This window comes from Bidens hawaiensis, unplaced genomic scaffold (genome assembly GCF_021521415.1).
Source record: "Bidens hawaiensis isolate Kalapana, Puna unplaced genomic scaffold, B.hawaiensis_p1.1 tig00005588_1, whole genome shotgun sequence".
Classification (NCBI taxonomy): Eukaryota; Viridiplantae; Streptophyta; class Magnoliopsida; order Asterales; family Asteraceae; genus Bidens; species Bidens hawaiensis.
The window spans coordinates 188,687-260,775 of record NW_027491362.1 but is presented as its reverse complement, the minus strand read 5'-3'; the positions used below and the strand labels follow the sequence as shown (position 1 = coordinate 260,775).

General features: G+C 37.2%; 2 protein-coding genes and 1 pseudogene across 2 annotated transcripts; all 3 read right to left on the bottom strand.

Moving 5' to 3' along the window:
• Positions 1-18,001: 18,001 nt before the first annotated feature.
• On the bottom strand, positions 18,002-18,938 carry LOC143630177 (ethylene-responsive transcription factor ERF017 pseudogene; annotated as a pseudogene).
• Positions 18,939-41,208: 22,270 nt separating this feature from the next.
• On the bottom strand, positions 41,209-41,793 carry LOC143630207 (pectinesterase inhibitor 3-like). The gene has a single exon (XM_077099277.1). The coding sequence runs from the start codon at positions 41,791-41,793 to the stop codon at positions 41,209-41,211; it is 585 nt and encodes a 194-aa protein (XP_076955392.1).
• Positions 41,794-42,591: 798 nt separating this feature from the next.
• Positions 42,592-48,106, bottom strand: LOC143630176 (respiratory burst oxidase homolog protein E-like). The gene is made up of 13 exons (XM_077099256.1): positions 47,072-48,106; positions 46,768-46,927; positions 45,833-45,881; positions 45,631-45,744; positions 45,127-45,549; positions 44,672-45,055; positions 44,470-44,565; positions 44,268-44,383; positions 43,994-44,164; positions 43,550-43,901; positions 43,345-43,473; positions 43,171-43,249; positions 42,592-43,090 (listed from the first exon to the last, which is right to left on the bottom strand). The coding sequence occupies exons 1-13, from the start codon at positions 47,652-47,654 to the stop codon at positions 42,981-42,983; spliced, it is 2,766 nt and encodes a 921-aa protein (XP_076955371.1). The 5' UTR covers positions 47,655-48,106; the 3' UTR covers positions 42,592-42,980.
• Positions 48,107-72,089: the final 23,983 nt, after the last annotated feature.

The following is a 72,089-nucleotide window of genomic DNA, read 5'->3' as shown; positions in this document are numbered from 1 at the left end:
TATTTGTTTACAAAATACATATTTATATTACAAGGATTTTAATATCAGAAGTTGAGCCATCTTGTTATGCGCTTCTAACTCCACGAGGACTCCAATTCTTGCTACTTTTTATAAGTACTTAATTACCTGCATTAGGTGGAAAATACGTCAGCTATTTGCTGTTGAACACGCATGACTCCAAAATATTTAAATAACAGTTACAATGCAAACATAGTTTTCTGTACAAGCTCAGCAGTAGTATTTCTACTTCGGGGATTTGTACCACTACCCTACACACACAAAAGCGTTTCCCGAGCCATGCAGCCCTTAACGGAGAACTATTTATGACTGTTAGCCTACGGCCACGTAGCCTTTGACTGTTTAGATTGAACAGTTATGTATGAATCCAGACACATCTGTAATCGGTCTGAGTTGCTTTTATTTTCTATTTTGTATTATAACATTTTAAAGATCATGTAATCTCATGTAAACGTTGGCTGACTCTTTAAGACAAACAACCCGTTCATTTTATAGAGTATAAATATGTTTTAATTGATTGTAAAGGTTAACGTATTCACATGTACCGTCGGTGCATTTGAAACCTTTCTTGATTGAGAATGATATCAACCTATACATAAATAGGTTTGTATAAATATTTGAGTTGTGTTTCTTGATTAATCCATTACTCTTAAGCTTAACAACATAAAGTTTATAACTTTGTTTTTGAATGAAAAAACACTTTGTTTTATGTGAGGTTTGATATAGCATGCTTTGGCTTAATAGGTTCTAACACTTTGGTGAGTTTCTCCAGGTAAGTAAACAGGTCTCGCGGTTGATTGAGATTTATACGAATTACTTTTCCTTATGCAAGAAACTCACTACTAGTGATATCCCCCTTACAGTTTACTACATGCCCGTCAAAATATGACTTTGTTAACATTACATCATTAAGAAATAACGTCTTTGAAAACTTCGTTATGAATGTTTATAAAATACTTTCAAGGTTAAAGGCCATAGCCTCGATTAAAGTCTAAGCTATAACTTAAATAACTTAAACATAACTACTACCTTAGTACGTAGACTCAGAATGATAATAATAAGAAAAGAGACTTGACGGGTAGGATCTTGATCTAAACTCGCTTATATGATTGATAACTTGTTTATAACTTCAAAACTTGCACATATTTCGAGAAAACGGAATGTTAGCTTGTTACAACAATCGTGCACGCTTCCCTAGGTTGAGTGTGTGTGAAATGAAAGTGTTTTTATGATGAATGAGGTTCAATCCCGTAACCTCCTATTTATAGGCAAAAATTGTACTCCATCGCGATACGTGATGGAGTTGATTATCAGCCTTCGCGTATCGCGAAGCCGCAATTTCTGCGAGAATGTTATATAATGACATGTGGCCTATCAAAACGTGCCACGTGGTTGGACACGTGCACCCGGTTGCTTAACGAGGTCATCGCGTGTCGCGATGGTCCTATAAGTTTGGCCATCGCGTAGCCGCCCAAATCTTGGTTTAAGTGCAAGTCCATCGCGTTACGCGATGGGTTTATGTGTATCCCGTCGCGTATCGCGATTAGATGAGATTTTTCAGAATTTTTATTTTAAGTCCTTAGACTTTATAAGTTGGTATTTTTAGCTAAATTCTATAACGGGTATCTACGTGGTGTTACATGATGCTTCTGCCTTATGGTGGCTTTTATTATATTTTCATCTCGTCTCATTAAGAAACCCAAAATTCATATATTATGGGTTCTGTAACTCATTTTCTTGCCCTTGAATATGCTTGTTTTACTTTAGATGCAAACGAATCACTGCCGAACTCCCCCGATTACTTCCTTTTTGCCTATAACTCAATTCCTTGTCATTCTAAGTGCTCCAAATTTGTTCCTTTAAGCTTAGAGCACCTGTAAACATAAAACCACTCAAAGTACTCGTGTTCTATATATAAAAACACTTAACATACATGAAATTAAACAATTAAAACACATTCCGTTACCCACACATCACATCCCTACACTTAACCTTTTTCTTCCCGAAAAAGATTTACAATGGAATCAAAACCAGAAACTGTCTTTACAAAACACTTAGGTTGTTTAATTAATGACAGATAACACAAAAACCGCGATTTCCAGTATTGCTATCCACTTAAACCCAACCGCCGAAAAATCATACCCCTAATCATGTTTAGCTTTTAAGTTCAAGTTAACATCAAATCTAAGGGTCCCACACCTAGAATCGAAAATCCACATAATTTGTTTCAAATATGGCAAAAGAAAAGTTGAAATCAAAAAGATTTTTCTACCACTATAGCCCAAAAACTTGTAAATGTTAAAACCTAACCTCATAGATGGATAGATTGATAAATAATTTGAGCATCTGCATGTAATTATATATTAAAATCATTATGCCAAGCTGCTAACTCGAGTGAAAACACATAGGTTGTTGGATCATAATTATGCCAATATTTTTCGATCATCATCCATAGATGTCATCTCCAAGTCACATTCCCAGAAGGAGACACATTAAAATATTAGATCTTCTCAATTATTTGACTTTAATTCTCATTTTGATGAATTAACGAGGCGCCACACTTGTGTGCTAATTAAGTGCGATCAAATATTAAAAATTACAAGGTTTTACTCTATAGAGGTGCTTATTTATTAACTTAGACATTTCAGTTTCTTAACTTTCCTAAAATGGGATCCCACAAGACTTAATGATTTTAATTATAGGTCTATTATGCATTTTCAAAAATCATTCGTTATGGACTGGGCCTACCGACACATCCCAAGTTAAGTGTGTTTCTGTTTTTTATTATCTCATATATATATATATATATATATATATATATATGTAATAGTTTTGAAAAACAATTCCCAATTTTTCTATCATTTTTCATTGTTTTTGCAAAAAAAAAAAATAAAATTCATGACATTTTTTCACATTTTTTTTCACCCTTTTCTTTTACACTCAGCTTCTCTATCCTGCATCCCCACACTTAAACTTTACATTGTCCCCAATGTAATTTTTCGTTTAAAATTCGAGTGTGGTACATGGGAACTTAAACATTTTAACAACCAAAGTAAAAGTAAGAAACACATGCACCCGATACAAATCTCTCTTGTCAAACGGGTCCTGCTGATGAGTACTTTTGCAACCTTGTCTCGCACTTCTTGAATTATGATATGACAATATCTACTCCACCGAATCTTAACAAGATCACCATGAGCTTCCGCGCACTTAGGGATTACTATGACTACAAAACACAAACAAAAAGTAACACGCAAAAAGAAAACCAAAAATAAAGAAAACAAACCAAAACAAATGGTTGGGTTGCCTACCGGTCAGCGCTAAGTTTTTGTTAAGGTCTTCAGCCCGACCATTACCTCATTTTGCGGTTATGGTGGTCTAATGGAGTGCTTACCTTCTTCCACCTCATCCCTCTTACTTTTCCAACAAAGTGGTACATTATCCATAGTACTCAACCTTGGCCCAAACCACGCCAACCTTCTCTGTTCATTCTCGAATCCTGGTGGCTTCTTTACCTTCTTCTTCTTTGACAATTTCTTTTTACTTGTTCCATCTGTCTCTTTATTAACCACTGTTTTAATTGCACTCTTGATACCATTACATGAACTATCTAACTCCCCAATCTGAATCTCTACCGCATTCAACTCCTTTTTCTCCTTATTTCTCTCTTTGACCTCTTAAGCAAAAAATCCTCTTCTTTGGTGTCACCCTCACTTACACGAGGAAGACACTTGTTAGTGGCATATGACCTAGAATATTTATTTTTAAAAGAATAATAATATGAGGATTTGAAAATATATTTAAATTTAACTTTCGGTTACCGAAGGTCAAGCATATTGTCCCGCCTCGGCAGTTAATCTGAGCATGTTATGTTGCCAATCACGGTCTCCCCAATATCACACAGGGGTCTTCTTCCTTCTCAGCTGGTGTATAATCAAGAGCAAGAAAGTCTTCATGATAGTAAAAATAACCAACCTTTACCACAACACCAACCAACTTCCCTCGGGGCCGTCTTCATGTAAAATCAGCTAACACCAAAGTGGTATCAACTTCCTGTAAAGGCTCGAAGTCAAACCGGTCATACAAACAACCCAGTAGAACACTTACACTTGCACCATAATCAACTAACGCCTTGGTGGTATTGAACTTATCAATCTGAATGAGAATGAGTAGTGCCCTCGTTTCAAATTCTTTAATTGTGTCATACACCACCTCATCTTCAATTGTGATGGCACTGACATGTGCAGTTTTGCCAGTTGATGAACTGATACCCTGATGGATAGGGTTCTTCAAAGTTTCACTCGGTAGCGTAGATGGATTTCTTTTCAGAATCGCCACCTCTACAGCCAGCTGACTCACCTTTTTATCCCTTAAGGCATTAGCTTTTTGTTAGAGCTCTAATCTCTGATTCACAGTTTTATTTTGAGCCTCCTGATCTGCCTTCATTTGTTTCAAGAATTCCATAACATGCTTGATTGATTCCCCTTTGTTATCCCGAGAATCTCCTTAGTTATCCCTGCTCTGATTGTTACCCGAGCCATTCCCATACTGCCTTTGATTCGACTGATATCTTGTTTTCTGAGAACTGCCCTAAAAGTTTGGGTTCCTGACTAACTCTCTTTAGTACTTGCTTCCGTTAACTGTTCTATTTTCCTCTCCAATTTAGTCATTCAGTCCTCAGATACATTATTCTCCACTGTTTTCACGACCGACCTCTTTACTATCCGGTTCAACTGAGCTTGGCGTTTCGAGTTAATTGCATGTCTTTCAAGATGCCTCCAATCCTCATTTTCATCATTCGCGAGAAAAGATCCATTAGTAGTGGCTTGGAGGTTTCAAACATCATCATTAGAAAGATCATCGTGGAATTCCTATATTAACTCCAATAAGGCTATTTCATGGTAAGGGCAAGTCCTCAACAACAATTTAAATCTTTGGAAAGCTTCATAAAAAGTTTCACTTTTATGTTGCTGACAGTTTCTGATGGCTGTCCAGGCTTCTGGGGTTCGATGTAGCATGTAATACTCGTCTAAAAACTGTTGTGCCAAATCCCGCCACGTATAAATACTAGCTAAAGGTAATGATAAAAACCACTATTTTGTTGTATCCTTCAAACTGAACTGAAACGCAACCATCTTCACTTCATCTGTAGTAAACCCTTGACTCAAGATAGTAGCACAGATCGAATTAAAATCACTCAAGTGTAAATACGGTTCCTCGGTAGCTTTTCCATAAAGAGTTGGTAATCTGGTTAAACTGCTCTGTCTCACTAAAAAGGTTCTCACACCTCTAACTAGAATAATGATCGGTAGAGGGCTCGTGGCCACCTGTGGAATGAAGCGGCTTTAAACTCCCTTAACGGATGGTGGAATATAATCTCTTGTAACTCCATCATCAAACTCGTAAAAGGGAATCTGTGGCTCTCGGTCATTCTGATGTCTCGGTGCCTGATATTGCTAACTTTCTAGATAGTTTTGTTGAGGTTCCTAGTCATTTTGAGGATTTTGATTCCCGATACTGACCCCCCATATTCATCCAAAAACTCCTCTTCATTCTCATAATCAAACTCCGCATCATCCTCTAAGTTCCATTCTTCGACCCGTATATTACCTTGATTAACCCATGGTCCTTCTTCTCTGAACTATGCTGGTCTTTGACGATTTAGTGTGGCGGATTTGAGTGAGCGGTTGTCGTCAAAGTTTAGCTATCCCCTCTGGTTTCGGTTACCACCTCCAAGGTTAACTTGGTTTTTGTTGCGGTTATCATTCTGTTTTCGGTTAGGTGGGGGGTTGTTTATAGGAACGTGTTATTCTTGATTCGGTAGTTGATCTTGGTTTTTGGGTTGGTAGACATTCAGGTCTAGATGATTTCGTTTACTCGTGTCTTCTGTTTTTGGTATTTAAGTCATGGCTTCGGTTTAAATTGTGTTTCTGAGCTACTCCGTTTCTCTTTACTGTTTTTCAATCTTTGGATCAAACTGTAGCGGCTCTTTCTCATGGGAATATCTTATCTGCATTAACCTGGAAGATTACCTGCACACACCAAAAACACTAACACACCCACCTAAAATCAATGAAATGACAATAATAATAAAACTAAAAACTAAACTAAACTAGCACTTTGCGATTGGATTCCCCGGCAATGGCACCATTTTGATGTAGATGTCGTGCTCTAAGAAAAAAAAGTATTTAGAAGTCTTAAATACCTATAACTAGTTGGGAAGTAAGGTCGTCTCCTTAGGGAATCAAAGGAAAGTGCAAGTAAAACTAATTAATTAAACTAATAAATTAAGAGGGCAGTCAATGTCAAGCGGTTTTGAAAGATGTATTTAGAAAATACGATTATTTATAAAACTGTAAAAATATGAGAAAGGTGGTTTACTTCAGGTTTAGGTAATGCATTGACCAACTTATCACAGATTCAAATAGATTGGCTGCATGATAGTTAGTAGACCTAATAGTTGGGTTGTGATGACAAACGATACCCTAAACGAATTGTTGACATAACTGAACCCGATCTACCCAATTACCAGTTTTATATTATGAAAATCCATTAGGTTGCAATGACTAGTGGTTATTAGTTCATTGACACAAGAATCTAGTCCTAGATGTTGATGAACCCAACCAAATAAGTGATGCAAGATTCAATAATCGAGAACACAAACTGTTTAAACAATCAATTGACAAAGTAAACAAGATTAAATAACAAAACTCAATCAAGTTTATAATCAATTAAGAATAAAGAATCTAATCATAATCAATTAAACAAAACCCTAGCCTAAAGTGAACATAAATGATTTAGCCTTGCCTCTTCATCACGATTGACTCGAGTATGGATTGGAAGGATGAAACCATGGTTGATTATGGTGATTAGAAGGTTTTAAGAAGGTGAAGAATTGCTCCAAAGTCGTCATTGGTGGATAGTGTGTGAAGAATAATCAATTTAGGGTTTATCCCAGCTTAAATATGGAAGAAAAACAAGAAAAATCGGATTTTCCATCAGACCAGGACGTAAGCTATGTCCTGGTCACCGTAGCTTACGGTGGGAAGCTTCTGCGTACAATGACTATTATTACATTTTCATACGCATATCGTCGAGTAACTCAAAATTCATATATTATGGGTTCCATATCTCATTTTCTTTCACTGGATATGCATGTTTTACTTTAGATACACATGAATTACTTCCACACTCCCCTGATTGCTTCCTTTTTGCCCATAACTCAATTCATTGTCATCCTAAATGCTCCAAATTAGTTCCTTTAGGCTCCGAGCACCTGTAAACATAAAACCACTTAGAGTGCTCGTGTTTGAGATATAAAAACACTTAATATACATGAAATTAAACATTTTAAACACATTGTTTTACCCACACATCAGATATTATTAAGGTTTGATCCCTACTTTCCGTGCAACCATACGACCATACATAAATTTCTTTATATATATACACACACAAACACTTACATACATAATCCTAACCATTTCTATATAATCCATATATCATTCATAAAACATGCATATCATACACTTACCACTTAAGGTAAGTGTATTAACTAATCACATCGAGTATGCACATAGCCCCGAAAACATAACAAGGAAATTGTGCTAGAAACTCACATGAATTTTGTTTTTCTCGGAGTTAAATGTAACACCCCTCCTTAGTTGTGCACGGCTAGCTGTGTAACAATTATAAGTATCAATTAACTACTCCTAACCAGACCATATTCTAAGTAAGTGAAACCCCTAACGAACAGAGGTCCGGGGGCAGCACCTTTGGTAGCGGGGACCTAGGGGCAGCATCGCTTAGCAGAGTCCAATGGGCAGAGCCCTGGCTGGGGTTAATAAATCTCATTCGAGTCGAGTCGAGTCTCTTATTAATAAGTTTTTATATAAAAATTCATTAGAAACTAATTTCATGATTCAACGGATCGATTTTATTCAAGTCGATTCGAGTCTCATTCGAGTTGAGTTTCATTCAATTCGATTTGTGCATTCTCCAAGAATTCGATTCAGACTGCTATAATCGATTTTCTTTATCCCTCCAAGGCCCCTTTTACCATTGCACGAGTATTGGGTCGTAACAACTCTATCTTCTTGATTTTACACGGTACGAACGTCACTCGTTCGTCCCGATCCATTCCAAACAACTTGTTTATGGTTAAGTTTACATTTTTCTTACATGATACGACCCGATTTGCGTTAGTATCAAATCCTTTGGCAAACCGACTTCAAAAACCTAACCTTTTAACTAAGATGTAACTCTTTTGGTTCGCTTTTGCTTCGACCCTGATTCAACACGTGAATCTAGGAGTATTACCAGCTGCTCGATGATGCTAGGTCACAGACGTTGCACTCCTATAGCTCGGATTTTGGTCCGGGTTGAAGGAGAGTGTTTATGTGTGTTTTTGAGTGTGTGGAGGAGAATCTACCCTTGTTTTATTTATTATTATTAAAAGTAGGATGTTACACAACACCAGTAGTCTCTCTAATTTGGGTCTTCAGTTTATGATCTAAAACTATTTTTTTAGATAAAAAAAGTTCAAGATAACCTCCACGGATACCAACACACGCCCATATATTTTTTGCCTCGACTAATGATCATTCATTTCTTAATCATCGTGTCGGTGGTTGTTTGGTGGGTGGCGGTGGTAGTGGTGGGTGGCAGTGACGGTAGGTGGTGGTATTGGGAGGGGCCATGGAGATGATGTGGTATGAAAGAGGTAACATAATGTAAAAAGAAAAAAACACATATGGTAGATGGAAAGAACTTTGGGTGTTTTAGAGTGACTGGAATAGACGAAATAATAAGTGATTTCATTCCGTGAACCAACTAAACATTTTTTTGCATACCTTCGCAATGGTCCATTTCATTCTACATCTCATTATTACATACGAAATACTCCCTAAACAAAAAAAAACTAATTTATTTTTAGGTAACTTAAAACAAGGTTAGTTATTCGTATTACAGTATAAAATAAAGAAAACATAATATGTATTTGTATGTTATACATTTTAATGAATTATAAATGTCATATTTATAAGAATGGATACTTTTACATTAACTATAAGGTATCACATGTTTTTATTAAAAAAAACACAAAAAGACAAACAGAGTAAAATGACAACTTAAAACATTTTTATAACTTAAACCATAAAACCAAAAAAATATATTAATTAAAACTACATCATTTGATAAAGTTATATTTATATGCCAAAAAAATTTGCAACATTTAAAAAGTCTTGTTTCTTATACAATCACTGAAATAGAAACAAATGTGTTGTAATTCTTCATACCTGTCAAAGAAGAAAGTTAAAATTACCACAAAATCAATGTATTGAATAAAAACATTTTTTTTCAAAAGCTTAGTAATCATTTTAAGAACCCAATTTGGAACTATCAATTTCTTATTTTTACACTCAGTGATTCCGTTCAGGCTACACCAACAACAAAAACACATAATAAACTCAAAAGGCATTGTGATACTTCATTTTGGCGTTTATTTAACAGTTTTTAGTTATCATGTAAACAAAATTATACTAAAAAACAAACATTATGAACATTACCATTTCATCAATGAACACCATCTTCAATTGAGAAGTCTTTAGTGGGAAACCTATGATGTTTAGACGAAACTATTATGACTCGAACCTTAATAACATAATCATTGTTGAGTGTGTCTATCTCGTTAAGCATGGGAATGTACTTGGATGCTTCATTGGCCCATGGTAAACATACAATGCATAATTGAATAATTATTATTTTTCTTTGAGAGGAATTCTATATTGACAAAATGAAATACATAACTTACAATATAACATACAATTCTTTCCTTTCGTAGATGTATAATGAAGTTCGATTAAATAAAAAGTTGAGTAAGTTGTAATTTTATAAAGGGATGAGAATAGCATAATAGTATGATTAAAACTATAAGAAGTTGTGGAAATTAGTTTTTAATTTATAGATTGTTTTAATAATTTTATTAACATTATCAATAAAGATGATGTTGTTTTATTTTAATCAAATATGTGATTAGAAAATTATTGAAACAACTTCTCAAATAAGATCAATGTTAATAGTTGCATTGTTATTAAGATAAAAATGATTATATCAACTGTAATGATAAATATCAAATCTTATAATGAATAATAAAAAAGTAGTTAAATGCCAATAACAAAGTCAGTGATAAAGCCGTAAATATAATAATTGTAATATAGATTAAAAGTAGAAACACATTTCATGTATCATACATAACTATAAACACTTCTTATATGTATTACAAAATAATTATAAGTACTTTTTTATAAAGTAAAAAAATGGATCTTTAAGAATTAACTAGATTATAAAAAGTTGATATTAGTTAGTCAATAGTTTTTTTCTCATTTATTGGTATTTATATCTACTTAAAATAAAAGTTAAAAAATAAATTTTAATTCATTATCAATATAATTTAAACTAAAATGATTAAATATATAACAAAATTCTTAGAACATAAACTTAATGATAGCAAATATAATTTTTAATTTAAAAGTTTTAACTGGGATTATTGCTTTTTTTCAATTTACAATAATAATTACGAAATTTAATTTAGATTCATAGGTTTTCTAGTATATTTGAATAATTGATATGTAAAATCACTAGCTAATTGCTTATTAAGTATAACAAAAATATTGCTAGTTAGTCATTTCATTGTTATTCTGCAGTAGATGATTGTCAGTTATTTTTAAATAATACCAATTTAGATTTTATTATAATTAGAGATATTCAACTTACAAATACATAACTCATAAAATAAAAATATTAGTTATAAGCGGGTTTTGTAAGATACATAGCAGTCAATGTTTTTATACTTGGACCGGACATCAAATCGAACGCTTTACTGGGTCACAGTTTGGACCATACGTTGAAATGCATGACGTCATAATTAATTTTAAAATGTTCAAATACTAGATAGTCTAAAAATTTTAAAGGTCGTATATATTAATTGGAGAAGATGAATCTAATTTTGGTTTTACGTTTGAAGAGAAAGGATATTTTTATATGTTAAATCAAGAAATCTAACACAATTACCATTTAAGTGGACTTGGAAACCATCTTTTGTTTCAAACATGGTGTCTTGGGTTCGAGACTTGTATAACACAATAATTTTATTTTCAAAATTTTACCAAGAGACTATTGTTAATTGGTTAGGCAATTGGAAACGTATCGCGTATTATAAAATTCAAAAATTGGTCAATGTAATTCAATAATTTATTTCTACTTTAGAGTATTATATAGTAATTAGGATTTAATAGGAAATAGCTGACATAACATCTACTTGTCATTCTATGTGAAGGGCCTAGTTGAATGTCATGTAGCCAACAGGTCTTTTTTAATAGTTATAATTAGATATTATAGCGGATTACTACCTAGTTAAGGCAACTACCGGCGGCACAACAAAACAGTTAGTGCAGCCGTCGATGGTCTTGCTTTATAACCTCCGTTAGGTTTATTTTATAAGAAAAACTAACTTCTACCTATCTAACCATTGCCAAATTGCTTCGGTTATCCATCTTAGTTCATGGCTTTTATTGTTTTATTTTTCAATCCAAGAGTTATGGTAATGTTTTTCTATGCCTTAGTATGTATTGGATTTATGAAATCAACACCACCATCATCGGGAGATAGAATATTTATATTATAAATCACATTAATACAAAGATTACAATAAGCCTATGATCAAGGTGCTAGAAATACGAAAAATGCATTCCTTATCTAGGTGATTGACTTCTAATAGCCCTTCAATGGAAGGGTGGTAGACCAAGATGCAACATTGATCGAAAGTGATTAAACTAGTAATGGGGAAGACTTGATAAAAAAAAATTCGCCACATGGAGATTGGTAGGCATAAACTTTTTGTAAAGTTTCCCAGATTGAACAACTTTTGGATGAAGTTGTAATCAAGATCGATATGTTTCATTGTTTTGTATGTTTATGTGCCACTAGGTTTCGGGAGAATAAAGACCGTGATTCTCATAAAGAATCATAGGTCAAGTTGGGGTTAAAGCATGCAACTCCCATAGTAGGTGAGTAATCCAAACGATCTAAGCTACTGTGTTGGCCATACACGATATTATGCCTTGCAACTGGAGTGGATACAGTGGGTGGTTTCTTGGAACTCCATGAAACCAAGTTACCACCAAGAAATATGGAATATTCGTAAGTAGAGCAACATGTCTAGAGACGATTAGCTCAATTAGCGTATGAGTAATCAAGAATGGTCGTAGAGGACGGGTTGATGAAGGTAAGGCCACACGACAAAGTGTGCTTTCAAATACAAACTATCACACAACCATTAACACAACTCCATTTCATGCTTTATATGGTTCTACACCATTATTACAAGTTTCTTATATTCATCATGACTTTATTGTTAAAGCTTAGATGCAGGGCCGGCTCAACGATTTTGGAAGCTGATGGTCGGTCAATTTGTATATATTCTAGTTTGTTAATTACTTAGTTTTAGTTGTTTATTGCATGAACTTCGATACTTCATACGTGTTTGTTATATTTCAGGTCACATATGATTAATGCAGTTAATATGGACCTGTACGAGCATGGAATGAAGACCTAGGATGTCCAGCACGCGTTACGAGACAAGAAAATAAAGTTTGCTGGTGAGGAGTCCCATCGCGGTACGCTATGGACTGATTTTAATGCTGCTTTTACTTTTGGTCCATCGCGATACGCGATGGGTGGTAGAATCGTGAAAAGTTAGGGTTTTGATTATAATATGTTTTGACGAGCCTATAACGACCTAACTTCTTCCAGAGTAGTTTCTAGGGCACAGAAGAGTATTTCTATAACCCTGATTCATCCCGAGATCATAATCATGTTCCATATCATCCGAATCGAAGATCTTGTGATTTCAAGACGTGGCTAGTCTTCTAGAATCTTACCGGGGATGTAGAGTTTGTAACTTTTCAGGTTTCTCATGTGTTAAAGAATGAACTAATTGTATTTTTCTTTGATTAATCTATAAGTATTGATGTTTGGTATTGTTGTGCATTCAGTTGGTTTAGGTTTATGTCGATCAGAATGATTAGTTTGCCAATTGCTATGATAATTGCTTATAGTGTTGTTTGACTAGTTGAATATGATGAAGCATACAGTTGCCCTTAGTTGGGTCACACTGGCAGGGATAGTTTGATAACCAGTGTCATGTGTTAGCGATTGTTGATGCCTAAAGTTTACTTAGTTAGTCTGTATTGATCATTGATAATTTATCAGTTAAGTTAACATGAGATTATTGTCTATATGCTTACTTGAAACCCGGGTATGATTTGTCTTCATTAACTGTTTGAAAGTTGTTTATTGTTTGCTTAATCTTGAAAACTAAATTGTTTGCTAATGTGATCAACACTTTAAACGTTCACTTCATAATATTAAAAATTGGTTGCATGTTACACTGACAACATACTACTCGTGGTTCGACACCCTACTTACCCTAGCTTGCTTAGGTGATTAGGAACTTGATTTTAATTGTTTTTTTTACTAGATAGCGATGACCTAGCATCAGAAGCCTAAATCGAATGATATTTTGTGGCCCTTAAATGACAATTGTGAAATAAATAAATAAATAAATAAATAAAATAATAAATAAAACCCCGCTTGGAACTAGTCTCAAACTCATGACCTACAGCTTAGCAACACATAAGTTTACTACTAGACCAATACAAATTATCACACAACCATAAAACCCCGCTTGAAACTAGTCTCAAACTCATAACCTACAGCTTAGCAACACATAAGTTTACTACTAGACCAATACAATTGTGAAAAAAAATATATAAATAAAATAATAAATAAAACCCCGCTTGGAACTAGTCTCAAACTCATGACCTACAGCTTAGCAACGCATAAGTTTACTACTAGATCAATACAAATTAGCACACAACCATTAACCCAACTCCATTTCATGCTCTATATCTGCACCACTATTACAAGTTTCTTATATTCATCACGACTCTATTGTTGAAGCTTAGATGCATGTCCGACTCAGCGATTTAAGAGGCCTAACTCAAAATGATTTTTTGTGGCAATTTCATGACAATTGTGGCCTACAACTTAGCAACACACAAGTTAACCACCAGACCAGTACATACTTTTGTGTTTAATTTGCCCATTATAATATATCTATATTTAATTTTTTTTTATTTGAAGACCTTAATTTAGTGTGGGCCTATGAGCATTCCCAGCCCGTTCTCTATCTATATCCATATCACTACATTAAAAATCAATATATATTTTTTTATATTTAATTAAATAATATATTTTATACCTTTATCATTATCTTTTCTCTTTCATCCACTCACAACAACTTTTGGAAACCATTAAAATTTTATACGATGTGAACAGTGTAACCCCAAATACAACTATCACATATAACATTTTATTTCTCTTCTACTCACAACTACTTATAACTATACTATATGATTTACAAAACTCACTCACATGGTTATAGAGCACGCCGATACGGGCTGAGAATGCTCTAAAGCCCTTGTTTGGTTTCACTGGCCCATGGCCTAGCCCTACGATGCTTTGATGTGTGCTAGCTGAAGAAACAATTCTTCTTACAATATCCTTACACAAGGCATAAATTACACATGATACGAATGGCCAATCAACATCTAGCCAAAAGACTGTTTGATGTAAGCGTATGGGTTTATGCGAAGCAACAATCCTATGTACAAAGTTATGTGACATCTTCCAAATACCCCAAATCATCTTTCAAGTTTTATGGACCTTACTTAGTTGCGCAGAAGTTGTCAACGAGTTATAGCTCAACTAGCATGGGAGCAGAAGTAAACATTTGGGCCGGAAGCCGCAAGGTCTCAAGTTTGAATCTGATTCCAACCAGATTTACCGCAGTGGGTTTTCGGACGGTGGAGTTTTCTTGGAACAGGAGATGGTGAGCTTGAACTACCCATCGCTCTCTGCAATCACGAACATTTGGATAGTCTTTTACCATTGAGTTACTCCGAGTAGCCGGACTTTTATTCGTTGATTTTTAGAAGGAAAAAAATGTGAAGAAGGTGGGAAACTGTTTCCTTTTGTTATTCCTTTTCATGGGCTGCTAAATTTTTTTTATGGGCTCCTCATTATCAAAGAATTATTTCAGCCCACAATTCCAAAATGTCATAATTTATGCTCATTAATTTCCTTCTAATGGTTTTGTCTAGTTCCCCACGTGCCTTTTACGATGACGTGCCTTCTTTTTCTTGATAGATCCTTTTAACTAATAAAGGAGCTTTTAATATCCGTATGCTACAACATATCATTTAGCTCATTTGTCATCTTCAAACGTATCAATACATCAATATTATATATAATAGTATATTTGACAATAATTTTTATGAATGTAAATACGAGTATCGATCATTCTGTTAAGTGGGTCGAACATAGCTTGGTATGGTTAACATGAATAGTGAAGCAGAACAAGACACATATAAATTCTTAAACACTAAACTATCACAAAAATATACAATAACTTGGTTACACAAGACCGCATGTTTTACACAATTAAAGGTAACCAAATTACAATTTAGATGACACGACTCGTTCACTACGATTATATATAAGCAATTCAGTAACACGACACGTTTAACACAACTATTGACATAATTCACTGAACACAACTATAAATAATAACAAACAATTACATCGCTAAAATAAGAACTACAAAAAAATACAATTTTCATTTCATTATTTATAGAACTATAAAACTAAATCATTTGATCAATAGACACAAATGTGTCGTGCTAACCTATTTAACACAATAAATGAAACTTGTCATGTGTGTCATTAACATGTTGCACCTGTTTAAACACATTTTTAATGGTATCATTAATGTGTCGAGTGTCAACCCGTTTATAACCCAAACCCATTTATCCCAAACACTAGCTATCTAGTTAAACTTTGCGACAAGTTATGTTTAATTACAAGTATAATTTATAAAGACAATAGATCAAGTTGCAGACATTTTTACAAAGTCTCTAGCAACACACGGATTCAATATTTAGGCTTCAAGCTACAGGTTGTTTCATGGTTTTAGCTTGCGGGGGAATACTGGACATATAGATAGTATTATGTAAATATGGAATAACTATAAAGCCTTAACTACGATTATCAATACAACAATAGACAATTACACCTTTTTTTCACACTTATTTCTATACTGATCTCTATATATATGACGTGGTCTTCTCATTTTCTTGGGTATTTAGTGTAGGGCTTTTTCTAAGAGAAAAAGGTACACTTTAAATAAATAAGCAACATATTAGTCAGTTATTTGTCTGTTGTAGAATGTAGGACAGGGCAGCAAAAGTGTCCATTTTTCTTTTGCAAACGTGGGATTGTTAAATTCATATAAATTCAAATTGATGACGTAGTATACGTGTTGTAATTTTATTAATTAAATTCATTATGTTTTAGAAAGAGTTCAACTGGTTGGTCCTGGCTGGATAACTGAGATATTTTCAGAAATATCTCCACTTTCTCTCAAGAAACTTTCAAAACGTTTCCCCGTTCGTTCTCTGCCATATTGATCATTTTATTGCATCCAAAATCTTATAATTCAAAGAAATTATTAAAAACTTTTGGTGGGTCTTTATTTTTGAACGGCCAATGAATACTTCAAACTGGCTACTAGCTAAATTTATTACATCGGGATATACTCGCCTTTTGATCTATGAAAAAATCACCTAAGGCCAACACTTGTGAACACTCGTTTGAAGGCACGACAATACGGTAAGATAAAACTCGTTCAGTTAAAGAATCCATGTAGTGAACAACTAAACACAAACTTTTCACTTATAGTCTCCGATCATCAATTGGTGCTGCCAAACTAAATGATAAGGGCATGAATTAAAATTGGGTCATAATAAGAAAACTAACTTTATAATATTAATATCAGTTTTAAATTAAACATTACAAATGATATTTAAGCTTGAGGATGGCCTAACAAATTTTATTAATATTTCGAGTTCCAAGATTCAATACTTTGTATGTAATAGCTAAACTTTGTATTTATAAATCTACAGGTCTAAGGCATCCATATTTCAATATTTGTATAATTTAGTAATAAAGAAAGATATGTTGAACTTTACTCAAACAATTGACATATATACTTTAAAAGGGGAGTTACTAATATCATTTTGTGGTAGCTAGTTTAATATTAGTAAGAAGAAAGGAAATAAAGAAGAAAGGTATGATGAGGAAATCGGAGAGAACCAACTTGTCGCATCACAACTCTGTAGAGCGTGTAGCGGAACAAACAAGAGTGTGAGGGTGGCACGATTTTAATTCTTGGAGAACGATACAGATTGTTATAACACCAAAAGGCTTTGGCCCGGCGGCATTGTAATCGTCAATTAATAACTGAAACGTGTTAGCATGCAAACTGTACAACGCCTAAACATACTATCATTATAATTTATATACATTCAGAAATACCGAAAGGTTTTTGTCGGACAGTATTGATGCTCTATAAGGGATGAAGATTCGATCCTCACGATATAGAAGCATAGATAGATTTCAAGTGTAGTTTAGGATTCATTACAAATATATACATGTTCTGACATAATAATAAAGGTCACTTCAGATAATGCATATTAAAGTTAACATTACCACATGTTTAAATAATAAAAACAATAAATGTTTTTAACTATAATTAAATTGTGGTAGTTTGATGACAATGAAAGGGAAATAAAGGAGGCTGTTTGGTAGGGAACTGGGAGAGAAACTAGAGAATCACGCAATAGGGCCACAATTCAGTCAGGGACCCCGCATACGTTATTGTCAAGGGCGGCATGGTGATCCTGACGGATATGTATTTCCCATCTCAGCACACAGGGTGCGAGATGTTTTCACAAGATGGTGTTAAAACTTGGAGGTTGGAGGAGATGCAAGATATTATTAGAGTGTGATAGTGCTATGAGAGAGTGAGTGTGTGTGTGTGTGTGACCAAGTCATATGTATGTTTTTCTGTTTTGGGATATTTCATTTTTTTCTTTCCAATTTTGGTTTTCTTTATTTTCCAACTGGTTTTGTAACGGTAAAATAACTGAAATGTCTTTGGTACCTGCAAACAACTATATCAGTACAAAAATATATGTGCGACATAATAATAATAATAATAATATTAATAATATAATTCACTTTAAATAATGCATATAGAGAGCTAGCTATACATGAAAACATAACTTGATGTTTACTTATGGATCATCAATAGTATGCTTGGAATATACCAAAACCAATACGTGGTTAAACGAGAGGTGATTATTTGATTTGGTGCTACCTGTATGAAGAATTGTAGAGGTATTAAGATCACCTACAAGTGACCATCACGATTAATAATTCCAGAGGATGGATGGTCCCTGCGAGATATCCCCACCGTTCGAATTCTCCTCTTCGTAATCCGGATACCGAGGTGGAGGCTGCATGAAATAATCATCAAACCCCGGGAATATATCGTAGTCGTCCACATTGTTTTTATTATCATCATGCAAGATGAACGAATTAGAGGATGTGGAGTCAGAGCCGGGGGTGTCTGTCTCAATGACTGCGACCGCATCAGGAACCGAGTTGGCAAAGCGAGTTGCTTCAGACTGAATCTGTGAGGAGGAAAGCGACGTGCCACCGGGGATGTTGGGTGGCTGGTCAGGGAAGTTTAACTTGGCCGCTTTGCCACGGAGACAGCAGGACGCGGCATCAAAAGCTCTAGCGGCTTTCTCGGGTGAGTCGTATGAGCCTAGCCAGATCCTCTCGCGGCTGTTGGGCATTCTGATCTCGCACACCCATTTCCCCCACTTCCGCTTTCGGACACCTCTATATTTTGGCTCATGCACTGAACACTCTGATGATTCGGGTAGTTTGGTCATTACTGATGGAAATATCTTTTGGAATAGTTTGGTGCTGTTGGATATTATCGGGACGACTTTATTTATATATGTGAGTTTTAATTTAAGTGAGTAAGATCAAGTGTTACGTGGAATGTAAGTGTTTTAAGGTCAAAGAACACGTTGATCAGGATTAATTCTTCTGTCAAATCTATTACTGTATTAACTATTTTAAAAAGATTCTAAAATGCTATAGTATGTACTATGTTCCATCGCATACTACACACAATCATGTAAAGATATTATCATTGACTATACCGAACATGAAGATTAGACATTATAGTTAATCTTAATTTCTAAATTAAATGTCATATATCCAAGTATATTGGGATATTAATAACCCTATGTTTAAGGGTGGAGGGGGTGAAGGGCTGATAGTACTATCGGGTAGAGCGGGAACATCGTCGCCCGCTCAAAAACTTTGCCAGCATCACTTTATGAAACAATAAAATTCCGAACCGAGAATTAGAAGAGGGCCACAAACATGTAGCTATGAAGAAGTTACATTAGCAAAAGCTTGGATCTATGTTTCTGAAGACTTAGACCCTGTGAACTAACAAACATTGGGTATTAAGCCACAAGTTTGGAACTATTTTGCTTCAGAGAGAGGATCCAGTAATCGTATCGTGCACAAGTGTGACAAAGTATGATGAAACAAATTTACGATCGTGATCACGACACGTTTGAAGTGAAAATGAAAGTTAGAAGCCGATGGAATTGAGAATAGTATTTTATTTATATATATTTTAATAAATAAAGTATTGTTTAATATATTTATGTATTTTAAAATGAAATCTATGCATTTTTATCAATTTTCGTGTTTTTGAGTTTATAATTTATTAGTAATTTTTTATTAAAAATTAAAATTCTTTAGAGCGATTGGAAGGAATTACGTTATCCCTTATAATAGTTCAGGGTACTACAGAATTGGCCGGATCTTAAGACAGTTTGAACTATTTATGTTTGTCGCCCCCTCTCCCTCTCTTAACATTTCGCCCCTTTTGTAGCCTGGGGCGGTGTTCCTCCAAAAATCGCCCTGTTTTACTGCCCACTACGCATACCCTAAGAGGAGGGGAGTTGATTTACGCGGTGCTATCTTGAAAGTGGGTTTATAGAGCACTTGTGTTAATTAGGCAAAAATCGTTGTGGTCATTTTCTTGAGTGAGATAGGCCACACATGCTATTAAATGCATACATGGTGACGTGAGGATTCTCAGTATCTTAGTTTTCTTTCCAGAACCTTTTCAATTACCTATATCGATCCCATTGTAAGTTTTTCAGAAAGGCCAAAGAAAACAAACGACTACTCACAAATAGTAAGAAAGTTCAGTCTTCAGTGAGTACAAGGAGAAAAAGGAAAAGAAAATCAGAAAAGAGTAAGAAAAAATATGCTATATATCTTACAACGGGTATTTTGTCACTGATCTATTATACTCTCTTTTCACCATGTATAGTCACAGATCCATGCTAGGTTGGTGGTGTCCTACGTGTCACCATGTATAGTCACAGATCCATGCTAGGTTGGTGGTGTCCTACGTGACCATATGTTTCTCATCTATCTTTCTCATCGACACTGGGCTCGCAAGGACCACTATTATTTGAAAAATGAATTATTGGCGATGTTCTTAATTGTAAATTCTGACGAACCACCTAGTTTAGCTATTTATAACAGTGAAGTATATATTTCGTCCTTTACGTGTATATATATATACCTCTCTTTAATAATCACACTGAACATCCTTAAAGGATTTGTAGCAAATTACGTCCTTTATTCCAACGATCAACTATCTAGGTCATCAACTCAAGGCATGTGAGGGAGAGAGAGAGAAAGATACACTGAAATTCTAACCAAAGGGGAGGAAAAATAATAGAAATTCATGTGCCTGGATTTAACGACATAAAAAAACAATCTTTAGATTAAAGCATGGAATTTGTTATAAACTCTTACTTTATAGATACCCGGTGTCTTTTTTTCACAAAAAGACCAATATTATGGAGGAAGAAAGATGGGGCAACTCACAAGAAGCAAGAAAGTCAAAAGTACAAACAACCGAAAAACAAATCAACTAGAACCATGACAGATTACAAACTATAAAGAAAATGTTTCAAATTTAAATTTGCACAACTTATCCAATTCCAAACACAATTTTTTGCTCATATGCTAGAACCACATGTCCACAAGAATGAGGTTGTTCTAATGTCAATAAGTAACTTGTCCACTGATCTAGTTTTATTGTTGAAGATCATGTCATTCCCACATTATACAACAAGTGACCATCAAGATTGCTTGAATCCCGAGACTCTGCTCTCTTTTCTTCTTGTTAGCTAGGATAATCCAAAATGTCTAACAATTTACTTATTCTTATTGACAAGCATGTAGATATCTGTGGATGAGTTTGGAAGCTATATCTTCCCCACAAATAAATCGAAATGCGATATTAATTTAAAATTTAATTATATTCATTTCTTATTGTGAACCCGTCTAGTGATATATATGCCACGGATTACAACTTGACCAGCAGCCCCCAACCAATTTTGGACCCATTGAACTTTTTATTTAATAATCTGATTAATTACCCTAGTAATGGTGATGAACCATGAATGCAAATATGCTATTTGTTAGTTTAAACTTTTATTACCCAAAAAAAAAATCCAAACCCATCAAAAACCTAACCTTAAAAGCTAAAATTAAACCCCAGAACTAAATCGGAAATTTTATTTTCTGAATAAGGGATGCTACATAAAGATCTTTTTTTTTACTTTTTTTTTGCGTTTTTTTGTTTTTGTTTTATAATTATTTTTAATTTTTATAATGATAAAAGATGTTTTTTTTTTGCGTTACAAAAATAATGTGATGTAAGTGATCAATGGTGCATAGTAAGATGGAGGGAGATGATCAAGGGTTGAGAAGAGGTTCCTTAGGTAGCGTTTGGTATAAAACAATGGAAGGTAAAATGGAATTAGCCATTCCTAAGGGAATATAAAAGTCATGTTTGGTTGTCATGTGGTAACGGAAAGAACCATTCTATAGTGAATAAAATTCCCTCCAAATATAAGATATTCATTCTTTTAGTAATAGTTTTTTTCATTCCTTCACATAATAGAATCAACAACTCATAATATTATTATTTTATTACTATTATATTAGAATTATTATTATTATTAGAACTATTATTATTTTTATTAATAATATAATACAACATATTATTATTATATTATGATTATTATCTTATCTTATTATCTTATTGTTTTGTATAATAAAATATAATTATTATTATATTACAGTTATTATTGTATTATCAATATTATTATTATTTGATGAGTCAATGCTTCATAATATGTATGCGTAATTTAACATTTTATGATTGTTTTTATTTGGTTTTGATGATCTTGCTGAAACGCACGTATCCTAAAATTTAGTTAATATAAATATTCATATTATTAATAATTAGAGTTAAGTGTCATTTTAGTACTTATGGTTTGTCCAGCTACGCAACTTTAGTACCAACTTTGAATATATTGCAAATGGCTACCTCACTTTTTTAAAACTTGCAATTTTAGTACTTTTTTTAACCTCGTCTATTTTTTTCGTTAAGTCAGGGGTAATTTGGTAATTTCATAATTTCCTTCATCATTTCTCTTTTTTTTCATCTCTCTTTTCTCTTCCCGTGTTCAACCCCATCTCCCCCCCCCCCCTTTTTTTTCACTTATCCCTATATCCAAGCAAACCTAAAATCCCAAAATCCAAACCCCAAATTTGTTCTTAAGGTTGCATATTGAGAGCACACCTAAAGGTTTTTGTGCTTTCTCATAAGATATTATTAGAGGTAACTGGTAAGGTTAAGTTATACCTGCACCGATTTAGACTGAGCAAACTCGAAGGCACTGGTAGCAACCGACACTGAAGTAGAGAGATGATGGTGGTTGCCAACATCACCGCCGCACCCCCACCACCGCATATACAACCTTCGTCGCCTAGGATTCCCAAATGGAACAGTCAATCGGGGCCATAGAAGTTAATCGTCGTCGCCTAGGGTTCGTAAACAGAATCAGACAACAGTCAATTGGAGCTACAAAACGCAGCACAAAATCAAACTGGAGGTGGTGCTGGGTTGCTGGCTAGAGGTTAATACGCCTTCACCTTGTATATGCAAGATGGTGGAGGCAGATGAATTGCAAGAGAAAGAGGGTGTGAGAGTTCCAGTGGTGGGTGGTGGTTGTGGATTTGACCGGAGATGTGGTGATGGGGGTTCCATTAGTAGGTTTTCTAAAGAGGGTGGCTGTGGATTTAAACAGAGACGTGGTGGTACTTGCCGGAAATGATGACCGGAGCAAAAGAGAGGAGAGAGAGAGAGACGGTGATGGGGAAGATGTGGTAGAAGACACAGAGAGAAAAGGAAAAATAAAGTAATATAATGAAATTACCAAAGTATTCCTGAATTAACGGAGAAAATAGACAGAGTTAAAAAAGTACTAAAATTGTAAGTTTTAAAAAAGTGAGGTAGCCATTTGCAATAAATTCAAAATTAGTACTAAAGTTGCATAATTAGACAAACTATAGGTACTAAAATGGCACTTAACTCTAATAATTATTATTACTAATAATAATATTATTGCTATAATAATAATAAAAGGACGATCATTACATTCGTACATGGTAACTAAACATGATAATAAAATGGTAATGATCCATTCCAATCTCACGTCCATTTCATTCCCTCATTCAATCCATTACGTCATACCAAACAGACCCTTAGTCCCATATTTTTAGAGTTCTCTTTTAAACAATTATGCATGTATGTATGAACTAAAATAACCAGGTTGACTCAAAATTCATAGGTTCAAATTCGATTATAAAAACAAATTCGCTTGGATAAGGATCCACTCCAAGTTTATGGTTGTGTTTGCAAAACTTAAAATTCGGTTTTGTGTTTCCTTGCGCCTTAATGTATGGTCAAATTCCACAAGTTGTTGAGCAATTATTTTTTTAGAACGGTGACTTTCTTATGTGTTAGGTTATCACACTCTCTAACTTGAAGAGTCACGTTGTTCCACTATAGTAAGACTTTGTTGTTTTAATGATGCTCACCAGGGCCGGCCCATGGGGAGGGCGACGGCCCAAGGCCCCGTCTCCCATGGGGCCCGAGGTGTTTAAATTGTTTTATATATATACATTAGCAAGGGGTTCTTAAGCAAAGAGTAGCCATAATATAAAAAGAAAAGTGAAAAAAAAGAGTTAACCAAACGCAATATTTTTGAAGCTGTGTTGAATCTACAGGTGTGGAAATGGTTGTGTGAGGAAGACGATGAGAAATAAATAATAATAGAATGAATTCTATTTATTAAACCTGTAGACTAGGTCCAAAAGTCAACTACTGTAGTCAATTAATAATATAATATTTAGACTACTCCCATTCACAATCTCAGAATCTCAATCCTACATTATAAAATTAATTTCTCTCTCTTCAATCTACAAAATTTAACCCACTCCAATCTTTTACTCCCATTAACAACCCAATCTCATCCTTTTTTTATTAAATAAATTCAATTTATAATTAGTTTTGATTAAATATATAAATATAATTAAGTAATTATATTTTTTTAAATATAAAAAACTTTAAATATGTATATTAATCAAACACATTTTATAAAATAGATAAAAATAAGTTACAATAGTAGCATGAAATACAAAATCTATATATAAATAATTGTTATGAATTAAAAATAAATAATAAAATGTGGGATATGTGGGATAAACAAAATCTAAGCATCCAGTAACATGGTGACACGTGGAAACAAAGATAATGTTTGGATATCTAGTTGATAACGCTAGATAATGTTATCTAAACAAAATCCAAGCAATTAGTAAAACCGTGACATGTGGTAACGAAGATAATGTTAATATTTAATTTGTATTAAAAATGCAAATTTTGAAACGAACTCCGTTTTTAATAAAATTTATACCGGAATGTTCACAAAAAAAACTAAACAAGATTGTGTTTTTAAATTTTTTTTAAAATTTTAAATATTATAAGTTATTTAAGAAAAATCAAATTATAATTAAAATTAATTATGTTAAGAGAAAAATCAAAAAAAAAATAAAAACCAACCAACCCAAGTGTGACACTTGGATTCCATTATCTTCAAACATGTTTGCAATCTTGATCGTGGTTGCAATATTCTCATGGCTTTTTTAATTTTTTTTTTTTTGTCCGATCTTGTAGGCATTGGATCACCAATGGGCATAGTCTTAAACTCTTTTGTTATCAAAACTATTTTACTGTAGTCAAAGACTTTTATTTACTTTTGAACAAAAACTATTTTACTATATTATAATATCTAATATGTTTTCTTATATTTAACTATTCTCTCTTAATTACGTGTTATTTACCGCGCACAACTTAATTTATATGTTTCAAACTCTTTTTATCAATGCTTATTCAAATTGACAAAGTAGGTAAATAAATTTTACCTCTTAATTTTTGTAAATAATTTATTATTGTTAGTTTAAGTCTTTGTCGTTATTTTTTTCAAGATACATTATTGATGCTGAATAATTTATACCGAGTAGAAGTTGTTTTGAGATTATTTTACCTAGTGATTTAATCAACTTTAGATGCTTTAAACAATCTGAATCACATTCGAATGCATTATATTCTATTGTTATCATAATTATTTTAATTACTGAGTTACTAGGGTTATATTTTAGGACCCTTTGTTATACATGCCCCAGGCCTTGGGTTTTTTTTGTATTCTCAGGGACGGCCCTAATGTTCACGCTGGCTTCATAGTTGGCTTGGGCATTCCTTCGGGAAACTATATCGTCGGCTGCCACTTGATAATCGTTGTGTCGCCACAAGAGTATAAATTTCCAGCGTAACACAGTTGGACTAAAACCCGGGTGAGCTCGGATCCTAACTGAGACCCTCGTAAGGCCTAGCTCAAATCTTTCATTGTCAATATTCACCAAATAACACAAGTGAGGATCGAACTTGAGTCTCCAAAGAAGAACCCAAACTTCCTATCACTAGACCACAAGTGATGGATTATTGAACAATTATTTATCTTGGGTTTTTCTCCTTTAAAAATTTTTATATTATGAATAAAAGTAAAACCACAAAAATATTCACAAAGAAAACAATTGATATAAACCAAACTAGGGATGAGATTTTTTTTCGAATACACGTACCCGTCCTGTACTCGTACATCTCTATTGGGTGCGGGTACCCAAATTTACTGATTTTAGGTACCGGTACCCATTTAGAATATGTAGGGACTTTAATTAGGTTTCCAACACTCATTACTTAACTTTCAAGCGAAATTATCAAAACCTAATATATATATCACTTCTCGCAAGATCCATCCCCTATATATATATATATATATATATATATATATATATATATATATATATATATATATATATATATATATATATATATATCAGTTGAATCAGTTCCTTCTCGATCTATATGTGTATATTCATATATTGTGTATTCATATATCTTAATTTCATGTATATGTAATTGTGTATATCATTAAATAACATGTATTAACTTTCTTTCTCGTTTTTATATAGAAATTCAGGAAACAATAACAAAGAAAAGAAAAGGGGAAATGGAAAGATGACTAGCGAAGATTAAACGAATGTTAACTTTCTTTGCATAAGATAATTTTGTTTTGAGTACATTTTGATAAAAAAAAATTTGGGAGACTTTGTATGTTTTGGAATTCATTACTTGATTATGAATGAATTTCATATTATGGTTTATTTCATTTTTAGTTTTAGTATTATGTTTTAGTTGTGGTATTATAGATAATTGTTTGTCAGTATTGTACGATACTGGTATCAATTTTAGTAAAGATTAAAAAAAATAAAGTGGTGCCAAAGCGAGTACCATACCCGAAAGTACTTGTACCCGTACTCATATCGGTACCCGTACCCAGACCATAAAATTGGGTATGGGTAACTAGATTTATTGATTTTTTGTATAACTACTTTCTAGTACAAGTACGGGTATGGTACCGATCTCATCCCTAAATCAATCTCTCTGGGATTTTTTTTTCTTTTGAAGGTGTAAATACAAACCAACAAGAAACCAAACTAAAGACGACTGTAAAGATGGAAAAACAAAAACTCAACCTTAAAGTACTCATTCTTTTCTTCATTCACATAAATTAACCAAAAATCATAATTCCTTAAACTTATCTAACATTTGTAAAAACCTCTTACATCCCATTTGATACAATAATATCAAATGCGTAACGGATTGCTAAATACACCAATTCAATGTAGCTTTACATATTACTCTATGGATAAGGTTAAGGTTTTAAGAATGAGTCGTATGAGTCTTTTTAGTTAAAACCTTTTTTTTTACCCTTTAAACTTAAAAATTTTGTAATTTACCAACTTCGATTTGGGTGCCCTTAACTAGTCATTAATCTAGTTGCATGGACACCAAAAGAATAGAAGAAACATATTCACTAAAGGTGGAAAAAAGGACCCCCGTAGCCATAAATCTAGTTGCATGTCTCATCAAAACTCAAAAGACACATCATCATCATCATCACCCTCACCCTCACCCTCACCCTCACCCTCACCTACCTCAAGATGTCTATAGTTAAGGCCAAGTGAGGAAAAAAATGTTGTACTAAATGATTTTTTGTTGTTCATTATACTTCATAGATGGTAGGCGTTTGTATGACTAAAAAAACTAGTAACTTATACTTTATTTAATTCTAACTTACTTTATTAAAATTACATTAAACATGAACCATTTAGATAGTATTCTTTCGAAATATTGATAAAAAAAAGTGTCTAAAAATGGTAATAAATATGTATGTAAAACATATATAGATGATGATACATCAGGTACTAAATTTTTCAGTTATAACATCCTCATCATCTAGATTACCTAGCTAAAGAATTGGTTTGGTTTTGGTGATGGTTGGGAAAGCGTATTCTTCACGAAACTAAGCCACATTAGCTTGCGCATCCTACGATTATTTTTCTCTAGCCGCAGCCATGCTTCCTTCCTCCCAAGGTTGCTGAGAGTCTTTTGTTATATGTCACTTTCATCCACAATAATAGCATATGTACGGAAATCTTTAATTGAAGGTTTTCTCATTTTCTTCGTCTAATTGGTCCTCTTTAGAACTTTTCTTTGGTTGTCATAGTCCTTTTTGCTTGTTTCTGCCTCCTTTATTTATCCCAGTATTTACCTTTCTCTTTTTGTCATTATAGTTCTGATTTTTGGTGAATCAATTATTCCCACTTCTTCCGGCATATAGGGCTTGGCCTTGATGGTCTGGTATAAGTTTGGTCTTTTATTGTGTTATTTTACTAGTTTTAATTAGTTTGAGGTGTGAAAAATGGTACTTCATACGCGCTTATGTGTTTCAAGTCATTGAATGTTAAAGATGCAAATTTGGGACTCGTACGAGCATGGAATGAACTCTCAGGAAGATCAGAGCGTGATTTGGAGTTGAACAAAGAAAAGAAAAGAAAATAAAATTTTGAATCTCTCATTCGCTGGCGACACACGAGCTAGAGAGAAGAACTGCCTAGCTACACAAAAGGGAGCCAGAAATGTGTTACGACTCTTTTATCATTCGTGACACGTGAAGAACTACAACTTAATCCCTCGCCGCACACAACCTATTACGGAAAAAGTTAGTGCTTGAACTATATTAACCATTTTATGAACCGTAATTAGATATCTCCACTTCTAGTCGCCTTGGGGATAACACGAGGTGATTCCGCGAGCTCCGGATCACCTTTAATCCCCATCGGGGTTGTAGTTCATCATCTCGAATCGATTGGTGAAGCTTAATCAAAGATTATGTGCGGCTAGTCTCCTTCAAGTCATTCCCGGGCGTAGAGTATTGTATGATTTTAGTTTCTTTCATGTTTATTGCTAAACTTTATGTGATTGTTGATTGATGAACTATGCTTCTTGATATTTAGTATTGTTGGACACCCATTCGATTTAAGTTTTCTCATTCTGGACGTTTTGTTTGTCAATTTTAGTGATACTTGTTCACATAGTGTTTGCTGATTATTCTTGATATAATAAAGCATACAATTGTCTTTAGCTGAGCCATTATGTGAACGAACCTTTGGTTGCCATCCACGTATGTGTCACAATTTTTTATGCCTACGACTAAGATTTTTTAGTAAACAATATTTTTCAGTTGTTAATTAGTTATTGTTCAATAATGTGTAATAACTGAATGATTCATGCTTGAATCTTGGGTGTGATTTATTTCCTATTAATTGTTTAACTCATTAAACTAATTGCCTCAAAACACCTTTTATTAAAAAAAAAGAAGAACTTTATTAATAATAATAAAAGGATCTAATTACAACAGAGAGACAGTTAAGCGGGCAACAAGTTGCGACGCAACTCCTTTGAATGGCAAATATGATCCTATTAAAAACAAAGTTATCGCTCTTCGGGGTCGATAAGTTACTGTGCATGACCCGTTGAACTATTTTCATAAACGTAGCAGCGTCGGGGGCAAGTGATCCAAATGTATCGAAAGCAAAAATAATGAAAGCATGTTAATTCTTGACACAAGTCTCCTTGTGCTTAGAAATTTTTCTTGATTCTGCATTTAACACGGCATGCCTAGCAACAAATCCGGTGTCCCTAAGCCCGAAAAAAGGGAACACTCCAGTAAGATCCACACATGCCCCCCCCCCCCCCGGCCAACCCTCCCATCCAAACACAAGGATCTACGCTTTTAGAGAGTAGACCTTCCTTCAAATGGATCCGACAGAAAAAATGTTTTGTAAATAGTTTAGATAAACGACAAACGTAATTTTGACCATACGCTCATCTTGATTCGATGCCTGACTTACCCTGTCGATATGATACGTGGGTTTTTGCATGATCCGTACAACATGACCATCAAGCCCTCAGAATTAATAGATACCCCAACTAGTTGTTTTATCAAAGCTTCTTGTCCAGCAAAGATGTTCTGGAACTCAGTTATACTCGATCAGGTTACCTTACCTTGGATAGCAGTAACAAAGCTATGATACTTCTACCTTAAACTGTGGATAAGTATTCGCTTCATACCGATATCGTTAACCCTAGACTGTGGATCGAGCTCCTTGATTTTACGAAATAAAATTTTGATTTTGTGGATGTATTGTAAGATTGGAGGATCTTCTTAGGAAGCCGTCATTATTTCGCCTTCGACTAATTACAACTGAGCATTTTTCTCTGTGAAAAGGGTTTCAAACGTATCACACGCTAGCTTTGTCGATAAAAGGTCTTGAATGTGATTAAGAACATCTTCAAATGTTGTCTTGATGATGAACATCGCACAACCCAGTTTAACATGCATTTCCCAATACCACTGTTGATATCGTTTGTTGGTTGTCTCATGTGTCGTTCGTTACATACCAAAGATCTTGCCCTTCGAGATAGAATTTAATACATGTTGTCTTTTATTTGTATTTGCTTTAGGTTCAACTTCCTAATACCTCTTAAAGCTTTTAACTTAGCCATAATTTTAGCCTCTTTGATCTGGGATCGGTTATTCGTTGCAATCAGTTTCTTTTTCATGCCTTCGATCGGTTTCTTCAATCACCAAAACTGAACGTGCCCATGATCGTTTAGGCTCTAAGTCTTCGTGTTTGGTTTGTTGTTCTTATATAAGGTCTTAGAATAGTACCATCAATAAATTTCAAGTAACCCTTGATCACCTCTTTAACCATTGTTATTACGAACTTTAAAGCCTTTAATATCATTTGTCATAAAGCAAAACAAACCAAACGCGACACCCACTTCTGCTTCTAACATGAAAACGATGCTCAAACAAGAGACTTACTCTTTTCTTTATGGATAATCAAACAACTTACAATGAAAAGAAAGCACGTCTAACACCAAACTTAAGGAATAATAAAAACTAGAATTAGGAAACTTAAAAAACTCTAATTATTATTATTATTATTATTATTATTATAAAACACTACTTTGGTGCCGCAGGTACCCGATTGGGCCACTTGGCGACACCTTAGTGGCATTTTGTTTTTCTTTTGCTTTTTTTTTGTTCAAGTACACTGACTAAATGCATATTTTGTCTTTTGTAATTTCCGGTACCGTAATAAACATGATGGAAAACGACCTAATTCGCGCTGACTCACCGTATTATGTTTTAGTTTCGAAACCGTGACAAATGTAAAGAAAACAGACCGAATGCCAAATTTGTTTTTTTTCTAAATAAAATACACTCCATAAACAAAATAAGTTAATGCACCAAAAATTACTTTTAGTCCTTAAACTAATGATGTCCTCCAAACCGCGCATTCGACATCAACCATACTAGTATCTCCAATATAAAATTGTTTAATGACCTCACTGAAGAATGAAAAAAACGAATAATATCCATTCCAAGTTGAGACTCATCACCACCCGTTACCAACTTTTGCTTTAGTTTTAAAAGACTACCATCCCAATTCCCAAGCATGCTTGTTTAATGACTGACCCTGGCCATTTATTAAGTTATGGCTTGTAGGGGTGCATCACTTACCCAAGTCTTAGATTCTATTCAATGGTAATTGATGTGGATCAAAGGACCTAAGAAACATAGTAAATAATGACAGCTAGTGAACATGAGATAAAGCATCTGCAACTACATTTTCACTACTTTCTTGGATACTTTCTGATGCAATAAATGCTTCAAGCTATGTTGATCATTCATTCTTAATAATGAATCCATTTTGAACCAAATAACGGTGCTTGATCACTAAAATTACTACAAGCAACTCCTTGACATAAACAGAAAATAATTGCTGCCTTGAGAACAACACCAATACATTTAGAACATGCTTTATTTCTATGGTAAACTTTTTATTAAAATTCGGAAGAGCTAAAACCGGAGCCAAACTCATTCCAAGTAAAATCATGAACAACTTCATATAATTTTACTTTCATTTTTGTTATTTCTACCATTTTCAATGTTGTCCTAAGTACTTCTTCAATCGATTCCTCCATTTTGTCTGCCGATGATTCTGATCTAATTAGTCACTTTCCATGTTCTTTGAGTGCTTTCTCCAATTCTAGATTGCGAGTATCTTTTCTTGAGATTACTATACTTCAATTGGTGTCGCCTTTGTTGGTGGTGCAAGTAGTGTTCTAGGAGTGGAACCGCTAAATGATAGGGAGAAAGAGAACTCTAGAGAGAGCGTAAGAGACTCTTACTATTTTTTTTTCCGATACCCCTTTACAGTATTGTTGCTTGACTATAAGTTATTAGTTCATAAACACTTTTATGGTATTTGAGTTAGCTTTCAACTAAAACACAAGTTTATTAAGTGTAACTAAAGTTATACTATCAGTCCCTCAATATTAGCTCAAATCGAGTAAGCTAATAAACAAAGTTTAACTTTTTGATTGCGTTTATGCGTTCAGTTCCTTTAATCACTAGTTAAGCAGTTTAATTTCCTTTCATTCACTTTCACAGATTGATCCACAAATATAAGTTTTTGAAAAATGGGATCAAAATGTCACCTTGACTCATCAGTACTCTAAAAAGCATGTGCCTATCATTCCAACAATAGCACCAAAGACGAACTATAGAAATGACTCATATCGTCAAGTGATATATCAGTCTCTAATAATTTAGTCTTTAATGATCACTTTTTTTTGTAGTGCATTCTAAAGCATACCAAACAATTATTTCATATTTGGCATTGTGTTAATAAGACAGAAGGGAAATTAATGATTTGATGTAAAAATGTTAATACTTTTTATAGGTGCAAAAATATTCAAATACTAAAATCAATCTTAGATCTATGTTCTTTTCAGGTCATAAAAGTTTAAATTTGCAACAATATTCATATCTTTATGGTCTATATTTGCAGAAACACGGATCTACTTCCCAAGTATGGTTCCTAGATCCAATGAGTCAACAGGGTAGGATACGGTTAACTGCCACACGATATGAACCCAATTGCCTAAAGTCCAATGATGAACACCTGCAAAACAGACACCGTGAGCTCGTGAAGGGAAGGACAAGAGGGGGGATCTTCCCGTAACCACCCTCCGGCGTGAGAATAAGTACTGTTCTGTAGAAGATAAGCACTTAAGTAAATTGAGAGAGTACAGTGGGAGTGAATGAATACCTCATGGTGATTGAGAGAGTATTTATAGCCGAAGGATGTAGGAAGGTGATTGGGCCAGCTATCCTTTAAGAAGATGCCTGAATAACCGTATGGACACGTGTCTGTATGTGATAGGTTCATCTTATAAGTTGCATGTGCATGTATAAAACCCTGGACACGTGTCACTTTATCATTGGTTAACGGGAGAATATTGGTCATGTGCATGGTTATAACGACCTTGCCAGATGTCACTGGTTGATTGGCCGAAAGATCACATATTGCTCAAGAAAGCATCTTGGCAAGTCTTCTAGAAGATAATTGGTTATTGACAGCTGTCCCGGGGCATTTGCCTCGTGGTTATTTACGCGGAAGGATATTCCTTCTTGCGGATGCCCTTTGAGGGTGCTGTGATGCTTCCGCCCGCATGCGCTATGAAGGTGTTTCTTCCTCAACTTATTATGCGGGTGGTTTATGTGTCCCGCGGGTGCCTTATGAGGGACTTCTGATTGACCCGCGGGTAGTCCTTAAGGGTATTTGGGTCTTTTTGGTGCCCTACCTCTCTAAGTCCCCCCAGTCAAGTGTTTCTTCCGTGCGAAGTATTTTATGCGGGTGAAATTCTGGACTTAATGTGGATTTGGGGGTTTTTATATCTGCAAGTTGGTAGAAAATATCTTCTGTTATTGTGGATAATCATGAAAAAGGACAAGTTGCCCACTCGCAGGCGCGTGTGCAGGTGACAGGACTTTTATGACGGCTGTAACTGTACCCGACTGTTCAACTTTTTCGCTTTTTCGAATTTCCCGCGTGAGGTGGCGATTTATTACTGGACGGTTTTTCTCTCTCTATTGTTCATATCCCATCGCATTAATTGCGGTGGGTATAAATAGAGAGAGTTAACTTCTTTATGAAGTTTTATCACCTTTGTCTTCTGAATATTAACTTTCTTTCTTTGAAACCTTTGATTTTTCCTTTGATTTACTTCAATACTGTAACGAGTTTTCTTGTAATGGCATCTGTACAATCCGAAGTTGATGAAATAGAGGTCTGCTGGGACCGAGGGGAATACCAGAAGCTTATCACGACTTATGATATTCCGCCAGAGTGGGAACCAGAATCTCCTTCTACTGGTTCCATAGCCAGCTTTCCACCTCCAGGAAAGATGGCTTTATACGCCGATTATTTTGATCATGGGAATTTCCGCCTTCCTGTCACAAAGTTCTTTCAACGAGTGATTAAGGCGTTTGGGATTCACTTATCCCAACTTCATCCACGTGCCGTCATGCGAATTTGACGTTTCGAGTTTGTGTGTATGGCACATGACTTAGTGCCCCGGTTGGACCGATTCGCTGTGTTTTACAAGATGGCGAATCGAAATGGATGGTTTACTTGCCATAGCTTGCCAGATAGGACTATTGGCAATGTCACCGAAGCGACCTCCAAGGATTGGAGAAAATTTTTTTCTAGATCTCTGAGGATGTGATACCGGAATCCATGGTTCACCGTTCTCCGAATGACGCTCTTATCAACATCACACCAGCTGCTCATGAGAAGCGCGACTGGTTTCGAAAACTTACTACCCCACCTACACCAATGCGAGCGATTCCGGAAGAAGCCCTTGTGTGGGAGGGTATGAGTCGTTTGTGGCCTGCTCCTTTTATGGAGCCTGTTTTTATCCAGCTGGATGGCAGTGGGTTTTTACTACCTTATTCTTACTTTCTTTTTTCTGAGTTTTTATTGTCTGATGCTTGTCTGTTACTTGCAGGTTTTGGGTCGATGTTGGACGCCTTACACGATGGCAAGGGCTGTGTGGGAAAAACTGTTCGTGATGCTAAGAATGTGCCTATCCTTGAAAGGACTGTTGAACACTTCATTTTCCCAACCAAGTTGCACGCCGAACCAGTTGTTTCAGAGGCTATCTTTGAAACAGGTGTGTACATTCTAAACCCTCCGCCTCTTAATATGTTGACCTCTGATGGGGTGATCGTCGTTTCGAGTGACGACTCTGATATTCTTGAGGAGGAAAGCTCAGATGATGCCACTGAAGTCTCATTTGTCTCTCATCTGTTAGCAGAACTCTATCGGGAGAGGTCCTTCCACGTATCGCAGGCGAGTGACGCGGGTCCTAGTGCTTGGGACGCCGGGAAGGAGCCGAAGACGAAGAAAAGCCGGACACATCGTCCGCGGAAACCACTACCGCCCAGCCTTGCGGATCGATTGGGGACTGTGACTGGTGAGTTTGTATGAGTTAACTTTTTGTTATACATGAAGATGAGATCTGACTTCGATTTTGTTATGCAAATCCGTCTATTGCTAAAGGTCGTACTCTTGGCGAGCTGTCAACGCCCACACCAAATGTTGAAAAGCAATCATCGCCTCTTCCAGAGAATGAGGCTAACAGGCCTGTTACTCCTCCTGCCGAAGCAACTGTGGAGGGATCCCACGCCCAACCAGTGACTACCGGATCCTTGGACTATCTTTTCCAGGGTGGAGACGTCACTGGTTCTCATCATGATAACCCTGAAGTTACCGCTAAGGGCTTCAGGGTTAATGAATCTCCCTTACGACCTGCCTCTCAATTTTATTCTACTTCTTCGCCTTTTATGTCGGGCGAAGAAGGAGAATTCCTTTTTGGGCCGTCTGCCCATGAGATTGGGGGAGGTTCCTCGCAAAATGCCCCCCAACAGACTTCTTCCTCCCCTATCCGTCTCGGGACTTCAAGTTCTTAATTTTTTGGGAACGTGCAATTAGGAGGAGATTTTGACTTGTTTTTCTCGCCTTGGGACATTGTCAACGGGTCTCAGGTTTCTAACCCCAAGACCTGTATGAGTTTTGTTGAACATTGTATGCCACCTGCTGAAATAGCGTATCAACAAACTCGCTCCCGCCAAGAACTTCATACTGATCTAGCTGTTTCTTTGACTAATAGCTTAGCTTGTAGTCAGGAAATCTTGCGGGAGTTGCGAACTATGGGTGGGAAACTGGGTGCAGCTTCCGAGGCTGTGAAGATTGCGGAGAGAAGCTGAGGAACAGCGGAAGGCAGCGGTAGCGGCAAAATGGAAACAAGTCGATGCCGAAGCTGCTCTTAAGTTAGAACAAGACCGGAGTGCTGAAGCTGCTAAGAGTTGGAAAGAGGCCTGTGAAAGGTCTAACGCCACTCTTTCAGCTTCTTGAGCTGAAACTCAAAAGAAGAAGGATGAGTTGGCGAGGGCACATGACGAGGTGTCTTATCAGGACGCCCGGATTCAAGAGCTCGATGAAGCGTTGAGATTGCAAGGGGAGCAAGTCCTAGCCTAAGGATAAGACTATTGTTGAAATGCAATCTGCATACGACTCCTTTTTGCAGTCTCACACTGAGACAAACAACCAAGCCTCCGCCGAGTAACAGGGGCTCCGTGATAGGGCGGAACGTGCCGAACGGGAGAGGCAGTACTTCCTCAACCGTGGCCTTGACTCGGTAAGATTTTCTTCGTATGCTGCTTTGTCTATGCATTTTGGGTTTCGTGCTAACATGTTCTTTACGCTTTTTGTTATCAGGTCATTCGTCATATCAAGAGGAGCACGGAGCTTACCGATTGCTTCGTGAACCTGACTGCTGCTTCGGAAGGCGTTGGCCGGGTGAAAGGTTTTGACGAAGGATTGGCGTTTGCCCAATCCGGGCAACCTATTGAGAGTCACCAGCTCTATGGCCTTGACGCAAAGCAGGAGTTGGATATGCGGGTTCAAGAGTATGATGACCTTGTCTTCCCGCTACAAAATATGCTTCCGGAATTTGCTTCATCTGAAGATGGTGTGAATCAATTGCGGGTATATATTGATGACGAATCTGATGATGATGAGTCAGATGATGACAAGGCGGAAGATGTGGCTCATACTGCTCCAGAAGATACAACGCCTCCTAACCCATAGGATGGGTGTAGGTGTTGAAAATTTTGGCTTGTAATTTCTTTTCATGTTTTTTGTGATCACTATTTTGAATGACAAGAAACTTTATGTTGATAATATATTTTGTGAAATATCTTGTCTTTTTGAATTTTTGTACTTGTGCAATTTGGATTGAGCTGATGACGTGGTAGAAAGAGGGTATAGGCGACGGTTGACGAGACATGTAAATCGTCCACTTGACAGCCTGTATACACTTTTTCGAATCTCTCGCCTGACTTGTCAGCCATCCTGTGGCCCAGATTTTTCTCTTTCCTCTGTTAGTCAGACGGTCGCATTAACTGCGATGGGTATAAATAGGCCTTGAAATCTTCAATCCATTCTTATCACTTACATATTTTTTCTCTTACTCATACCAAAAAACTTCTTCTCTCGTATACCCGTCTCATATAATTTACCATAAAATGGCTGCCCAGAAGAAAAATCCTCCCGCTATTACTAAAGTCGGGTGTGATATTAAAGAGAAAGACTTCGAGGACGTTAAAAACGTGTACGGCTTTCCTTCTGAATGGGAGGCTGAACGTCCGTCAAACGGAGAGCAACGGCGCCTCCAGCGAGGAAGATGGCTGTTTACTTGGACCATTTCACTACCAGGAACTTCCGGTTGCCCGTAACCAAGTTCGTGCGATCGGTCTTGACGGCGTATGGGATTCATTTATCCCAAGTTCACCCTTTTGGGATGCTCAGGATTCGCCACTTCGAGTTCTGCTGCCAAGCACATAACTATGATCCTTCCGTCGGCATGTTTGCCGTTTTCTACAAAATGACTTTCCGGGAAGGTTGGTATAGTTTTTCTACCACTGGGAAAGGGGTTATTGGCTTTGAATGGCTTCGCAGCATTCATGGGTGGAAAATCCAAATTTTTCTGGATCCGGGAAGACGTTATCCCGTTTACAATGATCCATCGGAAGCCAAAGGACAAATTGCCGGAGATCCCGGCTTCCGAATACAAAGGGCTTGCTTGGTACCTTACTTTGACCAAGGTTCCGAAGCCCATGCGCCCTATTCATGAGGGGGCGATGGTGCACGCCAAGATGAGCCGTTTGTGGCCATTCCCTACCTTGGAACCGTACTATGAGAATTCCGATGGAAGTAAGTTTTTGCTTGTAACATTTCGGGTTCTCAGTTTATTTGTTTTTAATACTCTGCAATTGCAAGTGAAGGTACAATCCTCTCCACTCTTGTGGATACGACGGGTGGCATGATGGTACGCCGCCCCATTGCACCACATGATGTGCCGTTCTTGGATCGCACGGAGAATAACTTTCTTTTTTCCGCTACTCTTACTCTGGAGCCCATTGTTTCCGAGGCGATGTATGCCCAAGGTAAGGAGTTTGTCAAAAAATGCGAAGGTATTTTTCAACCCCGCCCTGTAACCGCCGTTACCTCAAGCGGAGTGATAGTTTTTTCTTCCAGCGAAGAGTCATCACTCTGTGAAGGGGGGTTATCGATTGGTGCTACTAACTTTTCACCTTCGACTGTAGGTTTGACCTGCAAGCAGGATTCGAAGACCACCACTGACTCGTCAACAGGTGGGGAGGGTGTTCCTCGAACCGTTGAGGGTGAGCCTCAAGTTTTGGATGTGGGTACTTCTAAGGCTGCTGGCAAGCGTAACGCGCAGCCTTCCGATGTTGCGCCTAAGAAAAAGAAGAAGAATGAGGAAAAGACCCAGGTTCTTGACTTGGGTGCTCGCCTTCGAGAGCTGTCTTCCCGAGATGCTTCCAAGGGTCAGGTTTTAAACCATTATGGCTATATTTTGACCTTGTCACTTACTGATAGTTAAGAAAGCTTTGTCTTGGAAATTTCAGGTTTCAAGGATTCAATTACTGTACCACTTCCGACTCCGCCAACCTCTCCATTCAACACTGTTCAAGAGCCGATCAACCTATCAGACTCTTCTCCGATCAGGGAAAAAGAGGTTGGTGAGTTTGAGCAGCCTCCCACATCTCATCCCCATGATGAACACAATCTCCAAGATCAGGGTGGGGTTAATGTGTCTAAACACAGAGGGCAAACTTCCCCTTCTCAAACGGGTGAAGATACTGCTCCGCATCATCCCCGATGGACGTTACGGCGGAACTCGGTATTGAATGATGCGGATGTTTGCCAGGAATATCTCGACGAAAGTCTTCCTCCTGCAGAGAAGGAACGACAATGTCGCCGCGTCCGCAAAGATCTGTTCGACTCCAACTCTTATCATATGGCGAATGCTGTGTCTACCAATCAAGATCTTCGCCGGGATTGGTTAGCTATGAATGATGAGTTGGAGGAAACCAAGCGGAACTTGCTTGATGCCAAGAAAGAGGCACTCAAGGCATTAACTGATGCTCGAGACAATCATCGAGCTATGGAAGTGGCAAAAGCCGCACAGCTTGCTGCTGAGGAAGCTAAGATCGCTCTTCAGAAACAGCTAGACGACCAAGCTGAGCTGATTAAGACCCTTCAAGCCAACTCAGCAGCCAAGGACAAGCATTTATCCGACCTTAATGCTAAGAGTCGAGACCAAGCGCTGGAGTGTGCTAATCATAAGATGGATCTTATCCGAGATCAGGCGGACAAGAAATGGCTTCTGTCGACGGCAATTCCCAAGGTATTAAATCTTTTGCTGCCATAATTCATATACACGTGTATGTGTTCATACAGAGTTTTATGACTTCAACAGGTTATTACTGATGTTCGGAATAGTGACGACCTTGGGAACTGTGTCGCTATACTCCTCCGTGCTTCGAACAAGCAGGCCGACAAATGGGTTTTGAGGAACGCTATAATTTTGCTTCCGAAGGTAAAGTGCCGGAGGAGTTTGTCTTGGCTGGTGTGGATACTGCTTCCATCCTTATCGAGAAAACCAAGGATTATGACACTCTAAAATTCTCCCTCTCTGATCATATATCGGAGCTTGCAGATAAAGATGATGCCATTGAGCAACTAAAGGAGTTGCTGGATCTTGAGGAATAAGAAAACGAAGGAGCCGAAGATACGGCGGGAGGCGAAAATGTCGCCCCATAAATGTACTTTCCTCCGCAACCATCTGAATTGTGCCTTTTTGAGGCAATTTCTCAGAGTTGAAATGAACGGATAAGATTTAGCAGCGTGGTTTGCCAAAAACCTATTTAATTCTACCAATCTCCCGTTAAGTGTTTGGACTTCTTGAGGGATGCGGGAGATGGCATGCGGGCTACTGCTTGTACGTTGTCTGGATTAGCCTTGAAACCCGTGCCTATAACGATTACCCCGAGGAACTTCCCTTCCTCCATCCCGAAGGAACACTTTGCTGGATTGAGTTTCATGTTGATACTTTTCAGTGTTTCGAAAGTTTCCTCTATGTCCCTCAGCATTTGATCTTCTTCGATGCCTTTGATCACTAAATCGTCCATGTAAACTTCGAGGTTTCGACTTATCTGACCTTTGAAGGCTTGATCCATCAGCCTTTGATACATGGCCCCCGCGTTTTTTAACCCGAAAGGCATCATTCTGTAGCAGAATGTGCCCTGGTCAGTGCGGAACGCTGTCTTATCCTCATCACCAGCCGCCATATGAATCTGGTGATACCCTTTGTAGGCATCGAGGAAGCACTTGAATTTGAATGGGGCCACTACCTTTAAGCACTGTAAATCTTTCTTCCTGTTTTGTAATCTCTTTTGATCAATAATAAGAAGTCTTTGTGTTTCTCCCGGTGCACTTTGTCTAATGCACTATAATATAAGTGCCTATCCGGAACTTCGGTTTTGTCAATAAAAGATTACAACTTTACAAAATAACATGGAATTGACTGGACATTTCTCATATATTGGGCATAAGCCTTCTTAGAAAAAGAAATTACACAATTACTGTACTATGTGGGCGCGCAGGCCGAAAATAAAAGACAAATAGGAGCACTACATATAGCATTTCTTTAGTTGTGCTGCATTCCATGTACGAGGAATCTCAGTCCCATCTAATTTCTCCAGCTTGTAGGCACCTTTGGTTAATACTTGTTTGATTCTGTAAGGTCCTTCCCAAGTTGGGGCTAACTTTCCCGGAGGCTCCTGTCTGGATGCCTCGTTGTTGCGGCAGACAAAGTCTCCCGCATCGAATTTGCATTCTTGAACCCGCGAATTATAGTATTTTTGAAGCTGTCTTTTGTAATTGTGCTCGCGGGTCGATGCTAATTCTCGTCTTTCTTCGAGCAAATCGAGATTCATCCGGAGTTCGCGATCGTTATCGTTGATTAACAGAACCCTCGCGGATGGGATCCCGATTTTCTGCCGGGATCATGGCTTCAGTGCCGTAAGTTAGGCTAAACGACGTTTCTGAATTACTAGAGTTTTTCTGGTTGCGGAAGGCCCAGAGTACATGGGGTAACTCGTCAACCCAACCGGTCCGTTTAGTACCCAACCTCGCCTTAATTCCTTCCTTGATGCTGCACTCATCGAGACACGTATCTTCATCTGTCAATGCTGCACTCACCCATGTCTCAGCATTGCTCATTTGCCACCGGAACGTGCCTCTTCTGAGTTCCTTGAGTTCGCCCAATGTCTTCCTCAAATCATCCACCGAGTCGGCTATTTGGCTAGCACAGTCATTCACTACGCCTTTCTCTCTCTGATCGGTTTCTTTTCGTATGCCCAAAAGATATATTGATGTCTTGGTGGCTTGGGATATGCTGACTCTAATCGCTGCTAGTGCCAGTTCATGCGGTGTGGTGACGGGTCCGTTGTAAATGGAGAGTGTGTGGTTGCAGACTTTAGGGAAGGTGGCATGCATGCATGATGATTGAACTAAATCTAGTGAAGGGTAAGCCATGATAGTTGCAATGGAAGTGAGAGCAAGAATGATGAAAATTATGCAAGTAGCCATAGCAAAAAAATGTTGAAATAAAGCTAATTTAAGTTATGTGAAGTTGAGAAGCAACTAAATAATATAACATAGCAGGACAATGATAATAAATTATTAGAAAGGTGATGTGCTGGACATATATAAGACTATATAATATGTATATATTTTTATATAAACATAGACTCTTAGTTGAACCAAACCCGGATTTAGAAAGGGTTAGTAAATGACTATTGATGATTATACAAATGGAGAAATGTGGTGTTGAATGAAAAAAGAGGAAAGTACAACAATAGCAGAGGCTATGAGTTTACTCCTTTTAAATGCCCACCTGTATTTGTTGGCCATTTAACAGTGGGCTGATTAAAGATAAGATGGGTCTGGTCATGGTTAGGTTGGTTAATGCTTCAAAATGAAATAGTTAAATAATTAATTAGTTGGATTAATTCTTAGCCAGTTGTATCTTTATATGTATATAGATATGTGGCTGTTGGTGAGAATGGGACACGGTGCCATAACTTAGTAGCAAATGATTTGTTATTAATTCGATCGTTTTATTATATCCATACGACAGATACTCGTCCAAAAGAATGACGTGCCTCAAAGGGTATAAGATGCTAGATAGTATGTGAAAAAAGAAACTTGTGAGTTTTTATGAGCAAAATAAACATTACTGGTTGGTATGAGAGGCCGGATTGGTATGAGAGGCCGGATATTATATAAATGGTTAAATATGTTAATGAAACAAAAAAATACACATTTTTACTTGTTACATTAGTGCCATCCATGTTGTATGATCTGACCTAACCCCACATCATGTGTTGTGTCCTCATTTTGACTGGACTCAATTGTTTGAACATACAGTACATTGGACATTTGGGGTCCAATTCTCATGCATTATGCATTCAGAAAGGCTAAATTCGTATGAACTAACCAAATGTTAGTGTGGCTCTCAGTTTATTAAAATCTTTTTATGACTAATTGGATAGAGCATATATCGTCGGTTTTTCATAATTGCATTGCTCTAATTATACAGGTTTACCTACACTAGCTGTTGTATGGTATACAAATTTACATTCTTTTTAATTCAAATTTATAAAATATATATATATATATATATATATGTATAAGTACGTAGAACATCGCAATGCTTTAATTCAGAAATACTCCTTGTGAAACTCAAACCGAGTCGATGTCTTGTGACTCATCTCATATGATAGTTTCTTCAGCTCCTTAGCCAACACTGGCATCCCACAATAAAACACTCCTGAAAAACAAACAACTTTTCTCAACTTTGACTCACAGTTTGGTCAATCGATTGAATCGCGATTTTCGAGATTTGTTTACCTATGGTTGTATTTGGATGTTTTGATGCTACCTTGCTGAACACCTCTCTCCAATTTGGCCTAGCAAAATGTGTCCTTACCTACAACAATATTTATGCATTTTATTAGTCTAAATCTAGCATATTAGATTAATGTAGCATTGAAGCTAGTTAGTTATTTATTAAGATGATCATACTCTAGTGCCAGATAAGATGTCAACTCCATGTTTAGCATGAGTAAGTGCTTGAACCATAGTGATTAAAGTTGATCTAGCATCACCCTCTTCATAAACGCTTGTAAGATAATTGTGCATCTCAATTTGACCCTGTTATCACAATCATATCAATTAGTAGACTGAAATGACATATATCAAGATTTAAACAAGTATGCTAATTAATTACTTTGTGATCCATTTCCGCGACTTCATTCATGACTCCTTTAAACCACTCAAACGAGCCGGGCTCCCTAGTGACCCAATAGAAATTTGCACTTTTAATCTTTCTTGATTTCTTCTTTTCATTTGATGATGCCATACTTGAAGATGCTACACTCGTAAGACTATCCCCCGACATACTCGTTTCTGTGTTTGAATCTGTTTGGTCTTCTACTGCCCTGTTATTGTTTAATAAGTCTCTAAGAATACTTATAAAAGGCGTGGCTCCGATTCCAAGCCCCACAAGAAGTAACACATCATAGTTCCTGTAGTCTTGCGCTGGTGCACCGTAAGGTCCATCCAACAGTAGCTTTGGTAACCTGCATTATTTACTTTTTTCACTTGAGTTTTCTAATTTTAATCATGCATATAAGTATAACAAACATTGTTTTTTAATGCCAGATGAAATTACGCTTTTGAATCGACTTCCCCAAGCTTCTTAAACTTGGCTCGCCCAATTGTGCAAGAAGATCCATGATCGTTGGTTAATACTTGCTTCAGTTCTTGGGTCCAGTCTCCAACTGTCCGGATGTGAACACTCAAGTAATCGTCTCCTGGTGATGAAGTTATTGAAAAGGGATGCCTGAAACATTGTCAAAAAGTTTTAAGAAAAAATCTCCGCACGCTATTGAAATTGATAGATAAAGTGGGGACGGTAGGTGATATATAGTTATATACTTATATACCATTCAAATGAAGAGATTGAAGGGCATTGCAGAAATATGTACTGCCCACTCCGGTATTTGAAACAATTCGGTTTAGACATAATTATGCTGAATACATCTCCTGGTAAGATAGAAACCTGAGATAAAAAAGCATGTTATCAGTAGATTTTATGTTAATTGTTTGATAAATTATTTGCCTTCTTAACATATAGTATATTCTCACCTTTATGATTTTAGGGGAGAAGTGTTCCGAACGTCCTGTTCTTAGACTTCTCTCGGCTGCATATATTAAGATTGGAACCGAGATGTACATCCATGTCTGTGAAATTGAAACATATGTTCACGGTGAGAAAAAAAAATCAAATTTATAAGATTTACACTAATATTTTAATTGTGTTCCTACAACAAGAGAGAAAACATCTTACTGTCTTTTGAGTCCAGTTATGAACCAAGAACAAGAATGATCCATGAACCAATAGCAATATGTAGACCAAACCAAAAAGATGATGCGAAAACCAAAACGCATTGAATCCAGTTAACCGGTTGAATGGTGATGGCAGCTTCAAAACATTTCTTCTAAAATACCGCGAAGCTAAGGTGAATGCAAATGACATTAATATCAGCATTGTGATCCCAGTCACGCCTTCAACCCCGACTATTAACTCCTTGTATGTCGGCTTCTTATAATGGAAATCTGATGCTATAAGAGCAAACTTTTCTGGTGAAGAGTTAACCAACCGAGGAAAATCACAGATCATATGGTTTCCAGCATGCAAGCCGATTCCAACAGCTATTGCAAAAGCAATTATCTGCAATTCAAATGGATTTTATCAAGTTCATGGCACGCAAATAAACCATCATAAAGTATATTAACAATTACCTTGTGAAAATTGATATTGTCGTCAAAAGGGATGAAAAATCGAGCGCGTGTAGACCTTAAGAACGTTAACATGTTTCTACAAACGGGTAGAAGAATAAGAGCCATATTGAGTTTGAGGGTTTCAGCAGCCCCTTTAGCAGTGGTCAAACAATACCCCATGACATGAAAAGCAGCCTGGTTTTTGTACTGCATAAATTTCCATGTAAATAAACAAGCCATGGTTAAAAACCATAGCAGTAAAATCCAAGTTCTTTGCCAGTTTTCTAACAAAATCCACTTTACACAATGAGTTAACCGATGGACAATGCTTTTAGGCTTTAGCGAATTCAAGTTTTGACTCCACCCGCCACTTGCTATGCTCAGAGGTCTACTGTAATTCATGTAAGCTTCCCTTTGTAGAAGAAGTGTTTCCAGCTGCCATAACTGAAAAGAAACCGTTGCGTGCTATTTCTTAATTGTAAATTGAAAGAGTGAGCTTTTTATTTTCTTTTTAATCTAATGTACCTCAATATAGCCAAGATTTTCGGGGTCTAGTTCTTCCATGATTAAAGAAGCGTATTCGTCGGCTTGTTCTTTCAACTTTGACAATCTATTTGCTGCGGCACTAAGCACTAGCAGCTGCATATATGTTATGTAATATGAGAAATGATTTTAAAAAGAATTTTTATAAACGAATCTTGTGTACAAAACAAATATAAATATGCACCTCTTGTATCTCATCCCGTGTGATTCTTCCGTCTTCGTTGCTGTCGGCCCTAGGTTTACAAGAAAGAAGAAAGAATCATGAAAACTTGCATAGCAAGGAACAAAAATCACAAATTGGCCAACTTCATCATCAGAGCATATGAAGAATATGGTTTAAAATCTTGAATTGGGTAGCAAAGTGATAAACACATGAGTCGGAGTAACAAATGTCACATGTCCAGTACAAACTGTGTTTTTTCTTATCCGTGAATTTACCGGTAAGAGTTCTAACAGTAAAAAAGTATGGTTAAGTAATTTTGTTTTAGATTATATGTCGTAATCTCAAAAGACAATGTGAGGTCTGATTTAATAAAATAACTTGTATTGGTTGTGACTTGCTAACAAGCAAAGACAAGTCAAGATGAAAACTGACACAAAAATTTATTCTTTAATAAGAAAGAATATTGATCATAGCATTATTTTTCTAAACCCACAAAAACAATCATATATTCATATGTGGTAGACTTTATTATTATATTCCTTGTAGCCGGTTTGGCTACCGAGCATGCCAAATGACCATACTACCATAAATTTAATCATAACCATGAACACCATAAACTTAATTTGTTGAATGAACTTAAGGGCTAACTAGTAATTTCACATTTTAACAAGCTCGAAGAGCCATTGAATGTTTTGAGTTTTTGACTTTGATTTCGTTTCTGACTTTCTTCCTATTTGCCGCGAAACAGAATTCTTAAATCTTTTGACATTTTGTTTGTAAATTATAGCATTTTCCTTTCTTTCCTACCAGGTAATTAGGTAAAACCACTTCTCGAAGCCGGCGACCTCTACTATGAGAAGTAACCAGGCTACCACTAAACCAGAAGGCCGTAATGGCAACATTCTCAATATTCCAGTTGACATCAATGGATAAAATTAGAGTTACAAGAGACATACATGTCGAAGAAGATCTGCAGACGAGCATCAAAACTTTGATCTGAAATCTGTAACCAAAATTCATGAAGCTCCGCTTTCGTGATCTTCCCCAGTTTCTGTTGTCGTCTTCTCGCCAATGCATCGAATACTCCCAACGCAAACTCCTTTGAATCCGCCATTCCTGAAAAAAAACACAAACCATAAAGTTTTAATGGGGTTGAAGCGCAACTTGTTATCCCTTTACCTGTCACTTAATTTATTATAACTGTTTGAATGATAATTTCAAAGTATTTAAAAAAACAAATTCTTCCATTTTAACGGTCACCTATGCATTCAGCGAAATCCTCCCGAGCTAACAATCCATCTTCCTTAGCAAGACACGCAAACCGCGCCTCGACGTTCTTCCACAGCTCGTTAACATCGGTACATGTTGTTTTGCTAATAAACCGGAGACCTCCTAGAGCTCTTTGCGCACTCGATTTGGTTCGAATTAGTTGAGCTTTCTTTTTCCTAGCATCTCTAGACGCGAGCACTCGCTCCACTCGGTCCACACTCGCATCCGAAGAAGAAGCACGCGACGAAGAGGATGTCAACCACGAGAATTTCCTACGAAGCCTGGACGAGGCGGCTCTAGCAAGCGGAGACTGTGAAGGAAGATGGAGATTACTAGAATTGTTATTGTTAGCCGTGGGAGTGACACTGCATAATATAATGGAATCATCTTCCAATTCCAACGTGACTTCAACTAAATCCTGATCATTGTTTCGACGTAAATCGTTAAGGAATATAGGAAGCATTGCGCCTCCGATTCCATAGTCATTGGAATTGGAATGATCAAGGTCCAATATCCGGCTGAAGTTGGATATTCCATCCGAACCGCGGCTACTCCCTGGTGACTCAGACCTCATGATTAGTGAATATGATTCTTTGAAGCTACATGAATTTGCATCAACATGTAAGGAATGTAATGGAATGGGATGAAAGAGTGGAAATGGCCTCTCAACCGAAGCGATGGGAGCACACGAATTCAACGCTTGTGTGTTGAGAGTAGTTGAGTCTTGTTTCTTTAACCCCCTATCTTTTCCAACTTAATTCCACCTTGCTATTATAAATTATTACTATATATACACAATACACCCACCCTCCCATTTTCAAATTTTCAATATGCTTATTTTTGCAAAATTAGTCCTTCTACTTTCTCATGGTTACTCTTTCTCCCCCATCTAGATTTCTTGTACTTGATGATCGTAGTCATTGTACAACCAACCCATGTTTGTACTTTTAAGTAGTGAATCACAATGAGTTTATGGTACCAAATCTTTTTGAAAAGGTTTAGTATTCATTTTACGATAACTAAAATGCAACATACAACATCATAATGGTGCATTTTGCGGGTAAACATGGTTTTAACATCAATCTACAAATTATCACACGATATGCTATGAAATGAGTAGGAAACTGGAAATTCAAACACATAAGAGCATTATAACAAACTTGACTAAATCAAAAATAATAATCCATGTGTAATCTACGAAACACGTTGGTGTAACAAGATAAAACTAAGTAAAACAAAAACATCATACAAGATAACCAAACAATTCAAAAGAAGCATTTGAAATATAGATTCTTAATATGTCCTCATCCCATAGTCCTATGTAGGTTAACTCGGGTCTAGCCATCACTATTAGAGCCTATCCCCATGGGTTCTGGGATACCCTCCATTAGGACGGTGCCTAATAGGCTATTAACATCATCCTCCCCGGCTTGGAAGGGACTCAATGACCTGCTAGTCTTCTTCCTTGGTAGACAGTGGTGAAACTTGGGCTTAATCAAAGGGGTGGCCGAAGTCGCGGTTTAGGTGTGTCTGGACTCAACACCTACAAAAATTTTTGAACGAAATCGTGAAAATTAACACTAATTAATAAGCGAAAAAAATGTTGGTAACTAAGAGAAAGAACAAAAGTGAACAACGATATTCTCAAACAAGGGTTTTACTTCATTCAATTGAAATCAAATAGGACTGCATACATAAAAGGGAAACGACCTAGGCTTTTATAGCCATATAATCAAACGTAAATAAACTAAAATTCAGAAAAACTAGGAGCGCAACTCGATCATAATATAACTAACGTCTCTTATTCAAACTCAAAGACTTAGCAATTGTAACAAACTTCTGACTCGGCTTAATCCCTTGCACGTGCCTGATATATGTGAAATATTTTTAACACCCTCCTTTAATTCACATTCTTTAACTCCAAGGATCTAAAATACACAAACTTTTCTTTTGGGAGGGCCTTTGTTAAGACATCTGCTACTTGATCATTAGTACCACAATAGTCCAGCTTGATCTGTATTTGCTTAACCATATCTCTAATAAAGTGAAACTTCAATTCAATGTGCTTAGACTTGCTGTGAAGGAACAGATACCTTGATAAACATTTTGCAGACTTGTTATCACAATAAATAGTTGTGGCGCCTTCTTGTTTCCATCCCAGATCCTCTAGCACTCCTCTTAACCAAATAGCTTGACATGTGGCACTAGTAGCAACCACATACTCAGCTTCCCTGCTTGAGGCCACTGTTGACTGCTTCTTTGTATTCCAAGTAACTCACTTCCTCCATTTGTAAATGCCTAAGCTGAAACACTCATTTGATCATCTATGCATCCGGCCCAACCACTGTCTGAATACCCAACAAGCTCAACTTTCTTGCCACCTTTAGACTTCGCATACTAGAGACCAAACTTGCTAGTACCTTTCAAATACTTCATGATTCTTTTAACTGCTCCCATATGCAGTTTTGAGGGAGACTGCATGGACCTTGACACATAACTGACTGGAAAAGCTATATCGAGTCTAGTATGTGTAAGGTACATCAATCCTCCCACCATACTTCTATACATAGCGGGGTTTACTTTGTCTGCCACATCATCAATCTACAACTTATCATTAGGATTCATGGGAATACTTTCTTCCTTGCAATTACTCATACCATGTTTTTAGGCAGATCGTCAAGATACTTTTCTTGAGACACAAAGATCAGTTTGCTTGATTTCTAGCCCCAGGAAGAAACGAAGAAGCCCAAGATCAGTCATCTCAAAACTGGTCATCATTCCATGTTTAAATTCAGCAACTAACACATTTATGATATAAATAACATCATCTACATAAATACCTACAAAGGTAACTTCATTATTACTTGTTCTTTTGATGTACAATGTAGGCTCATTCTCACTTCTTTGATAACCATTGTGAGTAAAATAAGTATCAATCTTGGAATACCAAGACCTCGGGGCATGCTTCAACCCATATAGCGCCTTGTAAAGCATGTACATATGGACTTCTTTGCCTTCAATCAGAAAGCCTTCAGGTTGATGAACAAAGGTTTCTTCTTCAAGATTCCCATTGAGAAAGGTTGATTTCACATCTAATTGGTACAATGACCAACCTAAATAGGCTGCAATAGATAAAATCAATATTATTGTTTCAACCATGGCCCCATGAGCAAACGTCTCCTGAAAATCAATTCCTTCCTTTTATGAATACCATCTTGCCACGAATCTGGTCTTATAATTGATCACATCACCTTGAGGATTCACTCTAGTCTTGTATAACCATTTAACACCAATGACATTCCTGTTTGACAGGAGGCTGAACAAGTTTCCCGGTGTTGTTATGGTTTATTGCATCCAGTTCTTCTTCCATAGTAGCCAGCCACTCCACGATTTGACAAGTATCATTGTAAGTTTGAGGATCAGTGGCGGACAAAGAAAATTGACAGGACTGCATCAATTCATCAAGGTTTCTGATCTTCAATGGTGTGGTACTAGAATCCGTCAGAGAAATTCGAGAACTAGCATTAGTTGGAGTGACAAATGAAGGAGAAGGTACATCACCTTGATTTGAACTTTGACCAGCATCTGAAGTTGAAGGTGTATCATGAGCAGCTTCATCATCTAACTTTTCTTTGGAATCATCAACTGATATGATTCATTAACCTTCTTGCCTTTCTAATCCCATTGAGAATCTTCAAGGAACTCCACATCCCTTCTTGTACTTACCTTTTTAGTGAGAGGATCATACAACTTGTACCCTTTGGTCTTTAAAGAGTATCCAATAAAAATACACTTGACTGACCTATGATCCATTTTCCTTCTCAACTGAGACAATACTAGGCCATAAGCAATACACCCAAACACACTCATGTTATTTACCACATGCTTTCTATTCATCCATACTTCAAAAGGTGTTTTAGATACAAGGGACTTAGTTGGTGACAAATTAAGAGTATATATTGCAGTAGCAGCAACCTCTGTCCAGAAATAATTAGGAAGTTGTTTTGCTTTCAACCTGCTTCTAGTGAGATTTAAAACAGTTCTATTTCTCCTTTCGGAAACCCCATTCACTCAGGGGTGTAACGAGCCGTTAATTCTCTTTTTATTCCACTAGTTTCATAAAATGTAATAAACTCCCTTGAACAGTTCCCAACCCATATATGTCCTTAAATCTTTAAGTTGATGGCCACTTTGCTTTCAACCAAAGCTTTAAAGATTTTAAACTTAATAAATGCTTCTGAATTACTCTCCATGAAGTATACCCATCACATTTGTGAATAATCATCAACAAATAAAATAAAGTACTTACTTCCACCTAAGCTAGATATTTGCATTAGACCACATACATCAGAGTGCTCAAGCTCCAGTTTCTGAGTGGCTTTCTAAGTGTTAATAGGAAATAAGTGCCTGATTTGCTTTCCCAAAATATACCCTTCACATAATTCAAATGGTTTGATTTAAGGTAGCCCGTGTAACATACCTTTTTCATGTAGTGTTTGCAGGCCTTCATGATTCAAATGCCCGAACCTAAAGTGCCAAAGTGTAGACAATTGGTCACTCTTAGGTGACTTGGTGCATGGTTTAGCCTTTGCAGCATCAAGTAGAAACATGTTGATAGGTGCTAACATAACCCTGATCATTTCTGATTGTTTTTCCTTATGCACGGTTGAGCAAGCACCATCATCAAAATGTAATGCAAATCCCCTTCTCATAAGTTGTCAAACACTTAATAAATTATACTCTAACATAGGTGCATAGTATACATAACACAATTTTTTAGAGGTAGCATCACCAGTGTTGATTATGATGTCACCTTTCCCTTCCACTTTCACATGTTTCTTGTCACCAAGTTTTACATGAATCTTGAATGACTGATCTAGCTTTGTAAATCCTTCTTTAACCCCGGTCATATGGTTGGAACACCCATAGTCAATGAACCATAGTGAATTGTTGGTGTGTGACTCCGAGTTGGCCATTAGTATGAATTCTTGGGACTGTCCTTCCAAGATATCTTCATCAATAAGTGCAAGAAACAGTCTTTGATCGTCATTCTCTACTGATGTGTCTTCTTGTTTTGCAGCCACATTAACATATGCCTCATCATTATACCAGCAGTCCCTCTTTACATAACCAAACCCGTTGTAATGGTAACATTGTGGACCCTGGCCTCTTTCTCCTGACCTTCCACGGCCTCTGCCTCTGTGCATTACATACCACGACCTCTACCTCATGGACCATTTGAGCCCCCTTCACTAGGGTTTCTTATTTCATTATGCATGGCTTGTAAAGCATGTTCATATGTCCTCATATCAGTTTTCTCATCATCATTGTGCCCCAACATCCTTTCTTCATATGACTGTAATGACCCCATTAACTTCATCGGAGTTAGTTCAGATAGATCATGGGCAACCTCAATAGAAGGCACCACATAATCTAATTTGGGGTCAGGCTTCTCAGTATTTTTTAAACAACCTACTGACGAGTCACTTCTTCACCATAGGCACGCTTTTGGCTCACAATAGCCATAACTCGGGAGAAATAATCACTTATCATCTCTCCTTTCTTTATTTGCAGATTCTCAAAGTCTCTTCGTAGACTTTGCAACTTCACAGCTTGAACTTGAGAGTCCCCCCTAGAACTCGATCTTGAGGGTATCCCAAGTTTCTTTAGCACCGGATGTCGTGGCTATCCTTGAAAACAACTAGTCATGGATACCTTGCTGGATCAAGGCCATAGCTCTGGCATCCTTCATAATGGCTTCACAGTAGGCCTGTGCGTTAGTTTCTTGTTAAGTGACACCAGCTTCAACAAGGTTCCACAGATCCTTCAATCTTAGGATGTTCTTCATATGGATATTCCAATGCTCGTAACCCTCCCCTTTAAAAATTGGGATTTTGGAGTTGTTTTCAGGCTCACTCATTTTGATAGGGTTCTCATAGGCTTACAAATCAGGAAGGGATATGTACTCACACACCTTGTCTCTTATACCACAATGTTGGTAACCAAAAGCAAGAACAAAAATGAACAACGATATTATCAAACAAGGTTTTTAATTTATTCAGTTGAAATCAAATAGGATTGCATACATAAAAAGGGAAAAGACCTAGGATTTTACAGCCATACAATCTAAAGTAAATAAACTAAAATTCAGAAAAACTAGGAACTTAATTCAGGCATAGTATGACCAACGTCCCCTTTTCAAACTCAAAGCCTTAGCAATTGTAACAAAGTTCTAACTCAGCTTAATCCCTTGCGCGTGCCTATATATGTGAATTATTTTTTAACAAAAACCGGGGGTGACCAGGGACACCCCAGGTCCTTCATAACCTTCGCCCCTTGTAGTAGAATGCATTTACGATCTATCAAATTTAGCAATACATTCAGCAACAGAATAATGTTGTTGGGTCAGTTTATGGCAATCCAAGAACATATATTTTTGATAATTGATTGGAAGAAATTTAGCTTGTAATAATTTGTTCATCTTTTTCCATGATTCAACCTTATATTCCCCGTCTTAACTGCGCCCACCTTGACTTTGAGGTGATTCGGTATATCCTGTAACTCAAAATCCCTTTCCACGCTGCTCGACTAGTCGATGAAATCATCTGGTTGTGTGATACCTTCAAAATCGGGGATCTCCGCCTACAAACCCAAATCTTGCAACAATCACCTTGATTGTGATCATGAAATCGATTGGGTGGGGGTTCACCATAAGGATTCATAAGGCGCACAAACTGTTTAAACCATAATTTACATCTAAATAAAAATAATAGTTAATTACGGCTAAAAGACCTTGTTTTGGATCCTAGGATATTGCAGGGATTGGCATTTTGTGAATGATCATTATTCATTTATCATAGTGTTTTTGTTCATTAGGACGTTATTTTGTTTTAGCTCGCATAGATGTTCATTGTAATTATGTTCGTTAATTATAGTGTTTTTGTTCATTATAATTATGTTCATTATTAATTATGTTTTTTTTTCATTGTAATTATATTATTCACGGTGTTTTTCTTCTTTGTAACTATGGTTAGATGAGTTATATGTTTGTTCAATGTAATTATGTTGTGTTTTTGTTCATTGCAATTATGCTCATAAAGTTTAGAAGCAATTAGGAGATTCTTTTTTGTTTGCTTGAATCAAGACTAAATTATATGAATTTATTATAACACGAAAGACCACAATGTCCTTTTATGTTGTCATACCCTCAAAATCCACTAACGGAGTTTTACCGTCAGAGGGTGTGAACTAACAGAATCGGAATCATTAGTTATGTCAAATACCATAATTAAAGTTTCAAAAACAACCAAGACGTACAAGTCTTAAGTAAAAATGCGGAAGCGTAAACTGTAAAGCAAATAGTTGCGCCATACAGGACGACTTAAAACACAGTTATCATGATAAAATTTAAAAGAAGTTTAAAACAATAGAGTTCAGAGAATGCATGTCCTATACCACTAGCCCGCCTCGGCTACCTGAGATAAACATACTAAAAGTGTCAACACAGGGTTGGTGAGTTCACAAGTTTACAAATATTAAGCGTTGCGTTTTAGCGTTACCATATAGTGTTAAGTCAATTATATATCAATAGGTAGCTAACTTATCAAGCATGTATTACTAAGTGTTCGACACCGAAGCTGACTGTTTATACGATTGCCTTGCCACCATGTCAACCACGGCCATGGTAATGTGTTAGCCAAAATTACACCCACTCGACCTACAGTCGAGTTTAGAGTCGGGTGGGGTTTGTCAAACCCAGTAGTACTACTCAAAGGTGACTCGCTATTATCCAATATTAACCGGTTCGATTGTTCAAAAGGACTTAGTTGGTTTGTAGCCACTTAGCCTTACAAGTGATATATAAAGACTAACAAAATCTAAAGTGTTGGAGTATGTTATCTCCCCCTAATAAAAGCGTTAAAGAGTAAAAGGCGCCGTGAAACTCACTGTTTGCGAAGTTATCAAAAATCCGAGAAAAGAGTGCGTCAAAGAAATCCTCAATAGTTCTCTAAAAACAAAATGAGATTTCTAAGTGTTTGAACTACGAGTGAGTCTCTAGACTCGACACATAAAAGTTATGCATGAGATGTGTTCGTGTTACGTTTGTGAAACAAGTGCAACTCGACAAACACGTTGGTGATAAGTTACATGTGTGAACAAGTATAGTTTTAAGTGTTACTACGGTACATCATCAGTAAAATATCTACCACAAGGGCAAATATATCAAACACATAGTAAACATCGGTCAAATAATCACTTTTCATGTTAAATCAAAGAATTCAGCAGCTAAGTTACCAAGACAGATTTTAACACATCAAGATTACTCTATTTCACTAACCATACATGTAGATAAAATCACCAAAAATTCATCACAGAAGCACACAGAAGTTAGGTTTCTGAAAATATTTATTATTATATTTTTATTACATACGGTTTTCTCAAAAGGATCAAAACAACACAGTAAGCACACAGTAGTCATTATCATGCGCAACAAAACTTTATTTACTATTCCCGTTACATGGTTAATCCAATTAATGCAAGGACAATTGAGTTAGATTCCACACTCAAATCATTAACTTCCAGAAGTAGAATCAACTCAATTGGTCTTGTCGTTTGTTAGATATACTATTTACAAAACAGCCTACAAGAAGACTTCCCAAATCAGACTTGCGCAACATATAATAAAAACTAACTTCCACACGTCCAAAAATTATAAACTCGGACTCTTTAGAAACTAGACTCGACCTAATACATCATAGAATCAATAATCACTTCGAAGAACATAATTAACATCAAGTTACAGTCATTTTAACATGCAATTATGATTCTGTCCAGCATCAGTTTTCACCAAAAACTCAACAAACTACTAATCTATGAACCAAAAACCATACATACAACCCTAACTCATCAATAATCAATATATTTAGCATTTAGGGTTTATGATTATCATGTTTAATCATGCAAGCACATCAATGGAATGAATTAAGGGGGTGTTTAGTTACCTAGTTAATACTTTAACCCTTCAATCAAGCTTGTAGATGTAGTGTATGTGTGTGTGTGTGTGGGTGTTGTTTGTTCGGCCGATCCAAGGGGAGGGGGGCTGCCGATCGCAAAAGGGAGAGAGGGGAGAGGAGGGTTAGGGTTTATTGGTTAATGTTGTTTATATATGAATTGATTATATTATAAGTTACACATCACACCCTAAACTTCTAGTTTAGTTTAATTCTAGTATAAACTAGTCAATCACCTCCATAATATGATGTTATACATACAAGCACAAATTTACACATATAAACGTAACACATAATTATATCAAGTACTTGTTTATAATATTTATTGTTTGTTCACCAACGGTTTGAGTCGACTCGTGTGTGATTCGGTGAAACTCCGAAAGACTACTTGTGTAATGATTGTCATGTGTTATTTAACTCTAATTAAATGCAATTTGAAATGCGTTAACCGGAATGACATAGTTCGTGTGATATTGCGTTTGAATTAACAGAGTTCGGATTAACGAAGTTAACCTAAAATTGACAAGTGTCACATCATTCCCATGTTGAAAGAATTTGCGTCCCGAAAATTTGTGTCATGTCGCGAATTCGCGATAGCTACCTGAAAAAGGCAAAAATTTTCAGTTTGTCACATATGTAAAAAATACACTTATTGAATAGAAAAATTGGATTTTAATAATCTCAACTAAATGTTATTGGCCGATAATAATCTCAACTGAGTTTATTCCTGCTGGTGATCCAAAAATTTTTTTATAAAAAAATGGCTTTTAGTGGTTCCTAGTTAAAAAAAAAAAAAACTTAACATCCTTAAGTTTTTATCGACTTTCAAACTGAATTTTTAAGGCTTTTGGTCAGAATGAGAATACGAGTTAATTGATGTAAAACTTAACTCGAAACGATGCTCCAAAGAGCTTGATAGTACTTCAAATCGGGTGTTTAAACTTCCAATTAACCAAAAGTAAGTCGTTTGGAGCATTGTTCGAGCTAAGTTTTACATCAATCGACTCGTATCACCTTCCAATCAGAAGTCCTGTGAATTCATTTTAAAATTTAGAAAAAACCTAACACCGCTAAGTTTTTTTAACGAGGGCCGCTAAGAGCCAATTTTTTTTAAAATTTGAGACCATCAATGAAAATAAACTCAGTTGGGATAATTATCGACCAATATCGTTTAATTGAGATTATTAAAATCCAATTTGCCTATTGAATATAACACGCCTATCAATTAGTCTAACTTTCCATCTTGACTAATGAAACATTCCTTTTATGTTTTTTAGACACAATGTTTTTTTTTTAAGTTTAATCTCACCTTGTATGTGTATACACAAACATGTGTGTGCATGTGTGCGTGGAGTCAATATATATCAAAAGGGAGGGGGGGGATCGAATGAATCGCACAAATGATGTAGCAGCACATGTACATTTACTTACAAGTAGTTGTGGACTTGTGGATGCATTGTTGTAAAAGTTTTAGTGTATACTAAACTCGCGCGCATAGTTTACTCGCGTGCATAGTTTACTTATACATTATATGATAGAAAATTAGATGCACATTCACTCTAGTCTAAAATGTGTCATATTATACGCTTTGTACGGTTTTCTGATGCATTCGAAGTAATGTGTATGGTTACTTATGGTAAGATGTAATGAATTTTGTTGGGAGGTTGAGAGCAACATATATATGAGTAGAGATGCACAAACCGGTTCGGGTTGAACCCGGTTCGGTTTGGTCAACAAAAGTCAAAACCGGTTTATGAAGAGGTAGGTCCCAGCAGAGCCCAGTTGGACCCGCAAGACTCACCTTGAACAGGGACGTCTGCGCGGTTGGACCCGCAAGACTCACCAAAGGGACGTCTGCGCAAAGACCAACTGGATCTGCAGGACCCACCACGCTCAGAGATATGACGTCCTTACGCGCAGTACGCAAGCTGTTCCCGCAGGAAAAGCCTCCCAAAGGTAACGTACTCCGCCTGTTCCCGCAGCTGCGGATACTAGCCATCAGGGAAGGCTACCCGCACTAACAGCAAGGCTACACGCACAAGGCACTAACTCTCAAATAATTCAGTAGTCACCTGAAGAAGGAATGAGCAAGCCGGGAATACTCCCGCAGAAAGCCGGGAATACTCCCGCCCAAAGCCGGGAATACTCCCGCCCAAATGAGCCAGTCCGTACACTACTGGAGGATCTTTTGTACTGTACCTGCCAAGGTATGGACAAAAGATCTGACCAAAGCAGCGACAGCTCACTGACAACAGTACGACGAGCAGCACGCTCTAGTACTTAAAGTCACTATCAGCCACTGCCTACTCACCAACCCTCATCGTGGCACGTGCGTAGCCTGCAGTTGGTGGAAAAGGAACAGTGTACAGCCGGCCATGTCACTATCAGCCGCTGCCTACCCACCAACCACTAGCATGGCACGTGCGTAGCCCACAGTTGGTAGAACAGGAATATTATACAGCCGGCTGTACCTGCTTGGAAACCTACATTCGGCTATAAATACTCCAACACCTTGGAACGGTATGATCATCTTATATCTTCATATATTATCTGATATCTGCTCTAGCTATTTCTCTTAATATACACTTATATTCAAGAGCAATCTAGTCTGATTCTCACGTCGGAGGGTGGTCACAAGGAGGTACCCCCCCTTCTCAGTGACGAGCTCACGGTGTCTGTTTTGCAGGTCATCAGAAGAACCATCTTTGCCGGACCTAACCCTCGTGGGAAACATCTATTTAACCCCCAGATTATCCGTAATCTGCCCGGGGTCACTTAGTGTTTCTTCATTGGCGCCATCCGTGCATAAAAGCTAGAACTTATTCTTTCAGTTTTTTCAGAACTTCTGGAAAGATGGTTAAAGTTACCCCGGTAACCACACCCCCAGCTACTGGGGGGAACACCGGCGAGTACACAATTTTTACGAACACTACCCCGGTTACCCAAGCCGGGGCAAGTGCAGTAAACAATCCGGGACAAGCTGGTTACACAAATTTTACGAACACTACCCCGGTTACCCAAGCCGGGGCAAGTGCAGTAAACAATCTATCACTGGGATTCACCGATGCCCAGTTGGAGAGACAACAGACGAGGCTCCCCCGCCAAACACTCAATCAAGTTAAAGATGGACGCCACTCACCAAAAGCGTCACCGAGATATTCGCCACCGAGAAGCTCCCATGGCCAGAGGCTCCAATTATCCGACAGCGTCCAAACGCTGATCAAAGCAAATTCTGTGACTTCCACAAGACAAGAGGCCACACCACCGAGGAATGCTTAGACTTGAAGGACGTCGTCGAAGCATTTGTCAGAGATGGGACGCTCACGCACCTCGTGGCGTAATGAACGCTGAGCAGGCTAATGCATGTAGAACCCCAGGGGGAAAACACGGATGAAACTGCAGCTTCAATGTTGGAGCCTACATACTGCGTAAACAACGAGATTCCGAACCAGGTGCATGTCGGCTCGAAAGGCTCGATGACACCCCCATCCCAAGAACATGGAAGGGAGCTCAATTACACAGGCTGCATATAGATCAATTCCAAACTTGCAAAGAAAAGGCCTAGAGCCACTTCTAATGGAAATGATTCTCCAAATCACATTGACGCTGATGGTCTTACATTTATACTTATGAACTTTCCAGACTAATATGCCGGTATTCACCGCATAAATATGGAAAGAAGTAAGTCGTTGCGTGTGGAAGGCGGCAAAACCCGCATAAACACAAAAAACGGTAAAAATTTCTAAGGAAAAGATGAGGAAAACCTTCACGCAGGTCAGTTATAGGTGAAGTTTGGTCATCCCACTAAATGAAAGTGACGGTCCTACCCGCACAATCATGATAGAGGAAACTGAACATTAACCTATTGACAACCGCGCGTCGAAAGGTTAACTTATTCAAAACACTGATATGCCGGTATTCACCGCATAAATAAGTGGAAAGAAGTAAGTCGTTGCGTGTGTAAGGCGGCAAAACCCGCATAAACACAAAAAACGGCAAACCTTCACGCAGGTCAGTTATAGGCGAAGATTGGTCATCCCACTAAATGAAAGTGACGGTCCTACCCGCACAATCATGATAGAGGAAACTGAACACTAACCTATTGACAACCGCGCGTCGAACGGTTAACTTATTCAAAACACTTGGAAAATTGCTAAGTTAAACTAAAGTATGCACGAGCGAATCATATATTGTTTATGCGGCAAAACAAGTGCCAAATTAACCTATAATATGCATGAGCAAGTCATATAACGTTTATAAAGCAAGTCATTCAGTGAAAGTGGCGGTCCTACCGGCACAAACATTTATATTTCATAAAAAATTCAAACATTACAAGAATGGCCGGGTATCTACCCGCCTACAGAAATATAAATCTATCCTAACGGTGGGAAGGGATCTCAAGGTTCAAACTTCAGGACCACTCCCTCCAAACCCACTTGTACCCGCACCATCAGTTGGCTATGGCGGTTCAAGGAAAGTCTTGAGAATGGTTAGCCCATCATCAGCAGCAGCAATTTCGTTCACCTTCTCCACCACCGGATGCGGGAAGGCAGCATAATGGTTCACTGCTTGTTCATAGGCAGCTTCAGTGTCCATGTCATAAAGAGGGAAGTTGGAAGGCGGGATTCCCTTCTCAACAAACCCCAGACCAAACAAGAAACCAGCCTTTTCCCCATCCTCATGAGAAGCGTTGAGGGTTGCGCTCATGGCATCGTCATAAGATGTGTTCGTGAAGATTCGATGCACAACCTACAACAAGAAAAAATATATCAAACCTTTTCCAAGTACAAAGAAAAGCGTAAAGATATTATGAAGCTACGCATACCTGCGACAACGCTTCTCGTAGAAGCCATTCCTTGGTAATCAGAGCTTCTTGGAGGGCAGCTTGAGCTTGGTCACGGGCGCGTTCGGCTTCATTCTTGTTAAGGTTGGCAAGCAACACTTCCTTAGCAGCAGCCTCTTCAACGCCTTTCAGCTTACGCTCAATATGGTCAAGCATACCCCTCTGATCCAAGATCTCTTGAAGCTTCTTGGCGTCTTCCATAGCCAAAGCATCATGAGCCTGCTGAAGCCTCTCTAGTTTGGCTTTAAGCTCCTCATTTTCGGCGCGCAGAAGTTCAGCAACGGCTTCAGCCTTGGTGGACCTCTCGGTCGCGTTCCGCGCAGTTTCCTTAGCCAACCGAAGCTGTTCGTTAACAGCTTGGGTAGCCTTGGAACGGGCCTCGAGCCGGGCCTGCACTTCAACCTCGAGGGCCTTGAAGGCCTTTTCCTTCTCCGCAGCAATTGCGGAAAGTCTCCTGTTCTCCTCCCGGATAGCCCACGCCTGAGCCACTTCTTGGATACGCGCAGCCTTTAACTTGTCGTTTTCACGACAAAGCAACTCGACGCGCGGCTGCATCCGGGCAAGGAGAATCCGAAGCTCATTTGTCAGCCTACCCTCCTGGTAGCTAGACATGGCTTCCCCCAACGCGCCACTTAGGGCCGCATGACGCGCCCACTCGACACAGTCCACAGCCGTCCGAAGGGTTGTTCCCCGGCGGATGTTCCACCGTGGAACATACACCTCATTCGAATCCGACACTGCAAAAACAAAAGGCAGTTAGGAAAAGATGATAAAAAATAGGCCAAAATAACCCTACGCACCTGTAGGGTCGACAACAGGCCGGTAGTCGCCAAACCCATCACCCGAACCTAAGGGATATCCATCCAAGAGGTCAGGCAGATGGGAAGGAGGCAGAGATTGGCTAGAAGCCCCAACGCTGAACATACCTGCTGAACCGGCCGGGGACGAGGTAGTCGCCGGTGCTGGAGGCACGGTTGAAGCCGCCGCGGTAGAGACCATCGGAGGTGAACTCACTGGAGGTGAACTCACACCGGTGGCCGCCGCTGCGGTGGAACCAGCAGAAACAATCACCGCCAGCTCAGTGAAGGATGCAGTGAAAATGGCACTGACAGCCGGCGGAGAGGACGTTACAGTTGGAACAGTTGCCTCAACAGGATGAGCAACTGAACCAATGCTGCAAACAGGCGCAGCCGCCTGGGTCATCGCCTCGGGCAGGTTGACCAAACCTACCGTCATGGGTCCAGAAACGCTCATCCCCGCTCCACTCTGGAATGCAGTAGCATCCACGCCTGCATGAAGACAAGATATTAAAAACAATGGCAGAAAGAATTGCGGGTAAGATTCATTTACACTTACGAGTTTTCTTGAGCTTGAAGGTTCTGACAGGCGGGGACGAACCCGATGGAGCCGGCCTCTTCACGCCGGTCACCGTCGTCGTACTGGGCGGCCCGGAGGTGACAGCTGTCTCAACCTCCGAAACAGTTGTCTCACCACTACCAGGGTTCCCCACCGCTTCCTCACTTTCGGTCTCCGAGTCAGACCGGTTCCCCGAAAACTCGCGCCCACGCGCCTGAAAAAGCGTCTGGAATGACCATATACTGTCACGTCGCCATAACTTCATGCACGTCCTGAAACTGTCTGAAGAAACCGTCACACCACGCTGACGTCCCTTCAACAGTTGGACTGTTCTTATCCTTTCACCAACTCTTCGAATTTCAAAACGATTCAAAAAGATTCAAAAATAAGCGGGACTATACCCCCTTACCTTGGCAACCAAGTAACTATAAGACAGGTGCGAGTACAGTGTCAAGGCAAAACCCTTCACATACTTAGCACCTGCAGGGAATTGAAGCCAAGAATACCTCGGCAACCAAGTAACTATAAGACGGGTGCGGGTACAGTGTCAAGGCAAAACCCTTCACATACTTAGCACCCGCGGGGAATTGAAGCCAGGAATACCTTGGAAGTAAAGTAACTATAAGACGAGTGCGGGTACAGTGTTAAGGAGAAACCCTTCACATACTTAGCACTCCGCAGGGAATTGAAACCAAGAAGGATCTTCTGGGCCATGCTTGCGGAAAGGGATATAACATCCCCGCATAGCGGGAACGTTGAGAACTAGATTGTTGGAAGCTCCAAGATGGAATTGGTTGTTTAACATAATTGATCACTATGTTTAAAACTACCAAAACCCCGTGGAGAATCTACACAAGTGAAACTCAACGCTCCCGACTTGCGAGGAGTTTACACACCTACCCGCATCATACCCAAAGATCAAGCAGAACAGTGGGAAATTCTGCACGTGACATTAGGAAACCCGCGGGAAGAATCCCCGCGGAGAACCTTAAAACTAAACCCTTTTCAAAACCCCTTGCTTAAGTCCAAAAGTTCACCTCACTTATTAACAATTCATGAGAAGAACATTGGACTGGGAGGACTTGAAGAGGTAGGTCCCAGCAGAGCCCAGTTGGACCCGCAAGACTCACCTTGAACAGGGACGTCTGCGCGGTTGGACCCGCAAGACTCACCAAAGGGACGTCTGCGCAAAGACCAACTGGATCTGCAGGACCCACCACGCTCAGAGAGATGACTTCCTTACGCGCAGTACGCAAGCTGTTCCCGCAGGAAAAGCCTCCCAATGGTAACGTACTCCGCCTGTTCCCGCAGCTGCGGATACTAGCCATCAGGGAAGGCTACCCGCACTAACAGCAAGGCTATACGCACAAGGCACTAACTCTCAAATAATTCAGTAGTCACCTGAAGAAGGAATGAGCAAGCCGGGAATACTCCCGCACAAAGCCGGGAATACTCCCGCCCAAATGAGCCAGTCCGTACGCTACTGGAGGATCTTTTGTACTGTACCTGCCAAGGTATGGACAAAAGATCTGACCAAAGCAGCGACAGCTCACTGACAACAGTACGACGAGCAGCACGCTCTAGTACTTAAAGTCACTATCAGCCACTGCCTACTCACCAACCCTCATCGTGGCACGTGCGTAGCCTGCAGTTGGTGGAAAAGGAACAGTGCACAGCCGGCCATGTCACTATCAGCCGCTGCCTACCCACCAACCACTAGCATGGCACGTGCGTAGCCCACAGTTGGTAAAACAAGAATATTATACAGCCGGCTGTACCTGCTTGGAAACCTACCTTCGGCTATAAATACTCCAACACCTTGGAATGGTATGATCATTTTATATCTTCATATATTATCTGATATCTGCTCTAGCTATTTCTCTTAATATACACTTATATTCAAGAGCAATCTAGTCTGATTCTCACGCCGGAGGGTGGTCACAAGGAGGTACCACCCCCTTCTCAGTGACGAGCTCACGGTGTCTGTTTTGCAGGTCATCAGAAGAACCATCTTTGCCGGACCTAACCCTCGTGGGAAACATCTATTTAACCCCCGGATTATCCGTAATCTGCCCGGGGTCACTTAGTGTTTCTTCAGTTACTTATGGTAAGATGTAATGAATTTTGTTGGGAGGTTGAGAGCAACATATATATGAGTAGAGATGCACAAACCGGTTCGGGTTGAACCCGGTTCGGTTTGGTCAACAAAAGTCAAAACCGGTTTATGATCAATTTCGGTTCGGGTTGAAACCGGTTTATTGATCATGTTATGATTGGTTTCGGTTTGGTTAATCGGTTTTGATGGAAAAAATTACAAACCGGTTGCGAACCTACGGTTTTAATCGGTTACAAACCGATTTCTATATAATTAATTTCAACCCGGTTTGGTTTTATTTTGATTTTCGAGTCGGTACAAATCAACCGGTTTGTAAATCAACCGGTTTACAAACCGTCCATGGTATGTTACGTAGCCATATTTATTATAGAAATGGTAATTTGGTAGCTAAAATTAATTGTTTCTTATTTCTTTAGTTCTCCATATGGAGTCGTGTCACCCACTCTCCCAAGTTCCAAATCATGACATGGTTTATTATAATTAATACATGGTTGTTGTACTTTTATTCTTATTTTTTTCAAGAAACCACACAAAAAAACCAATTATAAAAGCTTTATTATTGTTGCTAAATCATGGTCGACATGTTAACAACCTCGGTAAATGTTGCATTTTTTTTTCATTTATTGGGTGAAATGAATTAAACATCTGATTAGACGGTTGTGGCTTATATGAATAGATAATAACGTTTTTAATAAGTTACTAGTAGGGATGAGCAAAATCAAGATCGGTACCGATTGGTACCGGTACCGAAATCGGTACCGATTTGGTACCGTCGTTACTGAATCGGTACCAAAGTTTTAAGTTTCGGGATCGGTACGGTACCGGTATTTCCCGATTTTTACCTCCGGTATCTATATAATCCCGGTACCGGTACCGTACCGAATATTTCGGTACCGGGATCGGTACCAAGAATTAAGGATTTTCGGGATCGGAATTTTCAAGATCGGGACCGGTCGGTACCGGTCCAGTACCATGCTCATCCCTAGTTACTAGTTATGATCTGCTGGCGTTACTTTTTCTTTAAAAATCTCGTCTATTTAATTACATTAAAATACTTGATATTGGATGATCATCCCTCCAAAACAAATCGAGTTTTTAAAAAGTATCTTGAAATCTTTCTTTGACTTAGAAAAGCCGTCCGGAATACTAATGAGATCCTCTCTATAATAATATATTAATATGGTGGTGTTCCAGACCAAACCGTTTAAACAACAAACTCCAATTTTGAGTCTAGAGCGAACAGGCTCCTTTGTATGTATGAAGAGCTCGTATTGGAAAGGTATTTAAAGAAAAAAGAAAAGAAATCTTCTTTCGTACTAGTCTCAATGTGGCGAGTTTTCTATGAATCGAGAATAGGGTGAAGGCCGATATTATTGATTAATTTAATTTAATTGGTGTAACGTTTAATATATATTTTATACGATTTTTAGTGTTTTGTCCGGTCTACTTCCTTACTAGTTACTAGTCGCACTCTTTGGTTTTTAATATATCCCGACTTAAAAAAATGTAAATGTGACTTAAATTTGTATTTAATAATAGTCGTTATGCATTTAATACCCTTACAATATACAATTTATTTTATTATTAAAATGCTTTAAGTAGGTTATATATCATTTAAGTAGGTTATATAATATAACAACTATATATTATGTTGTATTTAGTGATCAAACGAAGTTGGCAGTGAGCTTTCAGTTGATTAAGTTAAAAGTAATCATTAAACACTACGAATCAACGACGGACCTTGTCTCCTTAACAAGTAACATTTCTCTTAACGATTTTGCTATTGTTTTGTTATTCACGAATAAAAAAAACATAGTTAATTAAATTATGTTTGTGCAATGCAAATGAAGATTTCATTGTGTGAATGGGTGAAAGTGTACTTTTGAATATAATTAAGCCAAATGTAGTAATTTTATAGTATGAGTCAAAACGTAAATTAAGGTTATTAAATCTAAAGGGTATTTGGTTTTATGGTACAAAGTGTGTAAATTGGAAGGTAATGCATAATTAGAGGTTGGATTAAAGAGTATGTACTAGCCATTAAAAAGAATAAGGTGTTATTAACTGGAGTTGGTCAGCAACAAAGGGCGCAAGACTTTTAACCAAAGACATTCTTTAAATATATGTATCGATCGATTCGGGAAATCTTCATATGTAACGATTATCTGTACGATAGATTACACGAAATTAATTCTTTCTCTTTGTGTCACCTTATCCATGTTATCTAGGGACATGCATGGAACAATTCAGTTCGATTTAATTTTGGGCATTAACTGAAATATTTGATTATAAGAAATTTTTAACAATCGATTTCTTTTAAGCTCCCATATATGCACTTCACTAACTCTCTAATCTTATCAGCTTTGTACCATCTTCCATATTTGAAAGCAATATAATTCGGTTCGGTTCGGTTTGGTTAATAGGTTATTACCTAACCGAATTATAATTTAATTGTCCGTTCAGTTATTTTAGTTTGAGTAAGTTAGTTAATACAATTATGATTCAGTAAATTCGATTAATTGTTCACTCATAATTGCTGCTTGCCACGTAATACATGGTTACGCCCCTAGATTGTTATAATTAGCTTAGTGACATTTGAAGAAACTTTTAATACTGATTTTATATTCTTTTTAACATTTTTAATGAACCGGATCTGAAGTTCTAGGTAAGAAATTGTTGTAAGAAAAAGATATTCAGGAATTTCTTTTATTATATGAACTACACATGAATTCAATCACATGATTATCTAAATACAATTAAAAGACCAATAAAACTGTAAATATACATATTCAAACATCCTTAAAAATATAGCTACTCATTAAAATTTTGTGAGGCAATGCATTCCAAAAAAAAAAAGAGTTGACGAGTTACTTTCATAAAAGTAAAATAAAAGTTACATGCACAATGATGAGTTTGTGGAGTACGAGCATGTGGTACATGCAATGTAAACTCTAGTGCATATCATGTACTATTCTTACTTCCGTCTTTTATGAGTTTAATTTAAGAGTACTCAAAAGATATGTTTTAATTAATTTAATAAACGTATAGAACTCAAAATGTATGAGTTGTAAAACTAAACTTAGCCAAACGTTGGTTAAGGCTTGGTATTTTGAAATGTCGGGTTCAAAACATGACTCAATGGAATTTTCTCATAGTGGTAAGTTTTCTTCTTAATGATGTTACTGGTGAGTCATACCTAGAATGTCAAAATCAGTATGAACGGTTGATATCTCGTCCAGGAGTCAGGAAAGCTCACCTGAGTATTGGGTTACTTCCAAACGTCAGAAAAAATAAAATAAAACTAAACTTAGCCGAACGTCATATTTCTATCTAGAAGGAAAATCAGATGCACCCATTGATTTCTCTGTATATGGAATATCCTATATTCCTATAATATAATATCTTAGCCAGCTAGTGATCAAAGTCGCATATATATGATATGGAACATCCGTTTGTCAATGTGATTTGGATTTTCATGTATATGTTTATAAATATAGCCTAAATAAGTTTTTTGGTATCTAAGGCATCATGAGTAACCCTACGACAATTATCCACTTTGATCTTGTGGCATGCATGAGTTTAAAATACTTAGGAATCAATTAAAGACAGTAAAGTTTAAACCGACATGAAAAAGTGGAAAAAGACAGGCGAATGGTAAATGTGCAGTCATCTATCTTCTTTTGAAATATTGTTGTATTATTTTGCTTCCAATCTACTTAAACTAGATGGATGGTAGTGGTGATTCTAGATGTTTTATTCTATCAAAAGAACAATAACAATAATAATAAAAATAATATTAATAACAATGTATGTATTCAAGGTCTAATTAAAAGGTTATTAGTGCCGACGCTTGCGTTGTTTTGTCTCATTTTGACATCATGGTTAGAAAAGTCTGGAATAAAAGCCAAGTTTCAACCAACAAAATAGAAGTGGTGGAATGGTAAAAGTGACATGTCTAGTTATGAATCTAATCTTTACCTAATTTACGTAAAAAGTTGTGTCATATATCATCCATCGATCTTCTTGTGAAATTTCATAATCATGACATGTCTGTTTTCAGATTATAAGTGACTTCATAATATAGTTTTGTTCTGGTCCTTAATTATTTCTAAATAAGAACCAATTGCTCTATCTAATGTCTACTCTAATTCTAATTAAACCATCAAAACTTATTTATAGGTTTTAACTTTTGACATCTCCTTATCTCTATCTCTCATGTTCGATCTTGTACAAAGTATTCTTAACATGTAAATCGTATAAAGTAAATAGAAGAAGAAAGTGTAGTGGCAAATTGACAAATGTGTAACTATGCTACAATATAATTGAACTAACGAAATTAGAATATATTATGCTTTGGAAAAAAAACCGCTGCCATGGCCATCGTCACCATTGTCACCACCATCACCAATAACAATAACAATAATATATAAGTGATTCAACCTACGAGCTGCGGTGGGAGACGTGGCAAAAACTTAATCAATATCTCGGATCTTTAGGAGAACGATAATATGTTGATATGTTGCCACCACATACTTGCTATAGCAACCAAAAGAGAAAACCTTAAAACAAAGTCGTAATCTGACCAAAAAAAAATCTTGACACGTTATTTAGTTATTTTTTTGAACGACGAAAGTTATTTAGTTGAGTAACTAAAAATACTAAACTATAAAAGAATATAACTTTTTTGTATTTCTTAAACTAAAATAAAAGGAAAAATCAGCAAAATCATAATTAATTCTAATATTCTATTGTTAAGTTTGTGTTAAATAATAACAAAGTTCAAAAAAATCCTTCAAAACGAGTTTAACAATAAAAAGAACATAAAACAAAAAAAATTCTCACAAACCCAACAAATGATCACTCACAAGACTTGAACGCACGTGACCTTGATATTGGGTGCACGTTTTAGTTACGTTTTAGTTATTAGGCTAGGCGTTCACTCTAATAAGTATTAATTAACACGAATGCACATGTATATATACATGTAGCTAGAAATCTAGCGACATGTTGTTCATACGGGTCGCTAGAGTTAATTTGTTACGAATAAATTATGTAGCCGGGCTGCAAGCTTACTAACTAACGAATGAAAGCTCACAATAGTTAGCTAATAAGGGAGTGTTTGGGATTCCTTATTTTACCTCCTTATAACTTTTCAATAAGTTTATAAGTTACAAAAGTGTAACTTATGGAACTTTTCCTCTCATATCAAAATCAATCCCAAACACATTATTCTTTTTCAAAAAGTTAATAAATTATAAATTAGTGAAAATAAGCAATCCCAAACACCCCTTAAGTTAAACTTCTTATATTGTGATAACAGATCATATTTCAAGTGTATGCAAATGCATAAAGGTTTAAAAAAAAATTTCAAAGCATACTATATTATCATTGTATTGTATTTAAAAAAATAAGCATTCCGAGTCGACTCTAGCGATCCACTTTAATAATATTAAAAGCTTATGTTTGGTTGGAAGTAATGGAATGAAGAGGGAATGGAATGTGAGAAGGAATAGAGTTAACAAGGGAATGAAATGGATCATTACCATTCCTTTGTCTTGTTTGGTTAACATATGAGAATGAAATGAATAATTACTTTATGTTGTTTGGTATCCAAAAAATTGTATGAATGAAATAGAAATAATAAAAATATTCATATCCCAAAATATTTTTTTTACAAAAACATAAAAAAAAAACTAAAATGGCGACAGTGGTGGTAGTTCCGGTGACAAAAATGTGGTGGTGGTTATTAGCGGGGTGGTTGTGGTGGTGGGGGTGGGGGTAGTAGCATTGGTAGTGATGGCGATGGTAGGGTGCCGGTGACGGTGGTGGTGGTCAGGCAGCGACAGTGGTGGTGGCGATTATGGTCAGGTGGCGGTTTTAGCTGGTAGTAAGGTGGTGGTGGTGGTTGAGGTGGTGGCGACGGAGACGGTGATGATCAGGTAGTGGTGGTGGTAGTGGTGGCGATGGTAGTGGTGGTGGTTGTTGTTAGGTGGTGGTGGTGTTGAGAAAGTATGGTGAAGGATGAATGGAATGAAAAAAAAGGAGGGGGTGGGAAGGAATGGTTTTGATGGAATGAGATTCCATGTGTAATGGATTATTCCATTCCATTGAGTAACCAAACACCACTAATTTCATTTCCACATAATGAATCATTCCATTCCCTCTATCATTTCTGCATACCAAACGCTAGCTTACAGTTATACATTTTGTTCTACAAGACTACAAGTCTACAAGAAGTAAGAACCGCCAATTTTAAAAGGCCTTTAGGCCTAGGGAGTGTGGCTGGGCCTCACTTGGCTTAAAACCTAGTCTTGCCTAGAAATGGGCTTGTAATCAAATTATCCATCATTTAAATTGGATAAAGCTATATAAGTGGGCTATTAAGTTTTCACATCCATCTGAATTAAAAATTTAAAACCAATTATTTTGCTTTCTGGGTTAGTTTTTGACTAGTTATCGATACTTTTTATTTCATACGATTTACTCAGCTTAATCGGGTCATCAAAGGAGAACTGGATTAATGCATAGCGGATCTACACGATAATTAGGTCATTTTTACGTGATTATCATTATGTGTATTTCTTTTTGTAGAGTGTACATTATTTATGAAAATCAGGTCATTTATAGTCAATTAACTTTGAGACCCAACTCATCAAAAATTCCTTGTGCATTTGAAGACCGAAAAATAATAGCGAGGTAAAAGAATTTCTTGATCCTTTGCTTGTTATGAGCCTCTCTAGAGAGGAACTCATTGCATATATATTGATGTGAATTGTGATGATGTTTTAGTTTGGTATGGTACGTATTGCTTGATATAAGCTGTTGTGTCATATTTGATATGCCATCTTTCTTTGACATTCATCGTATCATACACTTGATATAAACAAGAACCTTGTCAAGTGCGGTTTTAACAAGGGTATGCCTTAAATCCTAACAAATTGATGGTAAAATGGTCAAGAAAAATTAATGGCTTCAAAAAAGAAAAAAGCAAACCTCAGAAAACATATTATACATAAAAATTCGGTTATCAAGAAAAATTCTAGACTTTCCAAGTAAAATTATTAAGGGTAAAGAGACTTGTCATGCGGTGCAATCAATCCTGGCGGTTACGTGTTGGATAACTTGGTTATCAAGAAATGACGTAATTTTTAATGTATGTTCTAAAATGGTGAATGACATCAAGACGACATCTTTCTTATGGGTGAAGCAAATAAACAAAAGCACAAAATTAGAGTGGGATGATTGGTGCCGGTTTAACTTTGTTAATTTTCTAATTTAATTAGTGGTTCGGTTGGGTTGTTTTTTGTTCTGTGTAAAAGTTTGGGCTACTTGCCGGTCTCTTGTAAGTGGTTTCTCTTTTGGTTATTTAAATCAGCCTTTAAAAAAGAACATAAAAATAACGGACAACTTAGAGCTAATAATGTGCCAAGTATAAACAAGTAAGCTACTCTATTCTACTTAAAAAGATATATCATCTTTAGTTTTGAGCTATATTTTAAATCATGTAACATGCTATATAAATCATAACTTCAAAAAAGTATTCTATCAAAAAGTTGTTTTGAAATTCAATAAATGATTTGAGTACAGAACAATTTGATATATATTTTAGGTTAATTCTTTATTTAAAACATCAAGCAGCATACATCGTTATTTATTATAATAAATAAATATATTTACTAAAAT

Excerpts from the sequence above, each read along its gene's own strand:
- LOC143630207 (XM_077099277.1), bottom strand. The coding sequence starts at position 41,793 with ATGGCTTACCCTTCACTAGATTTAGTTCAATCATCATGCATGCATGCC.
- LOC143630176 (XM_077099256.1), bottom strand. The coding sequence starts at position 47,654 with ATGAGGTCTGAGTCACCAGGGAGTAGCCGCGGTTCGGATGGAATATCC. Across the intron at positions 45,056-45,126 it reads ACAATATCAATTTTCACAAG|ATAATTGCTTTTGCAATAGC; the intron begins GTAATTGTTAAT and ends TTTGAATTGCAG. Across the intron at positions 44,384-44,469 it reads TCTCCCCTAAAATCATAAAG|GTTTCTATCTTACCAGGAGA; the intron begins GTGAGAATATAC and ends TTTTTATCTCAG.